The sequence below is a fragment of the Anabas testudineus genome, chromosome 18, assembly GCF_900324465.2.
Source record: "Anabas testudineus chromosome 18, fAnaTes1.2, whole genome shotgun sequence".
NCBI lineage: Eukaryota > Metazoa > Chordata > Actinopteri > Anabantiformes > Anabantidae > Anabas > Anabas testudineus.
Window position 1 is genome coordinate 15,166,262 of NC_046627.1, and position 72,089 is coordinate 15,238,350.

A 72,089-nucleotide genomic window follows, 5' to 3' on the forward strand; every position below is an offset into this window, starting at 1 on the left:
TACGGGCTATAACTTAATCTTCGTGAGGAAATGGTGTTTGGGGCCTGGGAAAGAAAGGTAATTTGCAAGTCAGAATAGTTGCTTTAATAGAGGACTTGAAACAAGGTTACTTGATATCGAACAAGTCTAAAAATCTGGTTTTCCAAGCTATCTTACACAAAGACCATGCATGATTTAAAATAGCCAGCAGAAGGGCCAATCATAATACTTTATTTTGAGAATGTAATTTTCTCATTCCTCGCCAGTAATTAACCTCCACACAATAAGGTATTGGAAGAACCACAGACACAATTCCAGCCCCACAGTTTGTTTAAAAGACCAGGCTATATGATAGGCTGTGTGTAACAGGGGAATGGAGGAAAAAAAAAAAAGGGGGCCAAGATTCAACTTTATCTTCTGCAGGGAGTCTTTTCTTGTGCATTCTCTGCCTGGTTTTATTCAAAACTGCTGTTTCTTCACTTCTGCTGAATTGGGTTTTGTTCCTGGCTAATTCCAGCCCGTCTCAGTCCAGGGCTCGTGGGAACTGCCGCGATCGCTTACAATCACTTCAGTCAAACACCTGGGAGATAATTGACTGAGCTTCGGTCAAACTTGTTTTTTTTTTTTTTCTTCCTCTCTCTCTCTCTTTCCCTGAGTCTTCACAATGGAGACAAAGAATGTAGGCACAAAAAAAAAAGATCAGAATCACTAAATCCATTCCCAGACAAGGCACTGTATAGATGGTCTGAGAGCCAAATTGCCTTGCCCCAGTCTGGGCCAAGTGAATGTGAAAGTGGTCGAGGAACAGTTGTGGTTTTCAGCTTGGCAGTCCCAATGGAGATGTAGTGCCGGAAAACATAACAGTGAATAACACATAGATAAATGTTTTGTCTTTTTCACACCTCAACAAATGCTTCCAGACCTCAATTCCCAAATGCAGAATCTGTAACATAGCAGAACTCCGTACGGTAATTTATCAACTTTGCTAAATTGTATGGCAGGGTGATGTCACACCTGGCCAAGCTACAAGATCATTTAACTTTTCCCTTCATGTTATTATTAGATACTTAAATATTGCACAGTGGTCATGTATGAAAAGTCTATTTCTCATACATCACATAACCAGTTGTATTGATTCCCCCATGTTGGCAGGATCAGCGCAAGGGACAATGCGCGGCGCTAGTGTGGATTTCAAATTGCCAGAGTTTATTGCACACTTTAATTCCAAATACAGTGAACGGTGTGTTGCAAAACCCAACGCATTAAACATTTCTGACCTTTACAAAGCCCCTGGAGTGTTTTTCAGAAATACAGAAACAGGAACAAACAGCGTTACGGACATGTAGCCCCAGCCTGTGCCTCTATCACCTCTCTTTGGAGTCACAGAGACGGGAAAACCAAAGGAATCAGTACATGCTGACATTTTCCAAATCTGTGAAGGTGTCTGACAACATGTGTTTTAACAGCGATGTACATGATACAGATAATTTCATCACCATGTTAATAAGTAACAAGCTATAACTATGTTTGATTTAAGAAGAGTTCACCACAAGATCTCTGAAGGAATTAACTTTGCGAGGCACCACCTCAGACATTTTGCTTTTATGATAACCATCATCTACCCTTCCTTTGGTTGCAGTCATCATGCATGTGTCATGACATTTTCACACAGGTGAATTAGTTAAGTGTCATTACTCCTGCCAACATGGCGCAGTTTCTATATGACTGATGTATTCTGGGATTGTGTGACATCATCTCCTGCCCGCTGTATAGAAAATGAAATGTCTTAAAATGTTACCGCGCGAGATGTTAAATGAAGCATCATCCGCTTTAAGTTGAGGCACTAGAAGGGTTCAAAGTCTCTATAGATTAGTTTCCAGTTTCAGCCACTCATACTAATTAAAATAACAGTTTAAAAGCTGAAAGCAGATGAAGTGTCTGTTGATGCCTAAACCATGAAAAGAGTTGAAATGTCAGTTGATAATAAGTCGGGTCATAATTGGCCACTTCAATTACCTGACAGTACTATCATGCTCAGTGCTCCCAGATTTGATGGCACACATTTCTATTCAGGAAAGCAAAGGAGCCAATAATTTTTGAATTAGTGCATGGCAGCGGCAGGAGCAGCCATTAAAATCACACTGCTATTAGTCATTATACAGTAGTTAGACTTTACAGTTTCACTGTTGAACATAATCATGTCCTAGTTTCATTATCCATGGGAAGTATTTATTATGAAACCATTCGGCGGTGTGTTCTTATCAGTGGACGCAACTTAGTGAATTCGTGTTACTGACTCGCTAATCTTATTCAAGGTCATGATCCACTATTAATAAAATCCATAAAAAAAGGAGCCGTGTAAACAACAGTGGACTCGGTCAACTTCTTATCTTGCACTTGGCAGCACCACAGCTCTCATACATATAGAAAGTGATTTATCTTCTGATGAGAAATCACATTTAGCATGGAGGTGGTTTTATCCTTGGCCTGTTTACTCCAGCTGCCTGTGGGGGCAGAGGGTAAACTGAGGGTAATTATTATTAGGGTATGGAAATGTTGACAGCTTTACATAGCCGAGACTGCCTTGCTCGCAAAATTGCTCACAAGAACACACAGTGACACAGTAACTCACACCTGTTTAAATGGGAGATGCTCCAGCATGGACCGAAGCCTCTGGAGTAATTTTCGCTTTGTTTGGGGGGGGTCTGTCTTCCTGATGCATCTGTTCTTTCTCCTCACGGGACTTTAATGCTACTTTGCGGACGATATATGTTTTCATTACGAGCGTGGCCTCATTATCCATTTATGTGGCTAATGTTGTTATCCCTCGTGGCTTGGCATGCACATGAAAAAATAATTGGATATAAGTAATTCTAATATGACCGCTGTTACATGCTACAACAATCCTCTAACAATGTCCATCCCTGCTACCTCCAAGTGCTGCTTTAATAACAAAATGCCCAACAAATGCTTGTTTTGGCCAAAAACATATGCTAATACAGTTAAAAAGTCTACTTTTTGACTTCAGGTCCCTGCTGCTTGCTCTGTTTTTGAACTTAATATTAAACAAAAACAGATTTAAATATATATATATATATATATTTAATATGTATGTGTATGTGTGTGCGTGTCTTTCGTTAGGTGGTTCTCTAGACGGTGGCACAAATCCAGGATCATCTACATGTCCGTCTCAGCTTTAGATCTAAGAACATACAGTTGTTGCTATGTGATGGGACGATGTTTGCTATTCGGCCCCGTCCTTTCCAGTAATCATCAAAGACTCTACACATGTGATCTCTCTCTCTCCACGTCGTAACCTACTCGGGTTGCAGTTGAAAGCATGTTTCGACGGCGCGCGCCTTAGCGCTTCTCCTTGAACCCTCGCAATAAGAAGTTCATATAGCTGACTTAATGATGCCATGACAGATGCTGTTCTTGAATATCCTCCACCTTGTACCACGTTGAAAAACCTGTTACCGACATAATACAACGCAAATAGCATAATTAAGCAGCAACTACTCTCCTGGGTTGCTGGGATCATACATGTTTATTTATTGATATTACCACTATGCCATTTACGTCTACATATTACTATTATGTCAGGACATCCATGTTTCTGCCCTGAAATCCTCATTTTCCCGTCTATATTAGGATGACTGATGTCATGAAATAAGAACTGATACCTCCAAGATGATTATCTGCCACACAGTAGATATGAACATTAACAGATTTTCTTTCCATTATCAGGCAGGAGCAAGATTAAATCATGTCGTCTTCCAGTTCCATATCTATCTTGGTGCTATGGGCAACCGTGCATCCTTGCTCTTCTCATATAGGACTTTGGCTGCCGGAGGAGTTTTTACACATTTCTGGCCCACAATGCTTGACTGGGCCTTGATGAAGCCAAAAGTACCTGCTTTAATTGCGGTGTTTTATAGACTGTACACAAGGCTACCCTCGCTAAATACAGCGTGCTTAGATTAATGGGAGCGTTCAGCGTTAGTGCATTTTTAATGAGGACTGGAGGCTGCCAGACTACTTTTCTATATGATGAGGCGCACTTTCCTCTTCGTTTGTGACACTGGCACGATACTCCGCGGCGCCCCGGTGCCCACCAGCTGGTATCCAGTGCGAAGCCAGGAGAAAAGCTGGTGTGCCTAGTATAGTGCATCCCAACCCAGCAATGACAAGCAAACAAACAAGACTCTATTTGGTACTTTTTCTTTTTTTTTTTTTAAGTGAAACGGTGCAGCTTGAAATGTGCGGCGTGAGATTTAAACACTCACGTTCGCAGGCACACCCACCCACACAAATATACACACATACAGAAAGAGTGCACATGAACGGTTTGGTATTTTTCCACGTTCACACACACAAGAGTGCACCTGTTGTCGCTGTAAACACACACACAGACACACACAGACACACACACACACATACGCAGAGCTTATCAAAGAAAAACAAGTTTACAGCCTGATATGTTACAGGATACAGGGTGTGACCCTGATTTACATTTGCATGTGGAGTGCAATGGAGTACAGAGAGTAGAAACGGCAGTCAGCACCAGAAGATAACCCCAAACATTCACTCTAAATTTATGCCAGTATCCTATTCCCTCTCACTGAATTAATGCTTTAATCTCTCCCTCTTTGTTGCATGTGTACTCGGGCACAGTGCATGTGTGTGTGTTTGTGTGTGTTGGGGCGTTGGGAGGATGGGGGTGGAGGATTATATTTCTCAGCAGCCCACTGTTTTAGTAGTTCTTTTTTTTTGGAAATGAAAGAATTTACCACACGAGTCCGGCGTCGGAGAAATTGCACCTTTTGCCATTTTCAGTCCTTCGTCTATTCAAAGTCACACCAATAGTTCCCCCCATCTGTTCTGCTGTCTTTGCATTTCTCCTCCACAAAGAAATAGCTAGTATTCTATAATGGAAGATTACCTTCAAATGCAAGCTTAAGAGATTATGCGCTTTCATATATGTCTTTATCCATTATTCGATGTCATTTCTTCAACATTCAGTCCCCTCTGTCTCTCACTTTTCCATCTCTCCTTTCCCTTTTGGTTGTTCTCTCATTTATCTGTGTATCTTTAATTCACTGCTTTATCTATTCAAATAATACTCACCTGCTCGTACGGCGCACAGAAACTTTCTTTCTTTTTCTTTTTTTTTTTTTTTTGTCTCCCCAGATACCTATGTCAAATCTGTGACTTAACGCACTGCGTCTTTGATCCTGCGGCTCGATCTGCATGCAGTACCACCAACATGTCCGATGACAGACCATATCCATAATTTATTCCATTCTAAAATGAAAAATCAAGCGTTGGCTGGGGAATATTCATTTTTTCCCATCACCACGCTGCCACCTGACTCTGCGCTTTATGAATTATTTTGACGATTGGTAATGATGTCCTGTGTTGGTAGGCCATTACAGGAGAGGAACTTAATTCGCCCATTGTTAATTAATTGCTTCATTCTTAGCGGGAGTAATAAAAATGCTATTAAGTAAAATACCTCTATCATTAACCTAACTTTGTTAATATGGGTATCAGTGGGGCTCAATAAACAAAAGCTGTAGTGCCTACTGCCGCTCCAGGGTAATTAAAAATTCACTGTCATTAATTATATCGGATGGAAGATTGTCCAAAGAGTTGGAGTCTTGTTGACTATTCCCTTCCCAAGGAAGAGCTCCATCAGGCGCACGGTGAGATGGGTTTTTAACAGGCCTGGACGTCCTGCCGTTTATCCGCAGTGGACAACTCTATACATATAATCCCAAAATATCCTGTAGTTATGCAAAATTAAGTACTTAATATATTTTCAAGCAGGTTTTTTCCACTGCAACGGTGCGTTCGCTTTTATAATTATGCCACCCACAGTCGGAGAGATCTTACGTACTGCTATACCAGTTGACGCTTTACTGTGGAGTCATAATGCTGCGTAACAACACGGCTCGCCTCGTTTTCAAACAGATAAAAGAGGGGGAATTATGCAAACTGCTGTAAAATGTGTTTGGTCAAGAAACCATAAAGCAATTGTCAGGTTAAATATATGCTATCTCGAGTTGTATAAACAGACATGTTTGCTCCACAGATAAAACCTGGCGATTACGCCTTTCGGAATTTACAGGAATGCCATGATATTGATTACGCTTATGCTGGAGAACCGAACTCGCCTCTGCGATACAATACCGTGACCAACTATAAACGGCACTAAAAGAAAGACTATACGTTGGTTCTTTTCAAAGTCTTGGACTAAAAATCAAATATAGGTCTGTGTAGAAATACAGGAAAAGAGTAAAGCGAATTGCCACAAGCCCTCCTGTGTTGCATCAGTAAATTGTGAAGTGTGAAGTGTGTGAGAAATATTGTCAGTGATGATATTAGCTGTAGAGATATTCTCATTTGTTTGTTCAAAGAGACAGCTATGACAGCAATCACTCGCACCAGGAGCAGGCCTCGAGATTAACATTGCCAGCCCTTTGTATCACTGAGCTCATTGTTTGCTTCCTCTTCACTATCTCCTTCATCCCCTCCTTTTTTTCTCTCCCCTATTTTCTCTTCTTCCTCCCTGTCTCCATCTTGTCACATTTTTTTTGAAAAACTGGTGGCACAGGCGTGAAATTGATGTGATGAAAAACAACTGGGATATCTCTATGAGCCATTTGCTTTGCCATTATGGCCACCCCCGCTCCCCTCAGCATGGCTCTAGGCTTTCTGTAGCGATTGGGGGCATACTGCAAATTAGCCAGCAGCTATCTGAGGTTACCAGCCAAGTGCATCGCTAACTTTGCTCTCTGCCAAGCTTACCCCTCCTGGTACTAAATCCACACCTAGCTTCAGCCAAAACTTAGTTTTAGTGACACTTTCTTTAGTTTGTTTGGTTAGTTTAAAACTCTCCTAGAAATGTATAAAGAATAATATTAATTTGCTTTGGCACATGTTTAAATCATAGATGGCTGCTCTACCGACTGAACCACAGTCCTCCAAATATTGAGACAATTTAATTTATAGTGACTTAGCCATGCAAACTGGCAAACCTAATGTTGCTTTCAATTGCCAATGCAAAAGTAACTATAAAGTATTAATAAACAGAGAAATAGCATTACTATGTTTCACAAGAGCTTATATAGAGTATCATTACAGAACCTGGCAGTGGATTTCTTCTTTTATCACTTCCCAAACAACCAAGGAAATACATAAGGTGCAAGGGCAATAAGAAAACCCTCTCTTCAGTTATGTTCGTCCTAACATCTCCCACATGAGCCATGAACTCAGGCTCTTACTTATCCCAGAGCTCCACCTTTACAAGGAGAGATAAGGGCAGTTCAGACCTATTGTTGCAGCCGACATGACCCTAAACATGAAAGGGCATCTTGGCCATCTCCCATTGTGTGAAGCCACAGTATATATCGAGCCGCATAAACCTCATCTTTTTGTGCGAGGTGAAAAGAGAGGGGGCCTCTTAATTAAGCAAGCGAGAACGCAAGTGACTTCCTATGTGCATAAATGAATACTCAAGAAAGTAACTGTGTCATCCTGGATGTAGATAAATGAACGAGTTGCTGAATGCAAGAGGCAGTAAGTGGGTTAGCATGTAAATAAATGAATAAGTTAGCAAATTAGTGTTTAAGTGTGTTAGCATGTAACTAAGTGAATAAGCGAAATGAATTACAATGCGAGGGAGTTTGCAGGGTGAATAAAGACGTTACAGAAGCGAGAGAGTCAGCAGTGAAAAAGAAGTTATCTCCCTGCAAAAAGCCTTTGAGGACACAGTCGTTCGAGCACTGCCTATTTGCGGGGCGGCACAACAAGAACATCTGGCTTGCGCATGTCATATTTCCTTATGTACAGATGACATGCCAATTACTCCTTAATTACATGCGTCATCTGGACCAAAGTGTCCAATGCCAGCGCTGATTAATCCTGTTTATTGTAGCAGCGATGACAGTCCCAGTGGACACAGAGCACCAGAAAAAAAAAAAAAAAAAAACCACCATATTGGAGGGACTCGCAGAGAAGTCTGCAGGGACGTGGTAGCCAGGGTAAGGGTAGATGGATGTAATGAGTGTCTGACAGTTAATCTCGCTCTTGATTTCAACCACTGATGATAAGATATTACAAAACTAAGTGATGGAAATTGTTTTGTTTCCAGACAGTGGGAATGGCCTGAGGCATAACAACGTCTGACTGGAAAAAAAAACAAACACTAACAAAAAAAAGCTTTAGTTGCCAAATACATTCAGGTTGCCTACTCACAAGGAAAAGCAAACATTATTGCTCAGCACAATCTGCAATATGCTTACACCCACTTTCGTGTTGATGGACGACTGCCAAGTCATTTAAATATCATGCCCAGAGAAAAAAATCACGATTTTACTTTCTGTATCTTCAAGTCCACGTTTCATCTTTTCTTCTTTTCCAACATTGCTAACGAGGCTGCATTTGCGAGACAATTTAATTCAGACAAACACGATAGTCCTGACGGGGCAGCGAGGTCATGTTGGCGGTGGAAGGATCTCAGTGTGTGTGTGTGTGTCCGTGAGTGAAAATCTAGACCTTCCTGTAAATGAATACGTAGCATGTGTGAGCCAGATATCCATCGTAAGCAGGAAGATCTGAGACCGTGACCGGAATATATGGGGGAGGGGACGATGGAAACCGTCAGATTAACACTGAAAGTTCAGAATTGACCCGGGGTCAGCCCCAGCGAAAGCTGGTTCATCTTCAGATGAGGGCTGGAACAGCTTCGGAGCGCAGTGAGGTAGGTAGGTAGGTACCCTTCCCCTCAGTCTGACCCTTTGTCAAAGCCCACGCTTCCTGTCCCCAATCACTCCTTCTTGTACTTAGCTTCCATCTTCCTTCCCCTCCTTCCATATCTGCCTCTAATTCATGCCCCATCTTTGCCCAACTCTTTCCATCACTCACAGTAGCTCACACCCTCCAGCTTTTGTTGCTCCCTGTCAGACTCTCTTTCAGCATTAGCTCCATCTCCATCCATCTGCTCCTTTTGTCTCTTTGCTCTTTTTCACTAAGATGCCTTGGCAAAAATGGGTATTGACTGTGCCTTCTCTTTCCTCTCATCCCTGCTCTGCACTCCCCCCACCCCCATCACTGTGTACTCCAGCAGTACATGCTCCTTTTAGGAGGTGATGTGAAGAGTAGTACAAATGCACCCTGTAAGGGGAAAAAAGGTGATGATACAATCAGTTTTACTGTGCCGTAAGGATTTTTTCAGGCTCGTGGTTAGACACTCCGTATGCAGGCTGTATGAAAGAATTGCAATTCGCATGCATTTTTTTTCCCCCTCTATCTCATTCCCCTTTTCTTTTTCCTTTCATTGCTCAAAATAATTAGGCTGCAGTCTCCGGACTCAGGGGTGTAACGTTTCTGCTCATGTTTCCATGATACAAGAGCAACAGAAAAAAAAAAGAAAAAAAACTGGTTGTGCTGCTCCAGAAATTTCTACCTGTGTGTCACCCCAACCCCCCCACCCACCTCTAACCCTCCTCTCTCCCCTGATGCTGTTTTTAACGTGGAGTTCCACAAGGCACAATGCACTTGAGCTGACCTAATTCTTCCCTGGCGCTTCTCCAGTACTAAGAGTACACGCGGTCTGCACTGTCAAGGTATTCAGCCCAGTTTCTCTATTATTTTAGAAATCAAGCAACATCTGTTGTGCTTTGGGCCCTCCTTGAAACTCACTGGAGGTTTTTTGCAGTTTGCAAGCGAGATGCACCTAAATTTGCCGGTAGCCAGCGATGAGATCGCGTTAATGCATTTTTCACTTTCCAGAGTTCATTTTCATTCCTGCTTCTATCTGTCTGTTTTTCTTTTTTTTCTAGCAAAACATGAATTTTATTACAGATATTTAAACATGCAGTTTAAAATCCAAATGCAATCTCATAAGCTTAAGCCTATCAGGGAAGAGATCATTCTTGTAATGCTTTTTAGAGAACCCCGCAAACATCATTGCTTTTACAGACCGTGGCTTTTGGCTCACTAAGTTTAAAGTTCAAATAAAACTTCAGAAAGTGCCTTACTGGATATTCAGCATGACAAGCAGTATTTTCATGTGCCCTTTCAATAGAAAGAGATTTAACAACATCTCCTCCATGCAAGCGCATCTCATTTCCTCTAGTTACATTGCCAGGCGTGGGGCATCTGTTGGAATTTTACAGCAATTTGAAAGTTTGGGTTTGTTGCATTTTGAGCACAGGGAGTGCACCAGTCTTGTTTATGTATGTGTGTTTGCAACCCAAACCCTCATGGTCCATAAATTTTAATATTCCTTGTGAGTGCTATACCCAAGCAAAATACAAAGTGCCTCACAAGTCCCTGCCCAGAGCGCTAGTTTAGCACAGTTCTCCACCAAGACACATTACACACCAGGCCCCGCGCTCACAGCTCACCCTCTTTCTGCCACCACTTTCCACATGCATCTTGCATGACTCGCTGGTGATTTTAAACAAGCCCAGTAACAACCCTGCAACACGCTGCTCTGATGGGAGACTCCGACATGCATCGCCATGTGACCATGATATTATTCGTCTGCGGCGGGCTGGAGTGAGGAGGGGGGGGGGCAGGCTGCTGTTCGAAAAAACAGCGTTGGAGTAGAAATGGGGAGGGTGGAACCATCCTGTGACGCGCCCCAGGCTCCTTTTTGTGTTTACCAGCCCCTGCGTGGGACTGATGCTATTTTCAATTCCAAGGCACAGCCATGGCTAACTGGCCCTAGCCCTTTTTTTTTATGCCATTTGCCTTAATAATGTGGGCCGGACTCTCTGTGGGGAAAGCAGCCGCCATCCTGAGAGTGGCTAAATGACACAGAGGAGTTCACTGATGGAAAGAATTACACACTTGTGTGCAGGTCGGAAAGGCACCAGGTTCTCTGAAGGGCACTACAAAGTGAGGCAATGTAAATTCTTCACAGGGGGAGAATGCACTAGCTTCCTGTATGTCAAGGGGCAAGCGTTGGCATAATTTCCGGCATCACACTGTTTATCTTGTTACCTATAATGCATGTGTTCAGAGCCTGTGAAGGCTAAGTAAATGTGTGGCGCTGGTGGGAGATCGTGGCAGATGAGAAATCCCTATTTTTTTTTAAATATGTAGGAGAAATTCAAAGTTTTGAACTAGTTGTATTATGTCACATTAGTCTAGTAACGAATACTTTTAGTGCAGTCCGCCATGTGATTAGTCTACACCACATTAGAACCTCATAGTTGCAGTGTGTATCCATTTACACTTCCTGTAGCCACTTCTGTATGGTATTACATCCTATGTTATTGTAGAGCATTTGACTATTGTGAAATGTGACCACTTCCTCCATTGGCCCCCCAATAAGGAGAAAACAATATCGTTCATCAATTGGAAAAATGACCCTTGCACCAAAGATCTGAAAGCACATCAAACGACATCAACTGGGAGAATGACGCATAAGCTTCCAGGAATAGATGTAGCACTCTGTTTTACCTCTGCCCTCAATTAATTCTTATGAATCCAGCCACTATGTATTAAAATGGCCAGATGCTAGGATAAATTCTGTTGGGAGCAGTGACATGCAACAAAGTGATATGAATCATCTCCCCACACTGCGTGGCTCCACATTCTCACAGGGCCTGTGACACAATTTATGGAACAAAGAAAACAAGACAGCCACTTAAGCATGGACGGGGCCGTCAACAAAAGACGCCGTTGAAAGGTACTGTATTACAATTACCTGTGTAACCATAATTCCGCCAGAGGAGCAATACAAATTCAGCCCTTCAACGGAAAAGTTCATATCAGATTCAATTTAAGACCAGAAATGCAAATGGGAGCGCGTGCACCGTGAGTCAGGCCACGTTGAACATTCAAACAAAGATAATTATCTGTGGATTAGTCTCATTTTAGCTTTGAGAGTTCCACTTGTCAGCTGACTCTTGGGAGAAATTGTTTAATCATTAAGACCTTTTTGCTTTCTGAGAACTGCCAGCAGCATAACCCCGGTTCGAGTAAGTCGGATAGTAGTTTGCCTGCACGTGGAGCACAGCACGCTCTACCCAGTGAACCATTTAGCAATTAACAGTACGCTTTTCTTTATTATGGATTTTAACCATTTAACCCGTTAGAATAAGCATATGAAAGGTTCTGCTCTGCACTTTGCAGCAGTCAAAGCCTTAGTGAGGTTTGGTTGGAGATGTCAGCTCCCATAATATGACAAGACGCTCTGAATAAAATGGGTGTGAACAACTTTTCACACTCCATCCTATACATTCAGCCCCCTTGGGCCGTGATGTGAAGGGTAGTGCGAAAGCAAAGACCCAAGGCAATTCTTTGGGGACAGAATGGATGAACATGCGGTAATGTTGCTCTTGTACCTGCCAGTGCGCCTTGGCCCCATTTCTATACCTCCATTGAAGCGGGCTACTAAACATTACCTTTTCTTTATCTCATTTGGCACCATTATGTGACAATCTGCCCGTACGTGCTCATTCATTATCATATCTCTGCGACTGAAACAAAAGCTGTGGCATTTCAAAGATTTCCTGTACTTCTGAATGGGTGTTTCTTTTTGAAATGATTCCTTTATCTAGAAATCTCTACTGCTGCATACATAAATATCCAGCCTCTAGTAAGAACGTGTTTGCAGAAAGAAGGGAACCAAAGGCCACTGAAGAAGGGAAATGATAGCATTGTGTCTATATTTAGCTCCCGTTGTATTAATTGGCATGGAGATTACAATCAGATAAGCTATTTGACTGTTACTTACATGTTGCTTCAGGAGAGGCAGAAACATCATTTTAGCTGCTTTTTTTTTTCTTTTACTTTAAATTTTTTTTAAGTCTGTGTCCATTATGGCGTCATTACTCAAGTTGGGAGGAATCTATCTGACCGGTAGCTTCTGCTCCTGCACTTGTGTACATCTGTTGGACATATAGACACCATGTAGAGAGTTTTTTTACATCACAGAAGGAGTTAAATCCCTGTTGCCTGTTTTATCTCTGCTGCGTTCCCAAAGCCAGCAACCATCGAGCTCCATGTCACTCCCATGCTGCCCCTATATTACGGTCTGTATGGTACTGGTCCATCTGGGCTCTGTGAGGTCACTGCACACACCACCTGCTCTGGTTGGGTTTCACCGTGGCTTCTGGGTAGCATCTCTAGGCACGCGCGGAGAGGCAGATGTATGGTCTTAGTGAAACAAATGCCCTCAGATGCTCACATACGCACACAATGTCTTAGTGCACACATGCCGGAGTGGATGCACATAATCAGTAAAATGTACATTTTCCACTCCCAGAACCTTTTTCACAGGTTTCTGTGCAATTTGGTGTTACAAACTTGTGGTTTACTAGTTTAGGGAGACTTTGCAATTGCTACTTGCATGCTCAGGAGGAGTTAATAGGCTCACAAGACTTAAAAAGTGAATTGTGCTTAGCTTAGACCAGAGAGTGTGATTCTAATTACAAAAAATATATGATCAGTTCACATTTCCCCCCTGAAAAACAACATCTAAACAGAAGTACACAGGACTCATAACCTTACCAGGAAAATCCCTGTGTGGTAATACCTCATCATTTGCATATAAAATGTTTGTTTTATGAAAGACAATAGAAAGAAGAGGTGCGCTTGTCAGTCTGGTCAACAGAAAAAAAACAAACCGCTTTGTTTCAAATGTCCACAAAGCTGGTGTTTTTATTTGACATGAGGTCGTGTTGCCTATACACGTCCTGCTGACACTGTATACACGGTTGATACTGCCACCTGTCCTTTTCATTGCCTCTGCACGGACAAAGAAAGAGTTGAGAGAAGACTTGACTTACCATCTTTGATACTCGACACGGCGAACGCACGCGTTTCAAGTTACAAGTCTCGTCTGGAGCCGGTGCAGGAAAGGCTCAAACTGTGGAAAGTAGCTGCCATTGTACAAAGATCGATGTTGTGATCAAACACAATACCAATGTAGCCAAAACTAGAATATATATATACATGCAACAAAGCTGAGGTTGTGCGCTTGAGTTTTATTTCTTAAAGATGTGCGTAAACATTTTGCGCAATTTTGTGTATTTGTTGTATTTGTTGTTTTGTTTGTTGTTTTTTTCCACTGTGCACCACATATATTTGTTTGAACGCACCCTAACACGGTTTTAACATGGACATTTTTTGCAGTGCACGGAGAGGATTTTACTATGTGCGCAGCCAGACCCCGCCTGCTCGCCGCGCGTCACCGGCGAGTAGTGTGGACCGGAGTCACTCCCTCTGCCTACTTTTAATAGCTTTGTCATGTGATGGAAAGCAGTTGTAAGACAGGTGCCCTCGGTTCATTCTCGGCGAGGGGCAGCAGTTGCCTGTGTGAGAGCGAGTGGGAAGCGTGTGTGGATTTCTTTTTTACTTGATTTCTTTCTTTTTTTTTTTTGTTTTTTTGTTTTTCTTTTTGTTTGTTTTTTAATTCTCCGGACCGTCATTCAGTGGCTGGATGGCGTGGGACAGGTGTAACCAGGACTCGGTGTGGAGAGAATTAGAGGTGAGCGCATCCAAAAAAAAAAAAAAAAACCTTCTAACCCTCTGGACTTTGCTTTTTGGTTTTTTTGTGTGTGTTTTTTTTTTTTTTCCTCTTGGGGACGATGGACCACACTTTGCTATTTAAGCTGGTGATCTTCACGCAAGTCTGCGCTCTCTTCTCCTTCTCCTGCTGCTGCTGCTGCTGCCGGTGTAGTGCGCGTGTGGACGCAGTTGAGGATGCGGGGGATACATACAACACGGGGAATATATGACAAGCGGAGGGAATGTGCGGAATCTCCCCTTTTTCGGCTCAGTTGAAGGTGTAGTTGTTGTAATGTGTGCACGGGCTCAGGACCATTGCTCTCCTCATAGGATCTCTGTTCACTCGGAGCGGGCGATTTGCAAGCTGGCGGATATTTCTCCTGTACGCGCTCCGGTGCCGAGAAGGGTTTTCATGCCGAAATGACTGAAATGTCTCAAAGTCAGGTATTTCGCTGACGCACGAAACCCACTGACGATAACAATCCCTTTGATGTGCAGTCTCGGGATAGCCTGTTATTTTTTTTTTTGTGTTTTTCCAACGGCAAGAGCAAAGGTTGTCCACACTGGTGGGACCGCTATCTGGCATTGCGCAGGAGCATCATAACACAAATAGTACCGGCCACGTCTGTGTCTGTGTGTGCTAACCATCCCGGCCCGGGGGGGGGGGGGTGGGGGAGCGTTGCACTGACAGGAGAGCAACATCGCCGCCAGACAGACTTTATGATTTTTTTAAAAATGTATTTTCTTTATGGTTTCTGCGTATTTCTGTGTCTGACAGCTCCAAACAAACGATTCGCATCCGCTCAGATCCGCCTTTTAAACCTTATCTTATCGTTCCCTTAACCATTATGACTAAAGCACGTAGAGGTTTTCTTTTTAAACGCACATCAAAAGGATACTTAGTCGTCCCCTTTCTCCTGATTCTCCGAGCCTGTCCAGGTTGTCGTTACGGACGTTCAGGTCCACCTGGCTCCACTGAGAGGTGCTGAGGTCTGTCTACAGGGGCTCAGCGATGCTTTAGAAGAGATGTCACAGAAAGTGCATGATGTAACTGCAGGCTGGCTGCATATTTGTGCTTATGTGCGGTTTTTTTTTTTTTTTTTTTTTTTTTTGCGTAATGAGAATATGACATGAAGCCCTTTTCGGCTCGCACTGCATGCGTTCCGACTTCGCACCTCCGTAATAAAATCATGCTTTTTCATTAAGAGAAGTGTCATTCACGACCACAGCCCGTTGCTAGTCTTCCCCTCCTCTTTCGAGCAGCTGCTCCGAGGGTCGATGCGTGCGTAAATCACCGGAGCGCCACTCTGGCTCACTACGCCCTGTTTTATTTTCACCAAGTTCCCCAAGAAGTTCGCCAGATAATTGGCCGCAGCGCACCCGGTCTCTGCTGCACATCCCAGCGGCTCTGTTTGGCTTTGGTTCGTGCTGTGCCTTGTCAGAGTGGATCATCTCAGGGTGGAGGGGTGTGTGTGTGTGTGTGGGGGTGTGTGTGTGTGTGTTGGGGGGGGGGGGGGAAGCCTAAGACGCAGCTCCTCCGCAGTTGCTGTTGCAACATAACGGATTTGTCTCATCACAGTCTTAAGTCATCGCGTATCCGTGTTGGTGCGTTTCCGAGGACAGATGAACTGTGACACGAGTGTCTGGGCGGTTTTTCCTACTTGGCACAGCATCCGTCTTCCAGCTTTGCCCTGAGCCGAACCCGACTGTCATCCCTCCTCCAGTCCGCGGGCCAAATACCTCCAAGTGCTTCGCTCTAGGATATCTATCTTCTATCTGTCTTGAGGCCATCCTGCAGCGTTAAGACATCGCCTGACGCGTTGTCAACAAAATTAGAAGCGTGCAACCTCATAGACAGCGGCCGCAACGCCGGTTTGTGTCGGGCTTGGATTTGCATGTGCACGGTCACAGAGTGTAAACACGCCTCGAGTCTGGCGTGGTTGTGCCTTTTTTTTTTTTTTAATGATCCCTGACTGCAGAGCACAAAGTTTGCCTGCCTCGCGTGGAGCACAGAGAAAGGTCTTCCCGATGGTTGCTCATTTCAGCACTTAGGTTTCTCGCCTAGGGGTTGCATACTCAAATGAATACTTTATCCATAATGATGAGGTTCATTATGCTGAACAAAAGCAGTTAGTTCTGTGTGCTTTATCAAATAATAGGGTTTCTACCTTTGGTAAATATGATTCAGGAATGAAACATCATTTAAACTTTCCAAATCAGCTCAGTCGTATAAACCTACACCCCTCCCCTCTTTCACCAATCTGTTACAATACTTTTTTTATATATCACCACAGTCCCTGTTTGACTCCCAGTGCAGAGCCCTTCACTTGCAGCCAGAGCATTGCTGACGATCTGTGTGTGTGAGGGGAGGAGGAAGCAGGAACAGCTGCTACATACAGTACTCATTGGCTAGATTACATAAAAGTGGCTGGTGAATAACAAAATCTCAACAGGCAACATTTTGGAAGCACCGAAAGCCAGCACCAATCACAGTGCTGTGGGGTGGGGGGGGGGGGGTGATGATGATGGGGAGAGGACAAAGTGTTCAGCGGGTTGAACAGAAGCAGAGCGGAAACAGGTTGCAGGTTTGCTGTGTTAATGATCAATGGAGTTGCTGTAAGGTTTGAAAAATGGAAGAGTTCGTATGTTAATTTAAGGGCTCTTTGTTCGTTTAGGAAGCAACAGCGGGTTTTAAGAAGTTGGACTTGCGTCCAGATTGCTATTCCTCCATTGTTTTCCAACTTGGCACAATGATTTCATGGTCTGCTTAGCATATTAAAAAAGAAATCACTGGTCGTCTGACCATTCTTGTTATTGTTTTCCTTTCTTTCCAGTGTGCTGCCTTGGTTGGTGAAGACCAGCCCCTCTGCCCAGACCTCCCTGAACTTGACCTTTCAGAACTGGATGTCAGTGACTTAGATGCAGACAGTTTCCTGGGTGGGCTCAAATGGTACAGCGACCAGTCAGAGATCATTTCCACACAGTATGGCAATGAAGCATCCAATCTATTTGAGGTAAGTCAAGTTACTAGTGTACTCTTTTCACAGCATGTATATATTTTCCTTTTGTCGCTGCACCTGATCATTTGTAAAACTGCCTGTTTGTTATTTCTAAGCTATGGAACACCGGCGATTTTATTGCACACGCTCTCTCTCTCTCGCAGGTGTCTGGACTTAGTAGCCTGAAAAATATGATGCCTTAGCAAACGCAATCTGTTATCGCATTCTTGAATGCGAGCCAAAACAAAATGTACAACTGTTACCGGTTTACAAACATGCCTTAACATCGCTCCAAAGTACAAAAAAAAAAAGGAAGATAACGTGAAGAACGATAAAAACAGGAGGACCTTTGTCCCCTTGTTAGGATCTTGGCTGTGGCAGCAGGCTTCCTTATCAAAACTTTGAGCAGTTATTTCAGCGCAGTCAGTAACGCGGCACACATCTGAAAGAGCGCCCTGGTAGTAAACTCCGGACGCTGGCTGTATTGCAAAACGCTTCTCAAAGGTTACTAGTTTTAATCTTTCCACCCCACTTTCCCTTTTCCATCTCCCTTTACATCGGACCCTCTCTCTTTCTCTTCTCGTTCGGTGACAAACGAAATCCACAGAGGGCGGTGATCTGGCCGGGGCCATAAAGCCATTGGTCTTGGGACTGATTTCTAGTCCCCAGTTCATTATAAGCCTTTATCAGTGCCAGGGATAGACAAGAAAGACTGAGATTGGATGGTTTAGCCTCGCCTCAGGAGGAAAAGCCCTGTTGCAGAAGGCAGTATGTGTGTGCACCTATGGCGCTGTCATGTCATTATGTTTTTAGGGTCTTTGCAGTGTGTGTGTGTGTGTGTGTGTGTGTGTGTGTGTGCACCTCTATAGTGGTCTTGGAAGAAGCAGTTGATAACAGACTAAATTCTTTCCACGTTTAACCTCCCACCACCTTTTCAGAGTCTCTTTATATCACCACACATTCTACCTCTGTGGACCTCCCCAATACACACATACACATAAGAAGGAGGAGGGTGTGTGTGTGTGTGTGTGTGTGTGGGGGGGGGGGGCTTAAGTACTCGCTGGTGTGACCGTGGCTCCTCTGTCGTCTGAGAGTGATATGGCTTGCAGCCACCTCTGGGGGTGAATAAAAATACCAATGAGAGTGTATGCATGGGCTTTTGTGTGTGTCACTTTAAAGCACATTGGAACTTAGCACCCATCGAAGGGCCTGATGAGGGAACAAGAAGCTGTGTGCAACTTCCCAATCTGGGAAGGAGCTTGTGTTTGCGTCCCTGTATGTGCACGCGCAGCCTGCACGTGTCTGCATCTAGCTAGACAAATACTGAACCCAGCAAGACAGCATCCATAGTAATATGCTGATGTTATGGAAAGGCTTTAATCAAGCAGTGAAAACTGGACTTCTAAAGCAAGTAATAAACTTCCCTGACCGGGGATTTCTTTCCATCTTTGGAAAATTTCAAGTCACCATATGAAGTGCTCAGTTCATCTTACGGGAGGACGCAGCTAATCCTACTTAATCTGACAGGGGAAAGTTTGCTGCTCGGCAAGGATCAGAAGGCTGGGGCTGCAGCTGTACTTCCTGCACTTCCCCCTGATTGGGCTGCACACAGGGCAGAGAGACATCTCATCAAAAGCTGAAGATTAGGGAGCCTGCTAATAGCTGTCCACATTAAATCGTAGAAGTGTGTTCTTGTGCTTGTGTTCTATGTAGATATATATATACATTAAACAAATTAGCTGGATGTTCTTTGAGGAAAAAGGAGGTAGGTAGCTGATTATCAAGGCTGCGCTAAGTAACATGTAACAGCTGGGTGCAGCTGTCACATTGAGGGCCCCTCTGATAAGTGCTCCCATCAAGCAACGCGCTCTGAGGACATTTAAACTAACTTTCATTAGTTTGAGTAAGTCGTAAATGATTTCCAGCCAGTAGGGCTTTTATTCGCTTTGCAGTTGGGAGCCGAAATATTTCTGTCACTTGGGAGAAAGTCTTATTTGACCGCTAAGGTGACAGTGAAAGTTGGTGTAAACAAGTATTTGTGTGAATGCACATAAGCCCCGTGTTTTTTATTTGTGTGCGTTCTGTTCCCTGAGTAGCGTACAGCATGAGATCACAAGCTGTGCCCTGCCTGGCCTTGTGCTCCATTCCCTGCCACTGTCCCAACTGTCCCTGACATGAAATATGGAGAATGATATGCCACAACCACCCTCCACTTTTAACACGCACACACTCACACAGATATGGCAGCTAATGCTCCTGGCACTGTGTGCTTGACACTTCTTCAAAACGGCCTGACCGTGAAAGTGCACGGTGTATTTTGGGCTGCAGTTGTTGAGGGGTGGTCACTCCAATAGGTTCCCAATGTACTGCCAAAGACAACAAGCATGGAAGCATGACCCAAAGTCTTTTTAACCACAGGTCTCCTCTCAGATTTCATGTCAAGCCAGATGGTTTTAGTTGATTCAGATTCCGATGTGGACGCCTCGGTGGCAGTCGCGCTGGGCTGCGGCATGACCACAATACTTGTATACAGAGAAAGGTATTTACAGTTGCTGCGCGTTGTAAGTCCCTCCATGTGATTCTGCAACTAAATTGGCACCGTTGCCACTGCTGTACCTGTCCTGTTGTGACACGCACCGATGACAGACGGACAGGTGTGACACAGAGACAAGGGCAGAAGACAAAAGTGAAACAAATAGGGAGGCGCGGAGATGGTTGGAATAGACCGGGCGGATGACGAGACGGACGAACGTGGTGACAGATGGGCAGTGAAAGCAACAAAACATATAGTGCAGGAGAAGCTTGGAGTTGTGCCAGCCCGGATCAAAGCCCATGGATTGGAAGTAAAAAGGTTGTTGGCTTTGCAGGTGATAAAATAAGATGCCAGGGCTTAAAGCGTTACTCAGATTTTGTATTGGGGCATGCGGCAAGTATGCAGAATCTTTCTATCACTCTGCCATTATGCTGAGTGTGTGATTGGACTTTAAAAGGCATTATGGCGCTTTGTCTTGCTTGTTTGTGCCTTTTTGGACAGATGCTCCGGCGATTATTCTTAAGTAAAGGCAGATTAGATTGATTGGGTAATCTTTAGCAGGCTTTGATAGAACATGCTGCAGACAAAAAATAAAAAAAAAAAATGTTTTCCTCAAGAAGCTCTCCCTTCCCCGTGCAAACAGGCGTACGCATAGATTAACTCGCACACTTGTTGACGATAGGCGCTCCTGTGAGCTGAAACAGGAGCGCACACAAAGTCGTACACCCTCCCGAGAGGAATAGTCACCACCCCCCCCAACACACACACACACAAGCGCGCACACAGGCACACAGCAGAGACCCTTATTGTCCCTGTTTCTACTCCTCACTGAATGCCGGTGCCGTTTATTTTGCAAATTTATGCTGACATTTGAGAGTACACCGCCCACACCAGTTCACCGCTCCAGCAAAGGGTGTATGAATTATCATATTCTACTGTATAATATGATTTTCTCAAGTGAGTCTTATTAGAATACATCATACTTTCCTCATGCCTTCAGATTTTACTGTACTGATACATTATTTTCACCGTCTGATGGATGAAACCCTCCATCGCTGTCGAAGCTGAAGGCAGTTTGTGGCTGTGTTGTTTCATGTTACACAAATGAGAGGCATCTCAGACAAGCAGGCGCAGACATATAGTACGGCAGCGCAGACTTGGGCCGTCCAGGCTCGTGTCATCTTGGAGCGTCTGTCAGACCCACTCCACAACAAGAGCTCTCAAACCGCCGCCCCACAACACTGTGGGCTCTGCTCTCTGCCATCCCCTTCTCTCCCTCCCCTTTCCTCCCTCTGTCTTTCTTGCCTCCCAGGGCAAAGCATTTGTTCCTGGCTGATGGGGAGTTGAAGCTGCAGTAGCTAAACAAATATATTCTGGCCTCCAACAGTCACCTCTGGAAAGAGAGGCTGGAAGGAGGAAAGGGGGTGAGAGGGGGAAAAATAAAAGCATAGGGAGCAGTGAGTGGATATGGCAAAAAAATAAAAAATAAAAAATAGTCCCCTCAGGGAATGTTTGGAAAAAGAGCAAGGGAACATCTTTTGGTCTGGTGGTGACTGCTTGGCCGCCTGTCTAGCTCTCTTCCTTTCTCTGTCAGATTTACGCACACACACACACACACACACACTCAACCCACATTCCCAGTGGGCTGCTGCTGCTGATTGAGGCATGGTTTGGTGTTCCTGCCCCAGCTGATCCCCCCCCTGCCTCCCCTGGTGGATACCCATCTCTCATCGCACCGGAGACACTGAGTTGCATGCGTGCTATGCGTTTGTGTCTTTGTGTAATTGAGACGCTGCATTTAAAGATCAGATAGTGGACTTTGTTTTTGTTTTTTTTTTCTGGCTAGACGCGACACCGTCCCCTTTCTGTTTTGTGCGTTCTTGTGTGTGTGTATTGGGGGGAAATTACTATTTTTAGTACCTGGGGTAATCTCCACTAAGAGCCTTTCAAGGCTGTTTCGCTTTAACCTGGCCAAAACACTAAGCCAATAATCCCCCCCCCCCCCTTAAAAAAAAAAATCATACTCTCTCTCACACACACAGCAACATGCTGCAATGATGCCATGCGATAAGACCAGCCTGCCTTGTATTATTTAATAGCGAACACGTCGGAGTCGGTGGAAAGTACAAACAGCCGTTTCCTAGAATGCCTTTTTTTTTTTACTATTCCACTTACACAATGAGAAGAGACAGGACGTGCAAAGGGATGTGTTTGCATAGAGATGAAATAAATTGATCAAAGAGTGGCAGGAAGCGGGTTACAAAAGAAAGCGGCAGAGCGATAGCCAGTAGTGAGAAAACGATATAAATAACAGACAGAAAAAAAGAAAAGTGGGGGGAAGCCTCGACAGGGAGAGACAGTGGGAAGAGGATGGAGAAAGGCTTTCAATCAGTTAGCGCTGTGATTCATGGCGATGCGTTATCAGTCCTGGGTGATAGGCTGCTTCCCCGCTTCAGGAAAGGCCAATCGATCCCAGGTGTATATATATATATATATATATATATATATATATATATATATTGGGTGTACAGTATGTATGTGTGTTTATTCCAGGTTGTCTTGGCCAGGTCTTCTTCTTCTTCTTTGGTAGTTTGCCACATTCTGTGAATCTCTGTGATTTTGTAACACAATACCTTTGGCTACACCCAGCATCACTGGGTGTGCTCTGTTGATGTGTAACCTCAACCTCACCTGACAGTGCAGTCACCGAGTTCACCTGTTAGTCTTTTTTTTTTTACACAAGTCCAAGCAAGTTGAAAGGTTATCTTTAATTTTCTGATGTTTCATTATTTATTATTATAATTATTCTATATGTGAACACGTTGCTGGCCTTGCGCTGCAATCTCTGTACTGTACTGTACATTTAAATGACTAGTTTTCCCCGGTTGAGCGTTTATTTTTAAGAGCTTTGTCATCCATGCAGAAAAAAAAAAAAAAAAAAACCCTCCCCTTTCTAACTAAGCTTTATGATGTGCACTGCATGCTTATAGCTCCAGCTTATTTCCCCCCTGAAGCATTTAAGTCTGCACAGGCCTCAAATAGTTCAAGAGGCTCTCTGAGGCTCTGCTGATACATGAGTGACTGGATGCTTGGATGACTCACTTGCTGCCCAATCAGTACCTTCTGAGTCTAAGCTGAAAGCAGAAGCTTTTTCAGACACTTGGTTACTGCACATAGAAAACATTTCTTCCATTCTACAGTGCGTTTTTTGTTTTGTTTTTAGAAACAGAAACTTGCGTGTATGAGTACATTAATTGGTATTGAAGAGGACTAGTGGGAAAATCAATCGGAAGCAAATGGCAATATTGATAAATAGAGACAGGCAAGGGTTGGAGTCATATAATAACTGGGGTTTATACCCAGTCCTGATTGACTCTTGCAAGTATTTCACAGCACAGCATCATGCTTATTCATATATATATAAGGTGATATATGCACAGTTAAATTGTGAAGTGCTGTATCCAGGATGAATCTGCTGCATGATGGGTAGACTGGGAGAGGATTTTGAGTGTTGGACGCTGGTCATCAAACGTCAATGGCCACTGATCATTCTGCATTTGGCAGGCGTTGCGTTGTCTAGCTGTGTGTGCAGGTGTGGTGGCTAAGCTAAGCTAACCGTAACCCTTGAAAGGCGAGTCTATCCAAACTAAAGGCAACGTGATCAGTATTCCACAGAGAATAGATCCTAGATTAAGATGAAACATTCAGTGTTGATGCTCCCGAGAAAGATTTCATGCCCCTTCATCCTTTCTCATAGCACCGCTGCCTCACAGTGAGTTCGGGTTTGTATCGACTCTTACGTGCACCGTGCCTTTGATGTGTTTTCTTTTCTTTGCTTGTAAAGATAGGAGCATCCTCAGATTGTAAACACTCATGCAACATGCAAAAGGCTTGTGAAGAAGCCCTGCGTGTTCGACCACCGCTATCACGCGTGCGGTCCGTACACGCATGGCACTTGAAAGTTCATAAGATGAGAAGGGAGGCAAAAAAAAAAAGAAAAGAAAAAGCAACTGCTCAGATAACACGCTCACAAAGTCACGGCGCCGGATAAGAGGCGTACGCTCTGCAGTGCGAGCCTCCAGAAGTGTCGAGGCAGCCATTCACACACACACACACACGAACAGAAGTCAAGGTAAAAGATAATGCGTTTATTTAGTAATCAGCAAATAGCCCTCATGCAGTGGGGACGTAGCGAAGCCTGTGAGGCCTTGATAAGATCATTTGCTTTCAGGTGTTTCCCTGTTGCACTGCTGCTATAGGATTGAGTGAACTGAATAGGGTGACCTTTTTTTTTGCTGCAGAATCAAATTGACTACCCCTCCCCCACCCCACACCCCCCCAAAGATTACGCTATTTCAATTATCTTAACTGTTTTATTTCCCGCCCCCTTTTTTTGTGTATGCACACAAATGCACGCAAAGACGTAGAACAGGAGCTGTTGTTTGAAGCACTGTAGACCGCTATATCTTGTCCACTGTACCTTGGCTCCCCTCATGCTGGCACCTGTCCTAGGAAGACATTAATGTGACAAATGAAACGCCACAAACCCTCAATGGTCTTGGCATGGCCCGAAAGGTCAGGAGCCGGATTTAGTTGCGCATGCAAGTGTGTGAAGGTGGTTTCGGCATTGGATAATAACATCGAGTCCTTTGTGCAAACAAACAAGAAGTTCTAGTCCTGTTTTGTTCTCCTCACAAATCTATGTAAATGTCAAAATCAAAGTGGCCGGCCTTTTTGTGCACGTGTGTGTAATTGTTTTATGGACAGCTACGCTTGACTGCTCACGGCAGACTTAACATTCCAGCCAGGAAATGTGGCAGTGTCCATTTAGCAAGATGGACACAGGAAACAGGCTCCGAGCTCCTTTTTTTTTCCCCTGTCTCTCCCGCTACACTCAGTCTGTCCTCCTCCCCCTCGTGTTCCTCCAACATATTATTAACAGTGTAACAGTATGTTGAAAGGCCCCTTGCTTAGTGGTGCACATTCAGTGCTGCCGACTTAAACAAACAGCTATTTGTATTCCATTAGGCAGGAAAAAAAAAAAAAAGCAAAGCAAAAGAAGCCCCATCCCTCGTCCCATCTCTGCATCTAGCTGAATATTCCTCATTCGAGGCTCCAAGTCTCTGTTTTTCCTCACCCTCCCGCTGTGACCGTCAGAGCAAGTCAGAGACAGAGCAATCACAGCAATCAGTGTTTTCTCGTGCCAATCCGATTGGGAAGTAGCTGCCAAAACAAAAGAGTGAGTGTCCAATCATTATGATGCTGTGTGATTTTGTGGTGTTAGCAAATGGTTGCTTGGACCATCTGTTGGACGGCTGGAGTAGGAAAACAACAGCAGCTTGGGGCAAGAGTGTGGATGGGGGAGGCTCCGCCAGGACACACCAGACTCCCTTGTCGTCCCGTCCGTTTTTTGGGATAGTTGAGTGAGAATGTGCGAGACTTCATCTGAACATAAGAGTGTATGAGTTATTCTTATTTTTATAGATCAATGATTAAGATAAAAAGACTTACTTCTTTTGCATACTGTTTGTTCTGGTTATCTGTGCTTTTGGGGAAAGTTGCACAACGGACTGCATGATTTTTGACCCAAAGTTAGACAGAAGGCACCTGGTGGGTCTGAAGGCAAGTGACAGCCTCAGCAGTTCTCAGCTTATGTGTGACAGAGTTCAGGTGGTCGGATTTAGCAGCAGGGGTTACCAGTCAAAGTATTTCTTTCCATAGAGAACTAGAAAGCAGCCTCCCTTGGGTAGGTGTCTCAATCAGAACTGGCCTGTGTCAGGATGTGTAATAACACTTCTCTTTCCATCTTTGGCTCACTCTCGCACACACACCCACCCACACACACACACACACACACACACACAGTCACAGAGAAATCTCCTCTTCTCACTTTCTCTTTTTCTCTCTTATTCCCCCATCACTATCATCTGATAGTGCTCTAACAGTCTCAAATGGTTCCCAGGAGATGCGTCACCTCTGTACACACACACACACACACATCCTGGTCCTCATTGATGGGTCGAAAACCATTTCCTCCCTGGTTTGTAACTCGCATAGAGAGTTTCAAAGTTCAGAGGGCTTTCTTTTTTTCTTTTTTCTTTTTAAATAAAAGCACACAATAGTGATTTCTTGTTATGGTATCATAGCTAAAGTAGTATGGAGAAGGCTTCAAATTAGCTGCCTGGTGCTAGGACCGGACAATGTCTGCATTTAAAGGTGCAAGATCTAGCCTTTCAAGGCAGAGGCGGTTCATCAGTATCTGAATATATAGTGTCCAGTCTTATGTCCAGAACATGTAGACCTTTGATATCTGGTCATTTGATTGGGAAATAGATTCATTGGAACAAGATCCTCTGCTGTATGTATGTAGTCGGATGGAAAACGACAACAGGCTTCAGTTTTGACCAAGGTGGAGGCTTAACATTTAGTTTTAGCATCCGACTGTGCCACCGCCACCTCACACTCCCAGGCACAGACAGAGGGACTTAACAGTATTATGTATGGTTCCAGCGCTCTGTATAGGCCATAATCACCCTCTCTCCATCTCAGTAAGCTCATGCTAAATGACCAGACGTCTCTGGCGGCTGCCATGATTTGTCTCTCCGCCGAGCATCGTGCCGTACCTTACCCTCCCTGCCTCTCTTTCCTCCCTCCTTCCCCGCTGCCATATGCTGTGCCTGTGTGACCGGCCGACGTGTCAGGCCTGACTAACGCTTTAACGGCAAGGCTGACTTTGATTTATTTCCTCTGAAATCTGGGGGCCCGGGGTAATAACACAGAATGACATTATTTGTTTATCAAATCCAAGGCTGCTTTTCTTGGCAGAGTCAAGATGTGACGACTTGATACCACTCCCTCACCCCACACACACGTACTTGCCACACACACTTATACCCCCCACAATTTGTGATTGTGCCATGATTAGAAGGTCCAGAAAAGTCGCTTAACCTCACCCGACAGAAGGCTTTTGACATGTGACAGAGCAGAGAGGGACGAACGATTGAGATGAAGCACTTAAAGTGTTACAGTGCGGATTTAGCCCCAACTTGCAAATTTGGGGGCCAGTTTGGTAAAAAACGTTGTTCTGTCTGAACGAACTGGTTTCTATTCCTCTATTTCCAGAAAGAGTGAGCAAAAGAGAGAGTGAGAATAAACAGTACTTTAAATACCAGATGACCCATTTAATGGGAGATATTTTATCTTCTCATATCCAGAGTGTCTGTCACGTGCTCTGCCTCTCATTTGAAGATAGCACGGGGCTGTTTAGTCTGCTGAAATTTCATTTTGGTGTTACTCTGAAATCAGGTCTATCATTCTGTCACTTTCACAACACATTTGGTTCCTTTGAAAATGTAAACGATGCATTGCCCCAAAAAGCTTGTTAAAATATGATCCCTGGCAAAGTTGCTCAGGAGTTTGGAATCCGCAAGAAGCAATTAGCAGATTTAATTTGGCTATTTGCCCCCGTGTTTAGAAGTGGGTGTTTGTTTAAAACAGCACCTTCACCTTACGTTATCAGCTGTGTGAATAGTATCTCCTGGAACACAGTGCTGTGCTGTGGAACTCAATAAAATAGTTAAAGGCAAGGACAATTTCAAAGACAGCCTGCCTGATAACAAAAGGGCCTCACCTAATAATGAACAACCGGAGTTGGCTTTCTTTTCTCCAACGTGGGGAAACTGGGGTGAAGGAGGGGAGAAAGAAGCTCTGCCAGCACTTGCCAGCATGTTTTATGGCTAATTGAAGCATTTGGAATAAAACAGCCACAAAATGGCACCCTTTAGAATTGGAGTGAGGTTAATATATTGTGATCCCACAATTAGCCCAGGATTGTTAAGATCTCTTTAATTCTGTGAGGTCCATTAAGCGGGATGGGCGAGAAAGTGCTCCCATCGAGACAGTTTTTCTCTTCTCTCTTTGTTCTTCCTGCCCTCTTTTCCTGTCAGCAGCTGCTGTAGTAATCAATATAAGTGCACGTGGCCGTCAGCAGGTTGCCAGGTTATCCTGGCCTCATCCCCTTTGGGTGCCATAGCTCCTGAAGTCTATCCACACAGTGATTTTGTTTATAAATATACAAGGGGCGAGTGAGTCATTGGTAGGAGAATGACTTTGGTGCGAAAACTCAAGGTGCAAAGGCAAGGTGTGGTCCTTAAGCTGGCAGGGAAAAGCTCACCTTGCTGGACGGGAGTATTAGATAAGGCTCTGTGCAGGGTAGAAATGATCACCGTGGTTTGCTCTTAACCCCAGTTTATCAAATCTCCACTTGGTCTAAGAGTGCCTCCACTAGAGCCGCTACAGCGGCTGCAGCATGATTGTCACGACTCAGGATTTTACAAGTGTCTCTTTCAGAATACGAGAGTCCCTTCTGGGTTATCTTCAGGGATACAGTGTGCGTATGGGAGCTTGCCAATTGGTGGAGGTTTTTGAAATAGGATTGAACTTGCTACATTGGAATCTGCCTCGGAACAATTCCCCAATCCTTTCCAAACGATGACATTATGAAGTCAATCCAATGTTTAATGCAACTAATGTCACACAATGGACGTTTACACAGAATATAATAAGTCTGAACTTAGTCTAAAGAGGTGAATACAGCCACACCAGAACATAGCATTACTTGTTATAGTTGGTGAGGTCGGGCGTAAACAGATGGCTGGCTCATTAAAGACTCATTTGAGATAATCTAAATTTTCTCATGCAAGGATGCATGTTTAGGCTAAGAAAAGGCTCTGACTTTATCAGCAGTTAATACCTGCCTGCTTAGTGCTCAGGTAATAACTTGGGATGCTGGAAAACGGTGAGCATTTCAGTGGCACAGGGTTCCGGCACAGTGGATTTGAAGCTCTTTGCAAGTAATTAAACAGCATGCCACCTCATACAGGGCAATTTCCTGCAAGGCATTTGCTTGCCAATGCGGCATGGCCTCGGTCCACATCATGTTATCTCTATGAAATATGTCCCTTTATCATGTTTTAATAATGACTGAGCACTCATGTTGTTAGGTGAGAATCTACACAATGAGTACCTGATTAACATTTTCCTCACTGCTAGCTGGCTAAATGGACGTCCAAGCTATCCGTGGGGTATCTAAAATGACTACGAACGCATTGTTTAATTGAAAGTTGCTCCAAAAGTTTCATCCGTGATGCATGTGTACTTGTGGAAAATAAAAAAAAAAGAAATGTGGTTGGGTACATCTAGTTTATATGGGAGTCTTAGAGGTCTAGTGCTGGTATCTGAGAGGTTGGTGGTCCTCTTGGTATAATGGTGGCCACACGGCGTTGCAGAGCGATGATAATCCTGCAGTGTGCATAAAGGGATTTGTTCTTGTTGGGCTGGCCACAGAATGTCCCAGGGTGATGACGCTGTTTATCTTTCCGCTGTCTTAAAGTCCCCTGGGCTTTTTTGGCCCTGGAACTTACAGTTCCTGTTGTCACTTGTCATTGTACAAAGGCACAGCCGTGCATACACAAAAACACACACACCCCTATTGTCAGGCAAGCTGCATTCCTCACACTCCTAATTTCTCTCATTCTCTTTATTCTCTACACATGCATTATCCTCGATAAAACTCCTGCATCTATAGTTGGCAGCTCGCATCTCTCCTTTCCCTCACTTTTCACCATCCAACTCAACATACTCCTCTCTCTGTCTCTTTATTTCCCACGCACAGTTATAATCTCAACCATTAAACAGCCAGCTGCAGCAAGCACACGGCTCCTCTGGTACATCAAAGGGGAGCTGAGTGGCAAGAACAAGCTTTATTTTTCATGAAATGTTGATGGTAACTTACCGCCCATTGTGAACATCAGCTGTCATGCCAACATTTTAAATATCACACGTATTTAGCATTAGCAGGTGGTAATTCTCTTTATCTGAGGGCTGCTTGCAAACATTGTGTCGGAAAACTGATCATTTTTCATTCCTGTGAGGGAGGAGAGAGGAGACTCAACTTCCTTTACCCCCACAAACCCCTGTATACTGCAGCACCCCTCTGCCCATTCCCGTCTTCTCTACATACTAGCTACTTGTCAGCCCTGGTAATGTGTTTCTAGGGGGAGATATTATTTTGGTCCAGTAAGCTGCGTGTTTAAAATATGAGTGACAGGCTTGACTTACTTGCACATGGAGAGAATTTTGTTTTTAAAGACTGCCAAAATAGAGGCAGCTCTTCTGCTGCACAAAATTGAGAAAAATAAAAATCTTCACGTTGAAAGGCTGCATGCAACGTACCACCCACCACCTCTACTTCCACACTAGAAAAAAAATAAAAAAGACACAACGTCCTCTGACTAAAATGTCCTATTTTTCCTGTCTCTCCTAAGAAGATAGATGAAGAAAATGAGGCCAACTTGCTGGCAGTGCTTACAGAGACCCTGGACAGCATCCCAGTGGATGAGGACGGATTGCCTTCGTTTGAGGCCCTGGCAGATGGGGACGTGACCAATGCCAGTGACCGGAGCTGTCCCTCCTCCCCTGACGGCTCGCCACGCACCCCAGAGCCCGAGGAGCCTTCCCTGGTATGACCAATAGCCCCTGCTTCTCATGATTTTCCCATTACCACCGCTCCAGGGTCAAAACATATGTTATTCCTGAGACATGATCTGTAACCCTACACACACTGTGGCTCCTTTTGCCAGTCCATGGCAGATACCAGAGCAGACTCTTCAACGAGCCTGGGCACCAAAAGTGGTCGTTTGCCGGTTAGACTTCTGCACCTGGCAGCGCACAAGCCACAATGGCCACATGTTCACTGTACAGTACGTGTAATGAGAGCATTCAGAGACGCAGATGCAGGGAGGTGTGAAGTAAATGGAATGGATCAGTGTGTTTGCTGCTCTGTGCTAATTGCATAACAGTACTATTGTGGTGCCAATTCAATGATATGAACACTGTGCTGGGGCCAACTACGGTTGACACGATGCCACAGGCCCTGAAATCAAGCCGGCACATAATGAAAGTAAGGGAAAAAAGAAATCCATCTCATGTTGTCTACTCACAGTGGGTCTCAACTAATCCCCCCATGCCCGAATCATCTTTTTATTTGGCAAAAAGACAGGCCTCCCAATAAGAAGTCAGCTTACCTTTGTGCTGTTATTTTTACACATAACCATACCATCTGGGCATTTCTCGAGCTTAACAGCTTTGACCTAAAATGTAATATTATGTACAGTTCTGGTCCATTGTATTCAATGCCGGTCTGTTCCAAATGACCTTTCGCCACATGCCTGAGTGTGTTTATTTAATCACATTAGAGAAGCCTGGCTTTGTGTACACAAAAACACCTGCACAGGAAGAAAAAAAAAACAAAAAAACACTTGACTTTCCGTGTCACATACAAATATCCTATGCAAGTAATGTTATCTTCTCTAACTGCAGTATCAGTCATTTGTGGTTGTACATTTACAGAGTGCAGGCTGTCTAATTAAAACTAAAATTGTAATTTGCATAACACACGCTCACATCCACTCTTCCTCGCCACTTTCTCTTGTTCTGATTGGGTCCATTCGCAGCTGAAGAAGCTCCTTCTGGCACCTGCAAACTCCCAGCTCAGCTATAATCAATACACAGGTGGCAAGGCACAGAACCATGCAGCCAGCAGCAACCACCGGATCAGACCACCACCTGCCGTCGTCAAGGTAGGGACACACACACACGCACACAAATACATGAGCTGCGTTGCTGCTTATTTCTCTCCTGTATGCACTTTTTTTTTTTGTTAGTGTTTGTTTATTTTTCTTTCTCTGTCTTTCTCCATCTTTTTTTTTTTTTGCACTCCCTCCCTCCCTCTCTCGTGCTTTTCTTGTTTTGGTGGCTGCCTTTAGAAGATGTTAGACTACTGCTCTAGTCTACCATCCCAGGGGGCCGTCTCGTAATGAAAGCAGGCTGATTGCTGTTGGGCTTTCCAGGCGCGGCATCGGCACCGTTGTCTCATTAGCTCCACCACTTATCTGCCTTAGTATGGTGCCTGTTGGAAAAAAAAAATGAAAAAGACGACAGGCGCTCTTGCAGTGAGATTGATGCCTTGAGATGACAAGATCAAAATATCAGACTTGATGTTCTCATTAGATGGCTTCTAAAAGAGCTTTTTTTTCTAAAGGGGTGGAGTTGATTAAGATTAAATTTAGTCAGTGTAAATATCATAGGTTTTATAAATGTGAATAAATTACGTGTGTGATTTCAGCAATCTGTTTCCATTTTATATCAGAACTGAGAGCTGTGTATTCAGAGTCATATACAGTTTACTGCATTTGCCCTTGTGCATCTACATCATTTGATCTTGTTTTGGGAATCTCTGTTTGTTATGTTTTCCCTTTTGCTTAATGTGAAAAGCATCAGTATACGATGAAATTGTGTGGCAAACTCAAAACAGACATAGTATGCACAGCGCACACAAATCTCTGTTTGCACATGTGCATCAACCTTCCTCACAGAGTCTATTTTCATACTGTGCCTTTGAGTCATCCATTTCTGGAGCACAGCGAATGAGGACTCCCGGAGGACATGGTACATGTACAGAGTGGCGTGGTGGTGCTTGGAGGGCTGTGCAATTAAGATGATGGGTGGACTGCACTCCCACCTTCGCCTCCCAGACAGTTGGGCAACTACTGTGCAGAGGCTGTCTGAGTTGCTCTTTTAGCCTCTCTCTAGCTTGTATTTTTATGCAAAATAAAGAAGTTAACATTTCTGACAACTGGAACAATTGTACTGTACTCCTAACAGTAAGAAAAACTTTATTTAACCAAACTAAATCATTTTCTCTCTTTCCATCTTGACAGACGGAAAGCCCCTGGAATGGCAAAGCAAGAGGGGGCTCCAACCAACAGAACCGGCTGGTGAGGCGGCCTTGCACTGAGCTGCTGAAATACCTAACGGCCACTGATGACATTCTGCTCCACCCCAAAGCCAGTGAAGCCAAGAATACGTGGGGTGGTGCCAGTAGCAGGGACAAGAGTGGCCTGGGTCTTGGCGCCTCCTCCTCCTCTTCTTCGCCGTCCTCGTCATCCACCTCTTCATTCTCTTCCCTCTCCTCAACCTCTTCCTCCTCTTCCTCCACCACCTCCAAGAAGAAGTCACCTGTGCCATCTCAACATCAACAGCAACAGCAACAGCAGCTGCCGCCGCAGCAGCATCACCAGCGAGGTGAGAGCCGGGCTGCAGGCGAGTGTAGTGTGGCTGGTGTTGGGGCTGGGAAGTGGCAGCGTTGCACTCAAGATGACAGGGTTGAGGAGTCGGAGGGTGCTTCTCTCCCTTTTGGCCACAGAACCTCCACCTGCGGCCATGCCCGCCCCAAACTGGAGCACGGGCCGTGCTGTGAAGAAGGAAGGCCGCCAGGCGATGTGGGCCGCCTGGCTGCCGCTAGGTTTATTAGGTATATGCATTCTTATTCCCTCCCTCCCCGAGAGGTGAGTCACAGCTGTGAGCATTGCCGAGAGGCTGCAGGTGCCACTCAGGCTTGTGAGGGCTTTGGCAGGCAAGGCCGTAGTAATGGTGTCAGTCGTGCACCACGTAGGCACATCACAGTGACTATTACAAAAAGGGATGAGAAGCCCAGTCACCCCTTACTTAGCCAGCTGCTCACCTCCAAAAAGAGGCCTGCTCGGTATCAGGCCCACCTACTCCCACCTAAGATCCCCCCTTTTCCCAGTCCTCAGAGTAAATTAGTGGGTAAGAGGTCTGAGAGCCAAGCCCGAGCTGTTTCGAAGGTGGAGGAGGAAAAGTTCAGAGGAACTACTGATCTTAGAAATAAGGGAGTAAGTCAGGCTGAAGAGCTTGACTCAGGACCCATGTTGACACCTGGACACTTAGACCTTGATAGCTGGGTTAGCCGGCCAGATATAGGGCTGAACATAGGCTTTGAACTAGAGCTGGGTTGGCCAAGCCAGCGGGGCTATGGGGAGGATGTTGACCATGATGATGATGTTGTTGATGATGATGATGACGATGATGACCATGTCATGGGCAGCCCCGCAGCGGTGCTCTTGCAGGGCCCACCAAACCCACTCTTCCCTGATACTAGAATTGCAGAGCCCACCCCTCCCTGCATCATACAAGGGCAAGGGCACCCACACAGACAGGCACTCAGCGAGCACCCCGACGACCAGGGCCACCCATTGTTAGGTAATCATGACTGCATCCCCCCCATTGGCCTTATCTCTGCTCTCTCTTCTCCCTCTCCTGCTTTAACCACTTCCCAGTTTGCCTTCTCAACTAACCCTACTCTAATTCAAATCTAACAGTCATTCTGAGGGCATAAACAACAATGACAATAAACCGCCTGCTAGCCAATGCTTTTTGCTAGTCCCAGAGGCATTCTTTTAAATTTAAATAGAGTGAAGTTAAATAGAAAGGAGGGGGTGGGAAAAGGGGCGAGCCTTGTCTTGCTTCTGTACGTCTTGTATTCATAAAGTCGACCCTTGAACCATTTTTGGCTGATTGAGCTGAGTGTGCTGAAAATGAACATTTAGACTCAGAGCCCGGGTGCTGCTCTTTACTGTTGTGCTACTAAAGCCACATTCCCTTAGCTGGAGCACAAGTCGGCCAGAGCCTCGGGCAACTGCACAAGCTTCCTTGACTCTCCTTTCTTCCTTCTTTTTTTTTTCTGTCCTCTGCTGTTGGTGCATGCGATTATGACTTTATTGTCCAGGGAAGGGCTCACCCACTGTCATGTGTCTTGTTTGTGGCATTGTCTCTCTGTGTCTGTATTCCATTTCAGTCTATTTGTTGTCTTAAGCAGCGTATGTGTGCATATACACACCTGTAATACACGTACCATCACTTCATCCTGCCTCACAGAGTAAACAGCCTATCCTAAGAGAATAAATTGTTAAAACGGGGTCAATCTAAAAAGATATGCTTTGTACAGTAGTGTCCATAGAAGACTTTCTAACCAGGGATGGATGTTTTTGTAGCAATAATTGCATATAATGAGCCAATTTGAGATTACTTGTTGCAGAATGTGGACCTGTTCTCTTCTGCCATGAGTGTTATACCTAGATCAATAATTACCCATGCTCCTTTGTGTTCTGCAGCCAAACCAACCACCTTGCCACTTCCTTTGACCCCAGAGTCTCCAAAGTAAGTGTGAGAAGTTTTTCCATTATTCTAGGCAAAAAGCAAGAAAGAAACTACAGAAAAAAGAGAAAACCAAAAAAAAAAAAAACAGACTAGTTTCCAAGTTGAGGCATTTTTGTGACTCATTTCCATTTCTTAAATCAAAAAAACTTCCAAAGTCTTAAATTCACCTAAAAGGTAACATGCTGCATTTTTTTTGTCTTCCAGTGACCACAAGGGATCACCGTTTGAGAACAAAACCATTGAACGCACATTAAGTGTGGAGATTGCTGGAACCCCAGGTGAGCACACTTTATGATCCTTTAAAACACATGTAGTAATTATTTAAAAAAAAAAAAAAAGCATTAGTGGGTATTTTTACCTCCCTCTTATAGCTAGTGATGGGTTAGGTCTGGCTTTTCCAACACTTTGATAGTTCCATCAAAGTTCAAAGTTCAAGGTGACAGCGAAGGAGAACGTTTTTATGTGCCTGACTATTGATTAGGCTTTCCAATCTCTTCAGGGTTCATTAGTAAATCCTTCCATACTCCCCCATCTCCCCTCTCGGTTACTGAAGAGTTAATGTGCTTTTCCTCCCTCTTCTATCAGATCCTAATGTTCTCTGACTGACAGCTTACACATCAAAGGAAAATTGAAATGGCAGTGTTATTGTTTTAATTGGTTTTGCAGTGTAATTCAGTTGTGCCTGTATGAAATGTGCCTTTCTTTCTTTAAGTACTACTCATAAAGGCAATGAGATCATCTGACTTTACAATTTCCAAAGCATGTTGTTTTGTAAATGGAGTCAACGTGTTTCTCAGCATCCTTATTTAAATCATCGTTTTTCGTTACTGAGTTATAATTTACTACACAGAAAAAAAGCTATAGGCCAAAAGTTATTGCAAGACAAAAATGAACAGAATGTGAGCAAATGCTGTGCTACTTGGGGGTCAAATCTCCCTTTCGCTCTCTCTGCGGATTATATCGGTAATGTTTCACTGGCCTTTTCAGATATTCATTTACTAGCAGAGGAAATTGTCCTACCTCATGTATGCCCCCTGCAGCTTCTTTTGGGTCTTGTGGGGGGTGGAAATCTGTGGTGCAAATGGCCCCAAGAGGTCACCCCACTGCCGTTCCGACCTTGGTCAAAGTGCTATATGAACCTTTTCAGGATCCAGCAGGATGCTAGTTGAGACCTAAGTCAGGCAAAGAGCAGGGCTACTTAAGGACTGGGGCAGTTAAACACAGTTAATATTTCTTCCTGTTTTACTGCACGTGGCTGAGTCTTTTGACCTTAGTCCTAAACGTGTATCCGTTTTGTTCCACAGCATCTGTTTTACAAGCAGGGTCAAAGAAAAGCCCTTCACCTGACTTTGCCAGTGTGTGCCAATTTAGGTTTGAATATTAACAGGAAAGTCATTAGTCCAGAAAGCTCCAGGATTCTGATGCCCTTTACTACTTAGGGTATAGCTTTTGATTCTTGTTGTATGACAAAGATGGATATAGATCCGAGTGATCCTTTGTAGATTTAGAGTAGCATACCTCTACAATGGAGATCATACCAGTGTCACATAAGAGGGACATTCAGCTGTCCACCTTCCAGTCAGACAACTTGCTGCATGTTATTTTATCCTTTATGACAAGTTGTAGTAGTGGTAACTATTTCAATACATTTATCAGTGCACATGTTGTACTGTGCTAGATTATGTACGGCACGAAATGACAGCACCTTTTCTGATTCCTGGCTGCATGTTTTTGACACTCCTAGAGATACAGTAAAGCTACAACAGGCGTTGAAACCTCCTGGGATCTGACTGTTCAGGCCTAATCTCTGCCAAGCTAATAGATTTACCCTGTGTTGCCGTGGTGTCTTTAATTACTGTATCTCATGACACCGAGGTGGTCTGTGTGTTGCTATTTGCATGGCTTACCGGCGGATCAGCTCTTTAAGCCCAGAGTTGTTATTCGTCTCTCCACAATTTACAGCCGGACGAGGAAAAAAGGTTATAAAACACACCTCTTTCTTTCTTTCTTTCTGTCTGGCTCACTTGCTTCATTGTTTTCTCTCCAGTGACTACGCAATTGGTGTTTGTGCCTGCGAATCATCCATCACTAGCAAGTTTGACTGAGAGGCACATATTTATCTAATTCTGATTTATTTCACCACCATCGCTAATGGCTCCTAGTTTATGACCCCACGCACACATTGTTTTGGACAGATGGTGCTTCATTGGTGAAACAGAAGTTCCTTGGGCACTGGGTAGCACCCCTTCTCCCTCTCTGCCTTCTCCTTTTCATAGCTCATTTCATTGGCATGATGCATGTATATGTCTATATCACTATCAGAATTGAGAGGAGGAAGACAGAGTGGAGATTGGGGCGCAGGGGTGTATTTATGTATCACGTTCCTATACTCTCTTTGCCAAGCTGTCTTCCTGGTGCATACTCTAACACTAGATTTGATACTAATAGCTGTCATTTGGTGCAATTCACCAGCAAGGGAAAAATGATGTGCATTATAAGAAAAGGCAAAGAAGTAGGGAGAGCGTAGGTGTTTCAAAGTGCTTGAGTTTGACTCCAGTGAGAGACTGTTGGTGACAAGGGTGTGTGTGTGTGGGCACATTTGTTCTGTTCAAGACATAAACTAGAAAAGATGCCGAGAGACAGAAACAGAAAAAATAGAGATTGATCCAGGGAAGATGACAGACAGGGGGAGAGAAGAAGGGAAAATACAAGACTAAAGGAGAGGAGGAAAGAAAATGAGAGTAATGGTGACGGCTGTTTGTGTGAGTGCATTAACAATGCTATAAAGTGGGCTCATCTCAGGACTTCCCATATAACTGCCATCTGTCTGGTTGTAAATCTGTAGGAGGTGGGGGGGAGAGATGGTGGGGAGCATAAGCAGTAGCGACATGGCATCTGAGAAGAATGACAACCCGTTCGCCAGTACTTCCTGTGCTTCCATGACATAGCAGACATAGCAGACATAGCGACATTGCCAGGCATGCTAACATGTAAATTACCAGTAGTGATATATCTTCCAACATTTTTTCACAGAGTGGGGAGGTGAATCACACTCAAGCATGCATGGTATCATGTCAGACCAATAAAAGGGTATTTGGTTTGGTTCAGATCAGCTGGATGTTGTCCGTTGTAGACATTTTGCATGAGGCCGGCAGAGATATGATACATGTATCTTAGTCTTTTTCATCTGATGCATTATGTTTGTCCTCTACAAGGTTTTGTGTGTTTTTTTTTTTTTTTCTTCATGAAAATTGATCTGTCCAAGGTCAAAGAGGAAAAGGAAGGCAACTCATCCATATTACAACACCACCATATTAAGTTACACCAAGCATTACATTAATCTGTCAAGATTGCAATAAAATAGAGATCAGGATTAGGCCAAATGAAAGTGAATATTTTAATCAGGCATGTATGTGTGTCCACTGTCTATAAACTGACTTGGAAGTTTATAGATGAGTGAGGGGAGGAAGGAGAATTTGGGGTGTTTTGCATTATGACTCCATTTTCATTTTATTGCTGCCACCCCTCTACCAACCTTTGTGTCTTCATCCCTCTGCAGGTCTGACACCACCTACCACGCCCCCACACAAAGCCAGTCAAGAGAATCCTTTCAAAGCATCGCTCAAAACCAAGTTGTCTTCATGTTCCTCCTCAGCCTTGGCATGCAAAAGAGCCAGGCTGAGCGAGTTGGGCCCCGGCGCTCTGGCCCTGGCCCCAGGTGCCTCAGGCGGGGGCCCCACAAGGAAGGGTCCCGAACAGACTGAGCTTTATGCCCAGCTGAACAAAGCGTCCACCGGCCTCCCTTACTCCTTCACCAAACACACAGTGGGGGGCGGCCTTGAGGAGCATCGCAGCACTAGCAACCATAAGCGGGTGGCGCCACGTAGCTACAGTGACCATGACTATTGCCAAGCATCGGCTAGCACTAAGAAGGACGGCAACACAGCCACTGTTACCATGACTACAGCAGCGGAAATTGCGGTCACCCCAGGTGCCACTGCTGCTCCCATGCCTACTGCAGGCGCAGTGGAGGACAGGCATGTTGAATGTAAAGACTTAGCCATGCCACCATCCTCATCATCATCTTCATCTTCTACTTCATCGTCTGCTTCATCCGGTCCTTTAGCTAAGCAGCAGAGTTTTGCCTCCATGGATGGAGAAGCAGTCAAGGTCCAGGGCTTAGGGAAGCAGAACCTTACACGAACCACCCAGATCCCCTCACAAGAGGTCACTTCTGACAAGGAGCAACACCACCCTTCTGCCACCAGCCGGAAGCTCCTATGTGACCAGGAAATCAGAGCAGAACTCAACAAGCACTTTGGCCCCCCTTTACAAGCCCTCTATAGCCAGGGTGGTCAGGAGAAAGAACCAGGCTCCAAACCGAACAAAACCTCAGCTTCTCAGTCCCTTGAGGAGGGAGCGGATGACTACTACTCCCAGAGGCTCCCTGGCTCGAGCTACCTGCATTCAGGGTTCCTGCCCTTCCACGATGAGCTAGAGCTGGGTGAGGGCCGTGAGAGTCGTTTCCTCTATCCATGGGAGGGCACCCCTCTGGACCTACTCTTTGACTGCGCCCCTTGCTCTCCCTCCTGCTCTCCACCATCCAGCTGCTCCCCTTCGCAAGGCTCTGTCTCCCCACCTTCCTCCCTCCTCCTCTCACCCAGCAGGCCTTTCTGCTGGACCAGCAGCGGGTCCCGCTCCCGTTCTCGCTCCCACTCTGGCTCCCGCAGCTCTTCCATGCATTACCGTAGGCGCTCCCTCTCCAGTTCACCTAACAGACGCCCCTCCCTTTGGTAAGTCATCTCTCTCTCTCTCTCTCTCTGTCTCACACACACATCCCTTACTCTTCTTTTGGCTGAACCTTGGCTGCTCCCCACCCATGCAGTTTAAATGGGGCTTGGAGCTGGCAGGGGGTCTGGCTTAGGAGTGTAAAAGAGGGCTGATCAGTCATCAGAGCTCATGTCAGACAGGATAGACCCTGGAGACTCCTAGCATGGTTTCTTGACCTCCTGCTTGTCTTTGCCTTGCCCAGAATAATGTAGAGTAGATTTGGCAAGTCTTACACAGAGATTTAACAGGTGAAAGAGAGGTGGAAAAGATTCTATGCAAATTATCTGCAGTTTTTAGGCCAACCAAATTCTGCCTATTATACCAGGTGGTTTCATTTCTTTCAACAATGGGGAAAGGATTGGTGCAATGAACAAAAAAAAAAAACAAAACAAAACAACCCAGAACATGAAAGGTGCCAGAGGCACTGGACTTTTGAACAGTGTGAGTTTTCATCTCTAGACTGGGAGTTTTATTTGAGTGTCTTCCGAACACTCACCCCCTCCTCATCCTCTCCCTTGCATGCTCCCATTTTTTGTTTGATGCCGGGGCTATTGTTTTAAGCGGCAGCTGTTGTTTTTACTGAGTGTCAAACCCTCCTTTTTTTTTTTTTTTTTACATCCCCAGAGATGAAAGCCAAATCCAAGCTGTGGGAATGTAGTCTCAAAACCCCTCTCAAAAGAGACTCCTATCATCATAGCACTGTGTGAGAACTACATTTCCCATGCTTCCCTTTGATCAGAGACAAGCGGGCTTCTGTAGTATTTTTTTTTTATTATTAAAACTAAGGCAAACAGCAGTTACTGAGAAGGATATGAGTTCATTTAGTTTGTCAGTGGTAGTGTTATTGAGTGCCTCACAGTGTCGGACTTCACTGCAGTGACTCTGTTTGTTTGCCTGATTACTTAAAGGTCAGTTTACTCCACAGAGGCAATAGAATCCCTTTCTTCTGTCCGGGCCCTTGTGCTTTGCTCTACACCAACTTGCTCACAAATTATAGAGTAATAGTCCCAAGCATTCAGTTGGACACTGGCTAGCTTTCTGAAAATACAGGGTAACGATTCGGAGCTTTGAAAGTGGCAGAACAAAAAGCTTGTCATATTATTATGTGGGGAAAAGGTAAATAGAATTTCAGGAAACTCATTCTCAAAATACCTCTTGTGTTTAAAGTTTCACAGCATAAGATTCTCAGTCTTGCCAAACTGGCATTCCTTTGCTTCACTGAGCTTCCCAAACATCTCTTCCTCTATTATTCAGGCATCCACTTTCAACAGCACTGCAGTAATTAAGTATCAAGCTTAAGGAGTGCAGTGGTACTAGCTCTATAGTCAGACCACTAGGGCCTACAGTATTGACCATTTCCTCATGCAACATAGATAGGAGGTGCATTTATATGCTAGGTCAGGTGTGTAAAAAGTTCTGTAGAATATCATACACACTATCTGTGGCTGTGCTGTGGGCTGGATAAGGACAAGGTTAAGAAAATACAGAATGCATCTGGATGGGTCTTACAAAACACAAAGTAGTTAATTTGGTCCCCAAACCCATGAGCAAATTAAACAAGGCTGTCACAAGTTTGCAGCAGTCAAGAGCATGCGTTGTACTTTTCTGTCTTTTAAGCATTTTTACTAATGTGTAGGATAAACACAATTTCTCGGTGTAGGTGGAAATATGACATTTCCATATTAAACGTTTTTTTATTTTTCCCCTTAGGTCTCGTCACAACACAGATTCAAGCACCTTTCGTTCCAGGACTCACAAGAGCCCCCACCATCAGAGTCGATCTCCTCTCAGCTGCAGGCCAAGGTGATAATTTTAAATAAAATATTTAACCTTACATTTTTTTGTGTGTGTTATTAGCCTTTGTTTAGTTTCATACTTAAGCATAAGATAAGTGCCGGTTTTCTTACAAATTACAAAAGACATCATAATAGAAAAAGGCTGGAGATAGAGCAAAATAATCTACTTTTCCCTGTCACCACTCGGACTTCTCTCAGTTTCCCTCTTCACATAAAGATTGAAGCGTCTTTGCAGTCTATTCCATCCACATGGGGCCTCATGACAAACATTCAGGGCAAATATGTTTAATTGATCATGTTTTATTGGTCTAGTGACAGGAGAGTCCCAAATCTTTCTGATGCACATTCATCATTCACTTTTGAGCTGATGCTCCCAGCTGCATAATGATGCTCATTCAACTTAGTGCCTCTGTAGTTTTCTGTGAGCCACTGCAGAAGGGACCATTTCATATGCAGACAAGTACTGTGGCACAGTGCGGAAAGAGAGCGAGAGGGAGACCGACACCATCTCAGCCCTCCGGGCTGATTTGGCACCCACGTGCCTAATGACACCCGACAAGCCTGAGAGTCGCTCATCAGTCGAAAACTTAACAGACACATCATGTGCTAGTCAGGGGTTGGGGTGGGGGGGGGAGAAAGTTGCACTTTCCTTCTAGATGAAACCCTAACTAAGCAGAAAGTAATGACATGTGAAGTTGTGCTGACAGTTGCAGCTGCCTGGCACCCCGACCGCGTTGCTCGCCGGCACTCCCGCGGGCCTATCCTGCGGGCTTTGTAATCATAGCGATGGCAAAGAGACATCTTATTAAGAAGTCCATTTGCTTTTCCCATTCTCAACCATCAGTGGTGAGACAACATGGGAATACTCCTTGGCGTACGCTGACAATTGATCTTCATAAACATCAACAGGAAGGGAGTATTTAGAGGACGAGCGAGGACGGTGACGTTGTCTGTATTTTGTCTTCCACAGGTATGACAGCTATGAGGAGTACCAGCATGAGAGGCTGAAGAGGGAGGAGTACCGCAGGGACTATGAGAAGCGGGAGTTTGAAAGGGCCGAGCAGAGAGAGAGGCAAAAGCAGAAAGCATTAGTGAGTGAGCTGACACAACTGCCATTTCATTTCGTCTGTCGCCTCTTTTTTTTTTTTTTTTTCCCCTTCTCTGTGTTTGACTTTACGTCTTTCCTGCCGCTGCTGATAAAAGACCACATGCAATCACTGCTGTGGCACATGTACACATTCTTGCAAATACACACAGACCTCCTCCACACACACACACATGCATGCATTACTTACGATGACACAGCCTCCAGCCCAGTGCCATGTGCCACAGTGTCTCTCTACTGAAAGAATACATACAAAGTGAGTTCCTGAATGATTCAGGCGACAGGCTCTTCCTCTTTATCTCCGGGTTGTGTATTTTTAACGGCTTTGTCGTCTGGAAACACTGTCGACTCTTATTAATCACACCACAGGGGTAAAATGTTAAAATAGTGGAAAACAGAAACTAGGAGAGCAAGACGTGGAAAGGGGCAAAATGGGAAACGGCCACTGATTTTCTTGTGCCTTTTTCTTCTTTCTGCATCTATTTCGAAATTTAGCCTGATGCAGGGAATATCGGATTTCTCTCCCATATCTCCACTCTCCTTGTGTCAGTGTGAAATTACTCACGTTTCCAGCAGGGTAACACTACTACCACCCGTTGATAAAGCACACATGAAATGATGCCGTAATGCAAATGCGGCCTGGCGTGCATACATTTTTTCGGAGATGGAGAAGCAAACAATTACGAACAGTAAAGCGCAAGCTGTCAAAAGAGGTTTGGGAGGCCAGGGATGTGAAAGCTTCTCTTTGTGTCTGCCTGTCTCTCTTGTTCTGTTTTTGCCTCATTCTCTCAGTCACTCACACACCCCCCCACACACACACACACGTACACGGGCAGCCCTCAGGGTGCCATCAAGGAAAAAAATGCCTATATACCAGTTGTCAGCAAGTAAAACACTAATTCAGCAAATACTTTTTTTGTCTCAAGCAGTATGTAAGCATTAAAAAAAGAGTGGGGAAAGGATAAAAACAGTAATCAGTAGTTAATTTGTATTTTTTGCGGTTGCTATGGTCAAGTCCAATGGGGCAAAGGTGAACTTGAGTTTAGCACCAGGCATACATACGCTTATCATATACTCGTACGATGCTCAAGACAGTATTTAAAGTGTCGGTGGGCCTCAATGAGATTGCCCACCTAATGGCAAGTAAACGAATGAATAAATAAATAATACTAGTGATACACTATAGCCCCAGGCATGTGCTGCATTATATGATTAGTATGATGCAATTAAACTTCTCAAAAGCTATAATTGCAGTCTGGTGTAGTTTGTTGCTGAATTATTCTGCTATGACCCCCACGTCCTCTGAGGTTCAAGGAAATTTGTGTTTTTTTTGCCCTGTGGCTCACCTCTACTGTTTTTAATGTTCCCTCCCTCTTAACAGACCTCTCAGTTAACAATCCTGCAGAGTACGCTGTGTGTTGCGAGTTTTACCCTCAGAAAACAGCCTTTTCAGATATATGGCTGAGTCACCACACGGCTTTATTTTTAGACTTCATGAAAGAGGAAGCAGCCCCAAACTTAAGACATGGCATCATTTGATAAAAATCACTCTGCCTCTGGTTGATGAGTTGCAGAGAGAAAGAGGAATTGTGGTGCCAGGGCAGATTGAAAGCGCTTCCAAACTGCAAGTCTATCAGATAAGGAAGCAAGCTGAACCAATCACAGATGAACACAACAGACAGACGGAGAGCAGGGACAAAACGCGGGGCTCAAAGTCAGTATCCACAGGAGTGATCAAGACCAATTCATTAGGACTCGGTAAAGAAAATAAGGGGAAAAGGAAAAACAGACTCCCCCTTTTAATCTTCCTTCTCTTCTCTGTCTTTCTTCGTAACGAGCAGGAGGAGAGACGGGTGGTGTACGTGGGGCGACTGAGGTCCGACTGCACCCGGACAGAGTTGAAGTGCCGCTTCGAAGTCTTTGGCGAAATTGAAGAATGTGCGGTGAACCTGAGGGACGATGGGTAAGGCCCCCAGGATTTTCTGTGTGTAACAAACGTGTGCACCTATAGGGGTGTCGTGTAAAAGACATTTATCTTGGCATTCATGTATAAGAAAACAAAATCTCCTGCTGTAACTTTTACATAAAGTAAAGCTAAGTGTTGCTGCTTTTGCAGTCTCAGAGCATCTCCTTATTCAGCTACTTGTAGGCCTACGGAGCCCCAAAGATACACTTTTATTGATTCTCTTTTGCATATAAATAGCGCGATCGTCATTTAAGACAAGGCCCCCTGTTCTGTTATTGTTGCCCCACAGCAACACAGTGATGTATCATTTTCTATTCCCGACCAGGGACAATTTTGGCTTCATCACGTACCGCTACACTTGTGACGCCTTTGCCGCCCTTGAGAACGGACACACCTTACGCAGGTCAAACGAGCCTCAGTTCGAGCTGTGCTTTGGCGGACAAAAGCAGTTCTGCAAATCACATTACACAGACTTGGGTAAGTGCTGCTTTGTTGTTCTCTCCATCAGCCCCCCGCAGTCATGCTGTATATTTGTGTAGCTGGGAGGACTGTCAGTGAAAAGATAGCAAAAAAAAAAAAAAAAAGAAACTGAGTGATGCTTACAGATTAAAAGAGGCCCATGTCTGTGCTGGTAACAATTCTTACCGCCTTGAATGTGTCCACAAGGCATTTGTGGCTCAAAAGCGCAAGCATTCAGAGGTCAGTCTGTGAACATGCCCAGAATAGAGCTCCCGTTCCTCCCCGCTGGTGCCATCTTCAAGAAAAACAATTCAAACGCCATTACTCATGTGCACGTTGGATGTTTGTTTCGACTTTGTTGATACGAAAAAGCACTTGTCTTTTCATGTGCCGTTCACTGTACGCGTGGGTGTGGAGATCGCTTGAAGAGCATCGGAGGGCCAGCGATGAAATTTCGAGGAGAAAGAAAAAGAGATGAGGTGAAGAAAAGGGAAGGTGGGAGGAAGGTTAAGTCTCTCCTCCCTCTGGAGTGAGGTTCCATCTGTTGCCAGCTGTTGCTGGTGCTGGAACTAGAAAGAGCCTCGATATGACGCGAAGCGGGCCGGTCATTTACATAGAGGATGGGGCCACTGTGGGTGCACACCTACCTACTGCCTGTGCTGGGAGTCGAGGGGTTGTGGCGAACCGCAGTGTAGCACGAATCATCTAACGCATGCACGTATTCAGCCGACGCATCTACACGGCTACTGTATTGGTGAAGTATATAAACCTCAGAGAACCGCACTCAAGTGGGTGCAGCCGAGGTTGGAAAGTTGCATTTGATGAATAATGCAAGCTTTCAGTAAAATCAAGGCTTTTTCCTCTGGCATGAAGCCCCACTTTTGACAAGTGAAGAAATAAAACAGGTACACTTTTCTTCTGTAGTTGCGCGTTGATAGAGGTGGCGAGGAGCGGCCAGCCATATTGAAATGAGGTTTCCTTCATTAGGTGATAATACGTAGCCTTGTTATTGACTTTAACATCTATAGCTGGTATTTTCCCAGCAATCTGTGAGGTCGGGAAAGCAGCTCGAGGGGTTCAGCGAGTCACCTGAAAGAAAAAGCACTTTTCCCGATAAATGAGGCGGTTACTATACAGTACATTTTCCGAAGCACACGCTCGAAGCCTTCAACTTTTTCCGGAGAAGACATGATGGGAAATTGACACACAGAGAAACAGTTGTTAATCCTAAAGCCTTGAGGATAGACATTATGTCGAGATTGACTAATCAGCCTACTGAAATGGAAAGGCCTTCATTCAACTGCCTCTTTGTCAGGAACAGGCTATTTTGGTCGTCCCCACACTGATAGCGCAGGATAAAGACATCGAGAGAAAGGGAGAAGCTTATAATAGTGCGGTTCCAACCCCCTCTTCTTCTTCTTCTTCTTCTCAGTCTTGTAGGCGCTGCTGCCTTCTTCTTCTTTTTTTTATGTTGGTTTTTTTGTTTCTGTCTTTGTTTTCAGAGACACTCTCCATTAGTTTTAAGTAGAGCACCAGGGTATTTTTCATCCCTCAAGGTGCGCAGTGTGACACAATCCAGCCCTCGGCCACTGCATTAGATCACAAGTGATGTCTTCTAGCTGCCGTGGTCATTTCCATTTCTCAAAGCTCTTGGACTGCGCTGCTGGACCCTTTGGGGCCCCCATTTGTGAAGCTGTCTGTTGGAAGAGATAAGATAGTCTGCCTTACTAGCGTATTATCAGGTTGATCAGGAAAAATAGGACATACAAGCGATGGAAAGACAGAAGGATGTGCTTTCACACATTTGGCCTCCATCTTTTTAACCAGATGAGTTTGTGAATGAGTTAATATCACCTTCAGCACTGACTGTGGGAACAACGTCATTGCACTTTTCTGTGTTTTGAGTGTTTATGTGACTGAACTTTTTGTTTCACGTTTTCAAACAGTCCCACTCTTCTCAACTTTAACCCCAATCCTACTTGCCCCTTTCAGACTCCCACTCGGATGACTTTGATCCAGCCTCCACAAAAAGCAAGTATGACTCCATGGATTTTGACAGCTTGCTGAGGGAGGCCCAGTGCAGCCTCAGAAGGTAACTAGTTCAGTGGCACCTGCTGTCTGTCACAAAGAGGGACTTCTGATACCTCACTGTTGTTTCTCGCTCCTTTGACGACGAGACTACCAGAAGTTTTACACTCTATGTTATAGAGTATATAAGAATAAGTCTATAGACCTATATCACTATAAATGAATATATCAAAAATAAAGTTTACATGAACATAGCTGCTGAAGAGCTGGGAAGAGACATTCTGGGAATGCCAGTGAACCCTCAGAACCTGGTGCGCAGGTTTCGGTGCACCAGCTACTGCTGTACAACCATAAGTGAAAGAAGGAAAAGAAAACTTTCATGGTTTTTTTTTTTGGTTTTTTTTTCTAGAAGCACTACAATACCCACAATTCTTTGGGGGTGTGAAAACATGCAGCTTGTTCAGCCAGATTTTTGTTTCCTTTTTGCTGTTGATTTCTTTCCTTCTGTCTTTTAAATCTGGTGTTTGGATCTGGTGTTACATTACAAACAAGAGTATAGGGAATTGTACCTTTGAGGTCAAATTCTCAAGGTAACATTGTCGTCTACATTTTAAAGGAGAAATGTAGCCCTGTATTTACAAATACTATAAAAAGGAATATTTTTATTTTATGTACATATTGGGTAAAGTTCTTTATTTGTTACAGCTATGCACTGTAAAACGCAGCCTTTTTTTAAAACTGAGGAGAAAATTTCTTAATTCAGAATGTCGATCTGTAGTTATTACAATACTGTATAACATATTGTACACCTACATGATGTTTGAAGAAGACATGACATGATTGTAAAAAGAGAAAAAAATAGATGCTTCAGATTGCTCATTTTGAGGAAGCATGTGAACAAATGTCCTTTTTTAAGTTATTTTGTTGTGGGGATAAAAAAAAAAACAGTCAACCATGTATAGTTTTCTCTGTTTATAAAGTTTCTCAATCAGTGTTTTTGCTTATAAAACCAGTGTAAATGCGTTTTTAATGTGTTTTTCATGATTGTGAAAAAAAAGGAGATACCCCATTTTTAAATTATTTCTGAAGCAATCACTATGTATGTATATATATACACACACTGTTCTCAGTTTATTAGGTACACCTACCTAGACCTAATGCAGTCTAATACAACGGTGCTGCATACAATAGGTGGTAGAGGTGTTTCTTTTACTTAGCCTAGCCTTATTGATATAAATGGGATGGACAAACTAATGGAAACACCTGTCAGTACAATTGCATCATCCAAAATGACAGAAGAGTTCGAACAAAATCTTTACAGTATCGCGTTCACGGAGGGCGGATTTATTGCAGGTTGTGTTAGACTGCATTGTGCAAACTCGGATTGATTTTATTTGCCTTTCGTTGTTGTTTTGATTACCTTCAGTGAGAAAGAAACACTGCATTCAAATCTTTTTAATCAGTACAAACACATATTTATCTATTTATTTTAATATTTGAATCAAGAATATTTATGGGTTCCATTTTACATGGCGTACCTCATAAAATTTACTTGCTATTTATGTTGTCTTCGAGTTGTGTTATTTAACTTGCAATCACTAGACAGGGTGTACAATAAATGGTTTGGTGGGGATAATATTACCTTCTATGCCTTTCTGAAACAATCAAAACATTCAGCTAATCACTCCAGCAGTCAACCCTCTCATCATCTGAGTGATTTCTGTTGCCACTGTCAGTCTGATCTGTAGCATGTTTCTGGTTTTTTCTTTCCACACAAAAGCAGAACATGAAGCAATAAAATGATTTTTGCAGGATTTTATTTTACTGTAAACACTTGTCATCGCTCCACTCACGCTTGATTATGTGAATGCCAAACAAAAGTTTACAATTTCCTTTTCCTGAATTTTTTAGAAATCTTGTATTTGATGTACGATATATATATATATATATATATATATATATATATATATATATATATATATATATATAATATGCTGATACTACTAATGTTATTCACAATAATTACAAGATGATTAATAATAATAATGATAATAATATAAATGAAAGGAAAAAAAACTATATAAAAAGCAATAAATTATTTTTCAGAGTTGTATTTTAGCTTCTATTGTTGTGTGATTTTTGGACTTGAGCCATTACCCAGTCGCTAGTAGCCAGGAAGACTCCATTCTAGTATCTTGGCATTTCATGACCATGACATTACCCTGTGCGGTAAACACTTGAATGTCGCCCCTCCCACCTTCTGCTCTTCCCTTTAAGATGTAATTGAGTCTTTGTGATTGTAATGCACTCATTACCTTGTGACATCTGTGCAAACGTGACTCTTAACTCCACTCTTGTGTGTAAAAACGTGTCGAGTTGAAACTGTTTGTCGTGTAGTGCATGGCTATTACAGGATGCCAGTCGGTACAGTATGCACCGCTTTGGATATCTGCCTCTCAGCTGTCTTTACTGGCAGATTTTAAATGACGTTCTATAAGCCTAGAGAAAACTACCCAACAGTGTATCGCATGCCGCACTACTTTCCATCACCACCCCGCCCTCACCCCCCCCTCCCAACCCACTCACAGTCCAGATATCACAGCACCGTCGACGTGACATAAAAGGTAACCTTGCGGTTTCTGGTTCAATTAATATCCCGCTTCTAGTGCGCGCCAAGTAATGAGAGAACCAGCTTCCATCACAGGAAGGAAAAAAAAAAAATCTTTTGTATGAAAGCTTTGCTGATCACAGGCTTTCTTTTATGGAATTTGACTATGGAGACAAGAAACGGCTAATTTCTATGATGCAAAGAGGCAAAAATTGGTGGAGGGAAAGATTAAAAAAACCCCTTTACCTGTGTTTTAAGACATTGCTTTACTTTTTTTGCTGTCTGTATAGCGTTTGGGTAATGGTGTTGTGTCCCATTTGATAGATGTGGCTTTAATCATTGTAATAATAATAATAAAAAAAGAGCTTTGTAAATTGCCTAGACTAGCAATATATTATAACACCTTATGGTTCAAATTTCAACTGTGGCAGACTTTTTAATGATATGACCTACTGAGGACTTTACCACTGCTTAAACGTTTGTTGGGTAATCATGTTTCTTTTGGAAGGACAATATGTGTATGAGCAAATGTGTGTATGTGCGAGTTCTAGGCAGGTGTATGTGTTTCTGGATGTGTGTGTTTGTGTGTATGGGGGTTGTTACCCGTTTGTGTCCTTTCCACGTTGCCTTCTGCCAAGTCCTTACCAATGCCTTTGTGGTTCTACCTATTGTACGACTTTCTTGTGAATTTTATTTTTTATGTGCAATTCTCATCAGCCTCACCATGCCAATAAAGGGAAATGTGTTTGAAAAAAAAAAAAAAAAAAAAAAAAGAAGTGGCTTTCATATTATCTTCCTTTCCTTGTGATGAATGTTCCTTCATCAGGCGCTCTTGTATCGCTTTCACTCAGCGCTGTGGAATGATTATGATTTGTGCTCACTCTGATTACTATCAAGGAGACACACTTGAAGGTTTTTGAAAGGATTCAAAAGTTATAAAAAAAAATAAAAAATAACGATGCCTGCTGTAAATGTGGATTCACAACAAATGCACCGTCCCTCCCACCTGTGCTCACATTTCAAAGTGTCGGATGAAAGCTGACGGACTCGAGAGAAATGACACGAGCCCATCCTCAGCACATCTGTCTCTCTCTGTAGTTTCTACCCTAATAAAGGAACTCGGCTCAATTCGGTGCAACTTTCCCTCTTTGATATTCTTATCACCTGGAAGAGAGCACTGTAGTCTTTGTCTGTGTCCACAACTTGACTCCACACCATGAGTCTGCAAGTTAATTAAAAAAGTTGGGGGGAACAATTTCATTAACAGGATGGAGAGCTGTAGTGAGTTGATGGTGTGCTTGATATCCAATGGGCCTTCATTATGACTATAACACCCCCGCCACCACCCTTTTTTTTTCTATTCCCCTTAACACACACACATACACACACATCTTAGCCTCAGAGCTGGGATCACACTGGGAACTTCCACTGTGTCCTTTTTCTTTTCTTTTTTTTTTTTCACTGGTGCAAAGAGAAATATGTGAAGAATGTGCATTAAACTTTAAGGTTGGGGGTCTGATTGTGTTTTTTATTAAGGCCGCTGTTTAGCCCCGGAGAAGAGAGTGGCTGGCTTTCATTTCAGCTTGGCTGCCACATTACAGCGGGAGGTCTCCTTCTGCTTGCCCTTTCCACAGAATGAAACCATCCCTGGAAATCTCTTTGCTCCCTGTTGCCTTCTTTTCCACCCACCTCTCCCTTTCCATCACGATAGGATGGCTTTTTCCTTTTTTCCGTTTTTTTTTTTTTTATCTCTTATGTGTCTTTTTTATTATTAACCAGTAGATAAGCAGCTATCGCTACTCCAGTTGGAAGTAAGTGGTAGCCTTGGAGATAATGGGGTTTGATGGGCCCTGGCTCTCTCTGTGGGACAAACACCGAGTTGTGTAGCTCTGTATTTTATTTGGCACCTAGCTGCGGCTGCTGTGTCAGATGCTGTTGAAATCCTGAAAATGGCATGGACTGTTCAGCCTTTGTTTCCAGCAATGTGACAAGAATGTGTAAATGGCTTTTTATTTTTTTATTTTTTCTGTGTGTGTCCAAGCAGTAGAGAGCAACGTGAAAATGAAACCCCGCTAAAATGTTGGTAGCTCTTTTGTGAGGATACATCACACTCCTAGTGTGTTTTTCTCATGGTCCTCCCTCTCAGTATCATGCAATCAGGTCAGTGTGCGGAAGAAGCAGTCTTTGATAATAAGATTAGACTACCTAAGACTAGTTAATTAAAGCCTGTGGGGTGGAACATGAGCAATCCTACCAGTAATTTACTATCAAGAAGTCTCCTGTTTTCACTTTGTCACGAGATGTATAGAGGGTACAAACATCCCTTCTGTATCAGCAGGAGACAACTGACACTGAAGCAACAACATTTATCACTAATTCTATCACAATAATTAAAGTTACTGTAGGTGATGCTGGATTATGGAGCTGTCGCAGATAGAGAGACAAAATAACACCAAAGAAGTGATGCCAGGATGTGATGTTGCTTGGTTGAGTTCTTACTTCCAGATTCCCATCAAGGTTTTTCTTTTCTTTGCTCAATCCTCCAAAGTCTTTTTCACATTCGACCTTTCTCTCGTCCCCCCGCTTGTCTCTCTGTTCCTCGTGTGGCCTTTTATGTTTTTTAGAGGATTTCATATAAGCCGAGCGTGTATTGTAATGTGTTGCCAGGCAGAATTTGGCAGAGCTCAAGTGAGGCGAGACAAACAAGACTTTGCCAGAAGAAGCTATAAGCATCACGAAGCATCACGATATCATGACTGGCGTGGCTTCGGGCGAGGGGGTTGTTATTGCAATCAGACTGTATGTCCAAACTGAGGCATGATTGAATAAATCACGTGGCTTGTGGCGTTTTTCTTGAAGTGATCACGTGACTTGGTGGCTCTCATTTCATCATAAGAAAAATAAACAGTTCCCGGGTACATCATCTTAAATGAAAGTGTCCATTTTGTCCCTATCACGTGCTCTTTGATGAATCAGAACAGAATGAACCACTAGACGTTGCCTGACTTCCATTTATTGCAACGCCTCTTTGTTAGCGCCATTTTTTTTTTCCACAAGCCTTCTATCGTATGCCACCTTATGGGAGAAGATAATGACAGTGCTATTAAAATCGCAATCTCCCTATCTGGCATTCTAGTTTCAGCAGTTTCTGCTGTTAAAGAGTAATGAGGAACAGAAGGACAGTATTCTTCTTCCCCCCAAACTATCAACTTTGGGGACTGAATGTATTCTTCGTTAGATAATTAATGGCTACAGACAAATGGTGGTTGATTGAGCGACTCATCCCTCTATTTTCAATCACCATCTGCTGTGTGTTGCTGGCAAAAAACAATGTTAATTACCTCGAGTGTGCCCAAGACGTGGCGTATTAATTAGAACAACAAAAAAGGGGAACCTAAAAGATTGCAGTGTTTTAGCGTCTGAAATGATGTGTGTGTGTGTGTGTGTTCATATAGATTTTGGTGATGGATTAGCATGGGACTCAGCTCCACAAGGCAATCATTTGGAAATTCGGCCTTTTGATCATTTCCGAACACATCTGCGTTGCCTTGTTGCACTTACATTTACCTGTTTCCTGTGCCCCGAGGCCATGGCGGGCCTTTAAGATTGCTGGGGATGGCAACTCTTTGCCACTCATCGGGGACGTCAGCAGAAAGATGAATCTCAACTGTGACCGCAGGGACAGCCAGCTGACAGAGAGAGTTAGGGCTCCGGATGGCAGACGGCCGGGGCATTTGTCTGTGCGTACATCACCTGACCAGAAAAGAAAGATGGAGAGAGGGGAAGAGACAAAGTGGGACTGAATCAACGTGACAACTCGGTTGATGGCACCATGCAGACGCCCGTTCCCGTCACTCCCGGACTCCAAGTATGCAGGTGGTGGGAGTGCATCATATAGATAGACCCCCCTATGTCACGGTGCCATCGCTAATGAGCCGTTGTAAAGAGCAACGTGTAAACGTGATGATGTGAGCAGCATATCATTGGTAATTATTTGGCAATCATGGAGCAGCATCAATAACAATTAGCATAATTTCCATGGCTTCACTTCTTAATGGCTACATTCAAAATACTTACAAATCAAATATGCTTATTTTCTTCATACAAATAGGTCATTTACAGTCTGTTGCAGATTGGATTAAGAGCTTCCAGTACTGCGAATAAAAACGATCATGGGAGCTAAATTATAAAATCATTTAAACTGTAGTATACACAGAACACCTCTTGAATACATCCCTGTCAAGTACTGCGGAGTTGCTTCATCACAGACCGATAGTAATGTTAATTGTTATTGGTAGGCTGAAGAGGTAATCACCTTATCCCGGAAATCATCTGCTGACCTCTTGAATCAATCTTGTGGTTACGGGTATGTCTCAACCTTCAGTTTTGGAAGCCCTGCGTTGGAAGATGTAAGTCGAGCTATGTAGCTAGTATTTTTGTTCATGTGCCATAATAGTTGGATCTTGGCTTCATAATGGCTCCATTCAAGCATTCTTGACAAGATGGCTTGGAAAGAGGGAAAAGCTGAGTGCTCTCCCCTCCCCTCTCTGTTTATTCACTCTGTATGTCTCTTTCCCACTCTCTTATCTGCTCCTTGTATGGTTTGCCGAGTGGTCCTGGTGGATGGCGGAGTTGTGTCTAAATCTAGTTCCCAGCTACTTAGCCCACCCACCACGCTCACTCCGACACAAGGGTGCATGAGAGCATCTCTCCCTCTCTCTCAGACCCCAGCGTGAACCCATGTATCACACAGAGAGACATCACAGTACAGTAGAATGGGCACGTGGACAGTTATTGTTTGTTTGCACTATTTATGTCAATGTACCGTCTGCAGCAAATGGCACTGTAATGCAATCATTCATTCTTGCCATCCTGTGCTCCTGTCCATTAGGCTAATGATACTCTGTAACCGTCCCGGGTTCTCTGGCTGTTGAAATCACAAATGTGAGAAGTAGGAGAAAGTAGGGGGACCACTGCTTAATTGGAAGACCATGATCAAATCCCAGTGTCTGGAAACATCTGCACTGTAGTGCCTTTGAATGTCAGACAGGCTGTAATTGCCAGTAACTCCAAAAAAGCTTGTTCAGTTCTGACTGAACTGACCAAAACAAGGACTGGACAGAGTTGACAAAAGCAGGAGATTCATTTAGAGGCCTCGGCTTTTCTGAAAAATAAAAAAATAAAAAACAAAGAAAACAGTCCATCACAAAAAGTAATGAACATCTTCACCAGTCACAACAACAAGGTCTGTGCAGCAGCAGCAGAAGAAACAGTGATGTGTTTTTGTCAGTTAATACTAGACTAACACTAGACCAGTCAACATCCACGCCAGTACTTGTTACTTGTGTGCTTTGTGATGTAACTAGCGGCTGAGGATCGGATGAAAACACGTCTAATAAATTACAATGACGTGTTAAACACAACAGAGGCTTAAAATGACCACAGCGCATTAAGTCTCTGATTTTGACTCCTCTGATTCTCTCTGATACATAAATAGTATCAAATCAAGGCGATGTCCTGTCAAATGAATTAGTCATTATCACCATATATCCTGTTAATCCTCATTTAGTGAGCAACCGGAAATGTCAGCGTTATCCCGAAGCATTACAGATACATTTTGGAACAGAACTTCCCTCCGTCTTTGAACTGTCAAAAATTTCAACCCAAATCATCCTGACTAAAGTGCATTAAAATGCACAGACAGTCGAGCTATAATTACTGGGCAAAAATACTCTATGCCTTAATCCACATGGTAATAATGCAATTAAAGTGGTGTTTCTTGGACTTGGTAATCTTCTGTGACAAGGCTTACAATTCAATTAACCCCGTTTTAACACTTTGTTTCAACTTCCTGTGAGGCTAATTTGCTTTAAACTTACTTCAGTTGCTATAATTATGCCTTAAGAAATGTCCAAGTGCTGATTTTCAGGGGGACGGGATGATGCTCTTATCCAGCAAGATGCTTAAAAGGCAAGTCTCCCTCCTACCAGACATCATTTCTTATAATGTTGGTCTGGCTTTACTGATGTCACTGATGTGTCAGACTTGTTGCACTCACACACACACACACTTGCAGCAGGTGGAACTGCTCCAGCGCTAAAATTCAGAACTCAGCCACCTTTAAAATTAGGTTGGGAAATATTTCTAAGAATTAAAAATAGTCTCTTATTCCTTTTTCTTTCATTCTCTGCTCCATAAAGTTGGATCCATTCGCGACGATCGAGTTCCAGCCTGATACAATTTCTGATAATCTCATAGTACAACCGGGGCTGCACTCTTCCTGACATCTACTAAAGCCAGCCACAGATCTAACCCATTTAATCACTCCTTTCTTGTTCTCTTTCTAAGCTCATGCTGGCTGTGACATATTGAGCTGGCAAACTTTCCATGTTCTCTCAGAGAAGGTCATTGGGCCAGGCCCAATCTAGCCTCTGAAACGGAGCCAAGATTTCCACTGCTGTCGTTCAGATTAGTATTAGACATGAGCGCCTTTCCTAAGCAAATCAGACAGTGTGAAGGACAGAAGCCCTCTTCCATTGAAGCACGCCTGCCTCTTGTTAAAGAGAGACAGGGCAATAAGTTGCAGGACAAAGGGAAGTTTGCAAGAAACCTTCGAATTTTGTGACTGGTTATGTTTAAAAGTGACAACCTAGTTTGTCATGTCAGATGAGCAGCAATCGTAGGAGCTGTCTGTGGATGTGATGTATTGTTTAGCATGTGAAAAGTAGCATTACTCACTTTTCTTATAAGTATTTAAAGAAAGCCTTTAATACTTAATCATTTCAAGAACTTCCAGTCGTGGGCTTGTTCCAGGAAGCGTCTCTTTAATTAATAATCAGCGTGCAGTCGAGGCGTGCTGGTATTTACAAACCATCACTCCTTCCACGAAACGTAATCACGTGCAGAACTTTCTTTCTGGGTGACACCGGCGCAGCCGAGCACACACCGTTTTCAATGCTGACACATGATACAAGGACAACAGGACTGAACATCCGGCCGCCAAAGGACAATGCGGGACACACAGTGTACTGTACAAATAGGCACGCTTACGTCTGCATTGTTGCAGAGTTCTGTCGCGAGCGTGAACGAATTGAGTGGGTGAATTGGTATCGATTCAGCTCCGCAGCACTTGGAAGGACAAACTTGCACCTGGAGTCAATCAACGTTGATTGGAAAGTGGCAACATGCCCACAGGCGCACAGCACAGCTGACAGGACACACTATCTGCTTCTGTAAAGGAGAAGTTAATAATGAAACTTAGCTCGGCTGGACTTGTAACTAATGTTTTCCCTTCATAATCTCATATTTAACTTGCAAAATACTGAAAAGCAAGGTGTGTTTTAAAAGCATTCGTGCTTTATTTGATCACGGTGGGCAGCCTCACAGAGGGCTAGGCTCTATATAGCAGATTAGTGTGGCTTAATTGGAAATTTATGTCTGTTATCCGAGCACCCCTGTTTGTTTGGTCTTGAATTACTCCTTTCCTTGATCTCACCGAGGAGTTCGATTGAAACGGTTTCTTCTTTTTTCATCTATTTCTTCCTCTTGAACTATTACACCCTCAATCTGTGAGCGCTAACTAGTGAAATGAGTCAGGACAGACGTTTGGGATGCAGCCTTTCAGAATGAGATAAAGTTTGGATCAATCTAAGCCATATGGTAAAGTTTAAGCCTTCAGGGTAGAAAACTAAGCTAATTAAGCGTAAACTCCTCCACAAACATTGTCTTTACTGAACTTCTGAACTAACTGCTTTTAACTAGCAATCATTCTTTTTGTTTTTTTCAGTGCCTCGTTGTTGCAGACTCCCATTTTCAGATCCCTCGTCTGCAGACTTGTTGGCATACCGACTAGATGGCTCAGTTTTGGGAATATGTCAACGCCTTCAGCAGATTCAATTGCATTACATAAAGAGAGATGCCATGCTGGAGAGAGCCTCCACTCACTCCTAATGTGTGCATTCTGGCCACGGGCAACAACTTCACATCCAGTCCTGTTACTGACATGGCAAACAAGAATTCTGGGAGCGTTCCCAAAGCTATTTTGCATTACTTGTCAAAGGTAAATTCTGACTGTGTTACTTGAAAGTCAACAAACTCAAAGGGAAAAGGCTTTGATATATATCATCTTATCAGGCGCTTAGGGCTAACATGTTAACAAGCAGTTGCCTTGAATGTTCCTATTACATGTCAATTTCTCAGAAGTTTCTATTCGAAGTTAAAGCTCTGTTATCAATGATGCGTGCATGTTCTGCAGATTCCACTGAGAATCTGACAGGCAACACGATCATTTGCAGCTCAGCTCAGCGCTGAGCCCTCAACACACTGGTCTAATTTGCCTGTTGGTGTCACAATTGAATAACTTGGCTGCTGGGGTCAGGGTCTGTTTTAGGGAATCTTAATTCTATATGTGTTAAAGGTTAGGTTGACATTTTTCAGACTTATCTTAACACTGTACAAGAAGCATTGGATGATTCACACATGCATGTTTAAATGTGTTCTTATTACTCATTGCCAATAGTCCCATGCAGTAGATATTGTGAAAGAAATCATATTACCTTCTCTCATTATCATAAGCTCATTATTGTTTAAAACACTTGGTTAACTTGTTTGTTTTTTCCCTAACACCAGCAATCCTCTTTCTTATTTTTGCTTTACCATGCTTTTGTGCTTTTATTGGCCAAAGTCCCAGAATATGTTCTAATAGTAGTCAAGACAGGACCAAACTAGAATTAACGGCTCACGTTTGTATGTCTCCGCCAACCAGTCAAGGTGTAGTTAGGTGCAGTCAGTAGTGTAGAGGTGAGGTCACGGTGACCTTTAACCACCAAAATTGGAATCAGTTTATCCTAGACGCACTACACAAGAGAAAATGAACGGTTCTCGTTTTTGGAAACGTTTTTTATTCTGGTCACCCTACCATCATTTAGGTCAGGCCGACTGTTCAATCAGAACTCTGCATTAGAAAATCAAGTAGCTGATTTAGTACAGTTTTTTTTTTCCCTTGCTGAGCTTCAGTGTAGGAATAACATTATAAAGTGTGATAGGAAAACTTGGACAATGCCCCTTAACTTTTCTAGCTCAGGCTGCTGCTGCAGCATGTGAACCTTTGATGAACTCTGGAATACATTTTTTGCAGCGTTGTTTCTTATCCCTTACTACTCATCATCCTCACATTAGTAGGACATCTCTTGGCCAGCATGGACAGCACTTCTATAAAGTACATCAACAGCTGCTGCTAACTCTCGTTTCGAGACGGGCATTTGAGCCCTTTTTTTTTTTTTAACTTCTGAAAAATGTGAACCCATACTTAACGGCCACCGAACAAAAACGTATTTTTATTTTAAAATATTCTTAAATTAATGCCCTATTGTTTTACTGCAAGCAAAAACCATATTATTGGTAGCAAAAAACTAATGTCATTATGAGGTAGATGACTTTTTAAAGTCGAAACACAGATTAGCCATTTTTTCCATAGTGTTGAATCCAGAATGCTACATCACATTATTTCCCAAATGGTTTAGTTTTATGATTATCTGTCAACACTGCTCACATTTCCTCAGCTGTGTGCTAGGAAAGAGAATAACAACATTTTATCTGAAACACAAAAACTATTTTTTTTTCTGTGTACAAACTGCAGGTCATATTTATCTTGGGTGGCTGTGGATCAGGAGGTAGAACAGTCATGTACCAATCGTAGGATTTGTGGTTTGTACTTGGACAAGGTGCAGAACTCCAAGTTGCCCTCAGTGAGTCAGGTCAGCTGCATGGCATCAGTGTGTGTGTGTTTGCGAATGGGTCAATGAGAAGCAGTGTAAAAGAGCTCTGAGTGCCAGTTAGGTAAAAAGGCGCTATATAGGTGCACAGATTTAAAATATAAACCTTCCATTATAATATGTGCACACTCCTATTACTACCTATTGTACTGTATGACACATGAGCCTTTCTCTCAATAAAATCCATTGCACCCAGGTCTGAAATCTCAGCGGAAGGCACGGCAGGTTGTGTGACGGCAGAGAGGAGGAACCGGGTGGAGCGGCTATTTTTACCTGAAGCCCAGGAGTGAACTCAACACAGAAGGTGAAGCGGGCGGAGAGTGGAATTTGGGCAACGCTTGGGAATGTGAATCAGGTAACGTTAATCATCTGGACAGCGGAGACATTAACTGTGCATGAAGCGCGGCCTCTAGACAGTGCACGTACTATTCAAATACTCACAGTGAGTGTGTGTGTGTGTCTCTGTGTAAATCTGGGAGCATGAGAGGACATACTGTAGTGTCATTTGTGTGTTTGTATCTGAGGACAGTGTGCCTGTGCTGAGTTGATATACAGTGCCATGACTTATCTTGTAGATGAAGTGCACTTTACTCAAAGCTACACGTCCCCCCCAAAGGAATAGACTGTGTTTTCCAGCTCACTTTTCGGGTTGGGAAAACACACTGATGAAAAAGGATGAGGCTATAGTGGCACACTCGGTCTTCACAGCAGCCCCCGTCACACACTAACATCATTACAATTTCAGCTCCAGTGCCTTCTAACAAAACTCTGCATATTTACAGTTTTTGTCTGCGTGCGCATGTGTGTGTGTGTGTGTGTGTGTGTGTATCCACTATTGTCTTGTTAAAATTTTACAATGGCTGCCGAGCGCCTTCGCATACCAAATGCAATATTGTGCCTTAATATGCCCTAGTATAATGCCTGCAGATTTGGAGAATGCTGATGCAGCACATTCCGCAGTGGAAGCATCTGAGTCACACGAAAGCGGAGCATTCACCCCTGAGAGAATAAGGGGCTCACCTTTTGTTATTATTTTCGGAGGCGCCGGTTCGTGCTGACCTACTTTGGGAGCAGGGATTGTTGAGGCGCAGAGCACCAATGCAAATGAAATCTGTTGCTTCCTGCCTGTTGGATTTCAGTGATTTCCAGGCATGTGATGCAACTTGGGGGAAGGTAAAAAAGGGACTGGATGTTGATATACTTACCGCAGTTTCATGGATACTGTCATCTTTTCATCTGCTATTTTGGAGCTTATCTGGACTCATCACCATTCTGCCTTTGCCGTGGTGGTAGCTTTCTTCGAACGATTGTTGAATCAGTAGCTTTACATCAGTTTGAATTCTTGACAGCAGCCTGTTTGGTATACCTATAAAAACCTTTCATAAACCTGCTCAGCATTGCAAATGACGGTGATCACACTGACTTGAGTGTGACGCTCTACCTGCTTGACAGGTATCTGTCAAAAAAGACCTGTCAGCAGCAGCACAACCAAGTCAGTGTTGCAAGGAAGATAAGGATACTGTTTTACATCATGTAGTGCTAGAGACACAGTGGACAAACTATCAATGAGACAGTATCTTTAGAAGACTGTAAACATTTTTAAGTTTTATACAAGTAGAAAAAAAATCCAGGTTCAATCCAGGTTTATCCCCACAGCGTATCTAACACAGACTGTACTGAATTTAAAAGCTTTTCTATTCCCCTTTCTACACTCTACTGTACATGCAAATGCGGTTCCCTTTGAATTATTGTCAAGCCACAAGTTCTCTTGCATGTGGGTGCTGTCACAATCTTTTATAACACACTGTAAATGTAGACATGTGGTTAGCAAGTGGCCATTTTCCTTTTTTTTTTTTTTTTTTGTTAGCAAGGAGAATCAGAGAACCCAGAGTGCTATTGCCAGCCCTGCAGGGGATGGAGTGCTCTAAATGTGGTGTGGCCTTTGTAGCCACGTGTGAAATATGATTTGGTGAAGGGTGTCATTTGAAGGGGCCCGGTTCCGCAGTTATGACAGCCCCCGAGCACTCTCTTACACAGTCTCACTGTCTTTTGTCTCTGTATCGCTGCATCTCTCCGCTGTCTATCCTTCACACTTTCTCTCACACCTTTTCTCTCTCTCTGTCTCTCTCTCTCTCTCTCTCTCTCCCCTCACCTCCCAGTGGCTCGGTTTTATTGGGCTGCTTTAAAGCCAGATGTTCCTGTGCTGGGAGGATTAGGATGGAGATGCGGGGACGGCAACGAAGGCGAGGGACAACCAAGTGATTTGTAGCTTGTGTGCGGCTCGTTCTTGCACACGGTACACTCACTTTCTCTTCAATCCTCTCCCTAATTTGTACATCCGCATCCTCTATTTTTACCCCATTTTTATTTCGTTCCCAGGATCTTGCTCGCATTACACACTCGCAACACACCCACATATACAAAACTTTTTCTCTCCCTCCCCTCTGTCTGTCATGCGACGCGAGCGACCTAGTTCCAAGTCGAACCAACAGTTTGATTTGAATTGGGGAAAGAGGTTGTAGCTGCAATTCAAGCTGTCTTCAATACCGCCACGCCACATGCAAGAGATAAGAGGTGTGATCTCAGTGGCCTGGCCCTGTTTTCAAACCCAGATAATACTCTCTCAAAATCAGATTCCCACAACATCACACTGCCCCCTGTAATTGTCTGCACTTGAGCTGCAGTGGATTTCTCCCATACTGAACTTTTGCACAGCGTAGGGGAATGAATAATTCTATTCTTATAACTGGAAATGGTTCCAGGCGCACCATGCCTTTTTTTTATTCACAGAGTTTCCAAGTTAGAAATGTCAATTTGCCCAGTCCTTTCTCTCTCCTCGACTATAATCAACGACAGCTCCTATTTCTGCAGATTATACAGACATTGGTGTAAAGAGAGGAATAAAAATTGCCGCCATGCTGAGTTTACGCCTGACAAACAACATCCACACAGAGATCTGACACTGCAATTTGCACTTACACACACAGAGGCAAATCCTAGCCTTATTCAGATACATTTCCAGTACAGGCCTATTTTTGCAAATCAATCATGCAGCACAAAATAGTGGCGCAGAGGCTTATATTTTCCAACTGCCCAGAGTCGGAAAGCAGCAGCAAAAAAAGGAAAAAAAAAAAACAGCTGAGATGTGGCGGGGTGTTTATGGAGAATATGAATGAAGGTAGCATGCAGCTTTTATGCCTCCTAATAAGCCCCCAAGGCTGGGGAACATTACGACTCTACAGTTTTACAACCACTGATGGTCTTGCTCAGAGATGTGCATTGTGCCTCTCCTGGGTGTGTGTGTGTGTGTGTGTGGGTTTTGGGGTGGGGTGTGGGTGGGACCAGACCCATATCTGTCTACTAAACCGATCCCCATGAATATCTGGCAACGAATCAGGCCGCCAGACTTGCTTTCACACGATACTCCTCACAAATGACATCCTTAATAAATACAGAAAAAGGGGTGTGCGGGTGCGCACGGGTACATGAACGTGTAAGCATGCTTATGGCGTTCATCGATGCAAATGGACCGGGATCTGCCAGGCATTCGAATGAGCTGCTACGGTGGCCTGATGAAATCATTACCCCCCCCTCACCATAATTTAGCTCACATTAGGAAGATGTGTTGCCGTGTGTAGCGCATGAGTGTGAGGTTCAGAGCGGGAAATGTGCACTTTAACAGCGTCACGTCCAAGTGTTGCGTGATGTCCTGCGCGTGCGTGCAGGTACTGTGTGTCTGCTCTGTGTCTGCGTGCCCGTGAAAGTGCAGTCCATCAACAAACCAACGAGGGGGGGAACTGCATGAGAAAAGGTGAAGGAGTGGTTTCTCTGACACAGATCTGAGATGAGCTTTGCAGCCATAACCAGACACCACTGTAGGAACTAATTCAAAGTTATTGACATACGCTTGGCCCTGTATCTTGTATTGCATCTTTTGTAGATTGTGCTCAGTTGACAGATATTACAGCTGTTTATTTCTCATGTCCCTTCACTCGGGGTGGCGCTCTGAATGTTTATTTGTATATTGGACCTGCATGAAAATAATCTAATTCATATTTGGCCATCGGAGTGCTCTGGGGGATTTTTAAAAAGTGGACAAATAATAAGTCTGCCAGGTCACACACACCCGTAAGGATCACAACAGATTTCACTAATACATCCTCGTAAGACGGGTGGCGTTGGTGATGCAGCGGCTCTTCGCAGGTTGTGAAGTGGTTGTGGATGGATTTGATCATGGAAATATGCGTGTGAAAATGAGAGCAGTGCCGGCGTTGCTTGTCAATTAGCAAGCGATGAAATAGGATATGGTGAGACGCCGCTAATGTATTAACCTCCCGCAGCTGGACACGGCAGTCCTCTCCATTCTCTAAAAGGTCAGCACTGTCGAGATGGTTCGCAAAGTGGCCTGACAACAGAAATGTGCTACATTTTTATCCAGTGTTGTACTAAAAGCACTTCACTTCACTTCACTGCTCTGGTTTAACTGAAATAGTGATTTCAGTATGAAATGAGAGGATCCAAGAACTTGAATGGCAACTAACTAAGGCTTTGATTTTATTGCATCTTCAGTTTATCTTTATTTAGTGTGGCAGTAAATGTTACGTAACTTTGTCCTACGATATAAACATAATCTTATCACACTGTGGCTACACTATCGGCCGATATGTCTCTGTGTGCATTTGATTTTCTGTATAATAAAAAATTCATAGCTTACAAAGACTACACTGAAAATGTGGGAGCCAAAGTACAGTTAAGGCAAATGTCAGAATACTTCTGAACATCACAGCTTCTTGAAGTTTTAGTTTTCCTTAATGCAACTTGAGTCCACACACTAAAGAACTCCCCAACAGGTGAAGTGAAGCAGTAGCTCAAGGTGTGGTGCCAAACCTAAAAAACAACGCCTTGCACAGTTCACTATTTAGGCGACTTTGAACTGAAAAACAGCTCAGACTGTGTTGAAGGACTTTGCCTCTACAGCGGTCCAACTAGAAAACCATAACTCACAAAGATTATACTTTGCCAAAGAACATGAAAAGAATCCTGATGAATATTGGCAGAGCATTATTTGGTAGGATTAAACCAAAAAACACATTTGTTTGGATCAGATGAAGTCCAATATGCTTGGCGTGGGCCGTGTATGTCCATGCCAAACATATTGGATGTATACAGTATGTCTGACCGTGAAACATGAAGGTGAGGGGCTGCTGATGCGGCTGCATGACTGCGGAAAGTATTACATTTACACAGTTATGTAACTTTTCCTTTTAATTACACTTTTTAATAGTTTGGGAACTGAGGAAACTACTAATTTCTACTGGACACAATACTTCAGCTGCTGATTCTCCTCTTAATGACTAGCCATATATCAGACTTACCACATGAGCTTCAAGAACATCCAGAAAACTATGCGGCGTTTCTGCATAGAACTCATGTATGGCCACCTGCTTGCATAATTGTGAATTGTATTTGCAACTCTAGATGCACACTAGACTGTGTTAAGTGATTTTTGCACCCTAGCTATATGGACTACTACTAAGCCCATTTGCTTCTTGTATTCATCACAGCAGCCTGTTGATTTATCCTCCTGTTCCACCTGAGGGCTAAAAATTCACATACTTAAAACCTAACTAAAAAGTGGTTTCCGCCCTTGGCCTTTAAATACTGAGATTTCCACAGAATCCCTGAATGTTTTCACAGTATTATTTATGTTAGACCGTGAATAACCTCAATTATCAGTGGCTGGATAGTGTATTGGTACGATTGCTGCCCTCTGAGTGGGACACTAGGGTACAAATCCCAGTTGTGGTCAACCTCGTGTAGCAATCCAATTCTACTGGAGAACTTTAATTAGTAAATGTTGTTTTATTTGTACTGGATAATGCCACATTTTTGGTAGGACAGAATAAGACAGGAAATAATTCCAATCCCATTGCTGCATTGATATAACCACAAGTCAGAAAAAGCAACAAAGCTGATATTACAAATACTCAGTCTTGGACTTAAAAAAATCCTTATCTAACCCGCTTTGTATAGCTAGCACACTTCAAAGATGCTGAATACATTAGTTTTAGGGGATTTTATTCAAATTTGTTGATCCCTTTTGGTTCTTCATAAGCATATTAATAGTATTTTTTTCACATAAATGGCTTCTGGTCATTGAGGCATAATCAAACAATGAATTGCAGTGTGCCATGATAAACGGTTTAAAACCAGGACAACACATGGGAAAATGTATGTGTTGGAGCCATTGCTCTGTGTTTCATTATATTACATGTCAGCCTACACGTTCTGGCTTATAAATGGATAACTGTGGCTGTTAATGATCTTAAGTGCTTAATTTGTGGGATATAAGTAGGTATTCTTTTGTGCAAAGTGAAAATATGGTGTTTTGTGTTTTTTATTCCTTCTTTCATATTAACACTTGGCCCATTAGCTTTATATAAGTGTTCCAGCTGCCACTGTGATAAAAGAAGCGAATACTTTGATGTTTTTAAACTCACTGAATATGAACCACTTTGATTTTAAGTACAAAACTCGCCTGCAGTACGATTAGCCATGGCAACACATATCTCACAGGATATCTGCTAAATCGGCACTCTGCAATTTTGCAGAAAGATTACACGCAACACATGCAACGTTATCGGTTAAATCTGTGCAATTACAACCTGAGCGTTGCCTCTTTGGAAGATTCGAGAAGTGAATCCATTATTTATGCATTTTAATGTTGCATAATGCTAATTTGCAGTAGTTTCATTAAAATAGCTACAATAGATGAACGCCTCGGAGAGATCAGTTTCTTAAAGCATCCATTTGTAGTATTGGTTCATCGGACAATTACACCACCTGATCCTACTGTACCATCCAGATGGTGCAGCAGCCCATGCAAACTACAGCCTCGGTTTTCTGTTCCTAGCTGACCTGAGTGGCACCTGGTGTGGTCGTCTATTGCTGTGGCCTTCTGCCTTAAGGTTGACATTTTGTGCATGTTGATGCTCTTCTACATACCTTGGTTACATTTAATGTTTATCTCTATTCTGAACACTCACTTTGAACTTCAGCACATCGTCTTGACCGTGTCTACATGTCTAAATACATTGAGTTTCTGCCACGTGAACAGGTGAGCGTTTGTGCTTGGTATTTTGGGTAAAGTGTGAGGAAGACTGTTTGAAACAACACAAAGACTACCTGCACACTAAACGTGCCTGAGGTGGATCTGGCGGTTGAAATGTCGCCAATAAAAGGCAGCTGTGAATTGAGTGTGCAGGTGCCCTTTTGTTGCATTTTCAGGATTTTTCTGTATCCAGCACCTACCCTGCCGAGGTGGTGCGAATGTGGACACAACCACTTGAATGAAGATGGTTTCAACCTGTCAGTCTGTGGACGTATGGATGTGTGTAGTTTCCTTTTTGATTTGGCCTCCTGCTGTGACACCAGCTAAAGAACCAGTGGGTCTTCTCCACTCCCACAATCAGCACTTAGAGGATACCACTGAGAACCACTACACTCCAACTGGAGGAAATGGTGTCAATTTAACCTTGTAAATTACACTGGTACAGGTAGATTTTGCAAGATTGAACACATGGTGGATCAAAATAAGGTCACTATTCTTTTCTATATATTTGGACGTTCTGTTTATCACCCTGTTGTGCTGCAGAGTGATGCACAGACATTTATTGTATATTTCCACTAATGCATAAACACTCAGACGCCGTCACATTTTTCTGTTAATGCTTCCCGGAACATTGTGCCGATATAATCAATGGCTTTCTAAAAATATTTAGACTAGAAAGGGTCGATGTGAGAGATCATTCCCATTCTACTCCAATATGTATACACAAATAGATCATTGATGGTATTGAGTGCCCTTAGGACTCTATGGTTTTGTATCCTTACTGTTGAGGTGATTCTACTGATGGAGTTAGAGCGTATAGCCACTACTACTATATCTGGCTCCTTCCCTGGTGCACACAGAGCTTTTTTACATCTCATAATGCAAGGTTGAGCTTGTCTCGCAGAATATAAAACCTTAGGCTTAGAATAATGCCTGCGAAAGGCAGCGCGTGCCCTGTCAGAGACGCTTTTCTTTGCAATGTGATTATGTTGGGAGATTTCACTGTACTGTAACTTTCAATAGAGGACTTTTTTTTTCTTCATCTACACACTCACGCAAAACTTTCTAACCCAGCTGTTGTCAAGTTGTTTGCATTAGGTTTTCTTAAGAAGCCATTTGGCGATCTGACGATAGCTGCGCACGGGGGTGTTAGAGCAGTCTGCAAGTTTCAACTGGAAATGACCTGATTTCCACTTAAACCTTTAATGTAAAATCTGTCGGTGCTGCTTCTGTGGCTCTAAATCTTTGAGAAAAGTTAAGTGTTGCTTAATGGACTTAACGAGATAATGGCAAGCCCTAGTCTTTCTACTATTTTTGTGTCAGTCATATACATCTATTAGTTCAGCCACAACCTGTGTATAACATCCACTATCTCAACAGCATTCCCACAGGACTCATTTCATCAGTTATGTAATAATTAACCATGAAAAGCAATGCATCTTTGTAAACACATGTACTGAACTGTGCATTCTCCAGCAAAGATAAACAGGCAACTATAATTAGTAACTTACCTGTAATGTGTGAAACACGTAAATAGCCTTGCATCTCCCCAACATTTAGCTCCAGCTGCCAGCTTATCACTATAGTGGATGGCTAATAACACAAACACTGGCATATTTATCATTGTTAAAGGTAAACTGCGCTGCTCCTGACAACTAGTAACGGCGTAGAGCAATGTTTTCATGAATTAGTCCCCGTTTTATTTCTAGTAGCAACGCACAACAGTTAATGTTAGTAATTCCACCAAATGTGTTGTGCACGGAAATGTGTTCAGCATTAATGATGCTTTAAGAATCAAGCCAGTCTCCTAAAAATTACATTTCTATACAACTAAACTGCATTCACAAATACGTTAGGGTTAATGTAATTTCAACTAGATTACGTTTTCTGTTGACATAATGATCATGGGGTCACAATTAGAGTAAATGACAAGCCGCATTGATGCATAACATACTGTGTTTGTCAGTTGTGTACAGTATATGCCCACCATCCACCCCAACCACCTCCTTGCACCTCACTTTTTGTTAATAAATGTATCACTTCATTTATTCAAAAAACACATTTCACCACAACATGGTCATTACAATCTCTACGTAAACAGCACTCCCCCTGGACTCATACACAATAGCTTCATGAAGCAAGGCATTGTGCACAACTGTTGCAATTAGGTTGCATATGAACATACATTTTCCGGACACCGGGTTGCAAGAATCCACGTGATGCGTGTTGGTGAGAAATATTGACAGTAAATAAAAACGTGCGTGTTGATGTCAAAAACTTGACTCAGTACCTTTATCAGAGTAGCAACATTAAAGTGCGAGAATGGCTTTGGATTGACCACTTAACATTAGCTGTTTCCCCATCGAGGGTCAGCAAGTTAAACTAAGTAGAATCCCTTTGCTAATTGCTACTTCAAATGTCATTATCTAATTTCCCAACATCACTATGCGCGTGCACTGACGCTGCAACACGTCTGTTCCCACTGCTGTACCTTGACTGGATTTTCTGGTTGTCTTTGTGACTGGTGTAGGCGTTCCTGTTGTTAGGAATAGAAACTATGACGACAGTTTTGTTTACTGGACACATTAGTATATGTGTAGAGTTTGGTCATGTAAATTAAGGCACTGTGTACAGTGTTATTCACAATGCCTTCATAAAACTATTGTGTATGATGTACTGAAGCTCCATCCTACAATTGCATGGGAGCTGAGCTTCACCAGAAGTAGTGGTTTATGAGCATAGCTGGCTGACTGATCATGCTTTGTGCAAATTTCGGTGTGCGCCCCGTCCAGGATTTGAGCAGTAACGCGCATTTGAGTTTATCTTTTTTTTTTTCTCTCTCTCTGTCTCTGTTCATGTGATGCTCTGGATCAGCTCTGAGCGAGCTTGACACAGGCCTTTCTTGAGCTCACGAAACCCCCGGCAGAGGCGCATACATTTGAATGAAGGTGACCAGGTATTGAAAATAAACTATTCTAAATTCACATAAATCTAAATGCCGATGCTGCAGGAGGTGGAAGTTAAATTTGCAAAGGTTTGGCAGCAAGGATGCAGCGCTGAACATCTGTTTGAACATTGAATGAGCGCCAAATTGTCTTAATGGACAGTGTGTGTTGTCTGAGGATAGGTCACAGTCACATGTGATTAAACAGGATGTGGTACACGTGACTATAAAACGTCCATGCCTGCCTGAACTAGGATAGGGCTCCAATGATCCCTCGTACTTCATCCCATTATTTACGTCCCCCTAACTGAATTTGTTCGGGAATGCATTGTCGTGTTACTCCGATGTGCTCTCATCAGCAGGTTGGAAACTTAGAGATCATGTCTGTTGACAGGAGATATATGAAGGGTATCGCAGCGTGGAATTAACCAGCTCCACAACGCTGCTTGCTCTTAGGGGGCATTGGTCTGGCTGAGCCATCCTTCCTGCTGAGCTCTTTAGGCCAACAAGCAGTTTGGTCAGAGAAGCTGTTTTTATTCCTTGATGCCCTCCTGACCCTTCTCTCTCTCTCCCCCCCCCCCCCCCCTTCTGCCTCTTGATGCAGTTACTAGGCAACAAGGTTGGGAGGGGCCAGAGCCATAATGGAGACCAGTTGTGTTGTGCCCAGATATAATGAAATCTTTATACATATTAGAAATGTGTCCATGATGTGCTGTGTACATTGTTCCTGCACTGAGACACAGATATGCAGAGAACTGAGTAAATTTCCTTTGAATATTTTAAAATATTATTTAGAGATGACATTAGTCAACCATTTCTTTAGTGAAGGGTTACCCCAAAGTGCATGTTATTGTGAAAAAAGCATTAAATAAAAATTATGTTTTGGCACAGCCCATTGCTCCATTTGCTTCCCCCATTAAATTCACTCAAATTCACTCATGTAGGACAAGATTTCTAATTGCCGTATTTAATGTGTTAATGATTTAATTATTCTTTTAATTAATTTGTTACGACTAAATGATTGACTTAATTCAAGGGCTCTTGGCTTTTCTTCAGGGAGGGCGGGGGCACACGGCTCTGCAGATAACTTAGTGGTGCTTTTCCGTATCAAATATCTGAGACGGGAAAAACAGAAAAGTGATGCAACAGAACAGATTTTCCTGTGCGACAAAATGAATAGGTCACCAATTTCTTTGTACAAGATGAAGTCTTTTGGTGTTGATTTCAAAACAATTCTGTTTATTAGACAAATGACAGAGAAAGCATATGTATTTCCCCTACGCTGTGAGAAATGACTGTGGGCCTAATCTGAAGTAAACAGGCTCTGAAGGCCTCTTTGGGAGGGCGTTGTGGCTTCTCAAGCAATCAACCAACCAGTCCTCAGCATCAAAGGGATCACCATTTTTTAATTGAAATGCCTTTTTATGTATGATGTAGTTCATTTATTTAATTTAGATTCGATAGCCGTGGAAAAAGAATTGAGCTGGAAAGGTCAGGCAAAATATAAGCATTCCAGAGCACACCAGCTCTATTAGTTTTCAAACAAATCTACCTTCGCAGACTATGAAAATGTGGCGTGAACTTTTTTTAGACGGTTGCAAAGTGCCTTAAAGTTTTATTGATGATAGAGTAAAAACCTCAGCTGATGGATAAAGCGGCTGCTATTCAGTATGCAGCAGATACAGTGTACTGTTGAAGGAATGCTTTTATCTCTCCTCACACAGCTGAGACCCTATATTTTCTTCACATGTGCCACATGCAGGTCATCTGCAGATGTAAATCATTGTTTTACTGTCAATTAAAAACACTTACTGCCACATTCTTTAGAAAAGAAGAATACATGGCATTTGCAAGATATTTGATGTGTGTTAATTACTGTGATTACTGGTATTTACATTGTGGCAATGTGAAGGTTCAGGTCTACCTAAATACCCACACTGGCAAGAAAAAGTATTTTTGGAATTTCTGGACACTGCTTACAAAAAAAGACATCGCTGCACACCTGAAGTTTGTTGAAGAGGACATTGACACTGCACAGCAGTATTGGGCAAAATGTTTTGTGGACTGATGAAACTATATTGAGCTATTTGGCATAAAAAGGGCTCTGCATATAATAAAAAAAACATCATCCCAACTGTAAAGTATGGTGGAGGAAACATCATGATTTGGGCCTGCTTTGCTGCATCGGGGCCTGGTCAGCTTGCAGTGATTTAGGGGAAGATGAATTCCCAAGTGTATAAAAAATGTTTCAGAATAATATGAGAATGTCTGTACGTCAGCTGACACTCAAATTCCACCTTTTGGAGTGGCCAAGTCAGGTAATTAATTCCAAGGGTTCACATAGTTTTTCC

The 72,089-nt window shown here is 43.4% G+C and overlaps 1 protein-coding gene across 4 annotated transcripts; it reads left to right on the forward strand.

The window, feature by feature from the left end:
• The first annotated feature begins 14,237 nt into the window (after positions 1-14,237).
• On the forward strand, positions 14,238-49,194 carry ppargc1a (peroxisome proliferator-activated receptor gamma, coactivator 1 alpha). Of its 4 annotated transcripts, none has more exons than XM_026352495.1 (13): positions 14,238-14,488; positions 17,343-17,522; positions 30,366-30,560; positions 31,554-31,679; positions 32,820-34,161; positions 35,073-35,118; positions 35,323-35,396; positions 38,678-39,911; positions 41,659-41,751; positions 42,715-42,835; positions 44,691-44,812; positions 45,141-45,292; positions 47,267-49,194. In XM_026352495.1, the coding sequence occupies exons 1-13, from the start codon at positions 14,441-14,443 to the stop codon at positions 47,368-47,370; spliced, it is 3,837 nt and encodes a 1,278-aa protein (XP_026208280.1). In that variant the 5' UTR covers positions 14,238-14,440; the 3' UTR covers positions 47,371-49,194. The 4 variants fall into 4 exon arrangements, with proteins under 4 accessions (XP_026208280.1, XP_026208282.1, XP_026208283.1 ...); XM_026352497.1 differs by having other exon boundaries at positions 14,240-14,488; positions 32,820-33,183; XM_026352498.1 differs by having other exon boundaries at positions 14,240-14,488; positions 30,369-30,560; positions 32,820-33,183.
• Positions 49,195-72,089: the final 22,895 nt, after the last annotated feature.

Bases quoted from the DNA above. Each gene is read 5' to 3' on its own strand.
- ppargc1a (XM_026352495.1), top strand. From the start codon at position 14,441: ATGGCGTGGGACAGGTGTAACCAGGACTCGGTGTGGAGAGAATTAGAG. The intron at 34,162-35,072 runs GTAATCATGACT...TGTGTTCTGCAG, and splicing joins CCAGGGCCACCCATTGTTAG to CCAAACCAACCACCTTGCCA. The intron at 35,397-38,677 runs GTGAGCACACTT...ATCCCTCTGCAG, and splicing joins GGAGATTGCTGGAACCCCAG to GTCTGACACCACCTACCACG.